At 40.3% G+C, this 65,115-nt stretch overlaps 3 protein-coding genes across 4 annotated transcripts; 2 read left to right on the forward strand and 1 right to left on the reverse strand.

The window, feature by feature from the left end:
* The first annotated feature begins 3,672 nt into the window (after positions 1–3,672).
* Positions 3,673–46,462, forward strand: LOC105388846 (spectrin beta chain). 2 transcript variants are annotated; one of them, XM_048627455.1, is made up of 41 exons: positions 3,673–3,806; positions 7,415–7,589; positions 10,417–10,568; positions 11,010–11,183; positions 11,542–11,830; positions 12,943–13,114; positions 13,633–13,761; positions 14,860–15,072; positions 15,718–15,915; positions 18,640–18,769; positions 19,206–19,355; positions 19,714–19,853; positions 20,265–20,389; positions 20,788–20,918; positions 21,727–21,872; positions 22,423–22,546; positions 23,026–23,276; positions 23,714–23,873; positions 24,295–24,433; positions 24,801–24,982; positions 26,152–26,266; positions 26,827–26,951; positions 27,309–27,499; positions 27,830–28,727; positions 29,092–29,356; positions 29,750–29,880; positions 30,403–30,533; positions 31,257–31,461; positions 31,789–31,983; positions 32,786–32,965; positions 33,302–33,546; positions 34,003–34,226; positions 34,914–35,110; positions 35,670–35,814; positions 37,149–37,211; positions 40,782–40,844; positions 41,453–41,593; positions 42,499–42,592; positions 42,968–43,147; positions 43,689–43,912; positions 44,866–46,462. In XM_048627455.1, the coding sequence occupies exons 1-40, from the start codon at positions 3,804–3,806 to the stop codon at positions 43,894–43,896; spliced, it is 7,179 nt and encodes a 2,392-aa protein (XP_048483412.1). In that variant the 5' UTR covers positions 3,673–3,803; the 3' UTR covers positions 43,897–43,912; positions 44,866–46,462. The 2 variants fall into 2 exon arrangements, with proteins under 2 accessions (XP_048483412.1, XP_048483411.1); XM_048627454.1 differs by lacking the exons at positions 3,673–3,806; positions 7,415–7,589; positions 10,417–10,568; ... (3 more) ...; positions 13,633–13,761; positions 14,860–15,072 and adding exons at positions 15,199–15,333; positions 32,055–32,159 and having other exon boundaries at positions 31,789–31,878.
* Positions 46,463–48,225: 1,763 nt separating this feature from the next.
* Positions 48,226–52,377, forward strand: LOC105394937 (brachyurin-like). Its single transcript, XM_048627538.1, has 7 exons — positions 48,226–48,401; positions 48,944–49,075; positions 50,003–50,156; positions 50,661–50,759; positions 51,319–51,461; positions 51,799–51,855; positions 52,205–52,377. The coding sequence occupies exons 1-7, from the start codon at positions 48,261–48,263 to the stop codon at positions 52,322–52,324; spliced, it is 846 nt and encodes a 281-aa protein (XP_048483495.1). The 5' UTR covers positions 48,226–48,260; the 3' UTR covers positions 52,325–52,377.
* Positions 52,204–55,439, reverse strand: LOC105388850 (collagenase). Its single transcript, XM_038113857.2, has 5 exons — positions 55,202–55,439; positions 54,299–54,575; positions 54,125–54,223; positions 53,654–53,868; positions 52,204–52,933 (listed from the first exon to the last, which is right to left on the reverse strand). Exons 1-5 carry the CDS (start codon positions 55,403–55,405, stop codon positions 52,826–52,828), a joined length of 903 nt encoding a protein of 300 aa, XP_037969785.2. The 5' UTR covers positions 55,406–55,439; the 3' UTR covers positions 52,204–52,825.
* Positions 55,440–65,115: the final 9,676 nt, after the last annotated feature.

The following is a 65,115-nucleotide window of genomic DNA, read 5'->3' on the forward strand; positions in this document are numbered from 1 at the left end:
TGATAAACTAATGACAAATAATTTAATTACTCTAATCAGCACACCTACAACTGCGTGAGATGTGATTTGAACGTTAGGTATTGTTATGTGATCAACAGCTTGAAAAATATAACGGTCTCATTACGGAGATTTATTACTTTCTCACAGATAGATGTGACACAATACATATATAATTACTGTGAAAATAACAAAACACATAGATGTGACACAATACATATATAAATACTGTGAAAATAATATCACTTGATAATGAATTTGAATGCATAGCATATTCTATGAGATATACCTTTTCGAAATACATTCACTCCCCTAGTGCGCCCCGCGCACGGAAAACCTCATTAAAACTTAGATCCTTCAGAGATTTGAAGCCTAGCCTAGCTTTTAGTATTGAGTGCTGCTCTTTTATGGTTGGATACTTTTGGAGTTCCATAATACGGTTAAAGTAGAAGTTCGTCCAGTTAGATTTTAGTTACACGGAGTCAGATTCCATATTCACATGCCCTAAATTGTATTTTTCAAATTATTTTCCACCTCATTTCGTTCCATGTAAAACTTCCACAATTTGATCTAACGAGTCCCTGTAATCCTACATCTCCCTAGTGAAGTATGACGTATGACATACTCCGCTGACATTATTAGCCAGCATCCCATTGAGAGGGGACCTTCAACCAGCTCCATTATGTCGGAAGGTCACAATCGGAATACACTGATTACTTTATGTATGCTCGTGTCGTGACGTCACCAGCCTCTGGCTTAATGGTTGCTAAAAACTGAGTAATCAGGGTATGGATGGTGGGCTGTCTCGGTGAAGAGCACAAATGGCTGGTTAAAGATTAAACCTGTTTCTTGGGAAACCTGCTGAGTGTAAAAAAGTTAGTCTTAAATGGCGAGTTAGAGTTTTTATCATACCACTTCTTGCATTTATTATTCAAGCTAACTTGGTTGTGTTGAAAGCCGATTAGATCATGTTGACTTTCAATAAGCTTTATGCCTTATATGGGTAAATTAAGTATTACTCGATTATAGATTAACATTGCGAATACTAGTACACATAGAGAAGTGGTTATTTTGATGTATCTATATAAATATGGTTGTGCAATGCCCTATTTTCGTAACACAGCATCATAATTAGTGGTGGTTGCTGCTAATTGGAAATGGAAATGCTGAAAAAGGGATGGCAGAGGTAGCTGACTGGCTAAATAGCAACTTATTAACCCTAAATGTTGGTAAAACAAAATTTCTTGGTTTTCACATCACAAAAAAAACAGAACCAACACAAGACCATCTAACCATACATACCTGTGGCAAATACGCTAATCCCCCCAACATCAACCCGGATGCCTGTGATTGTACGTCCATCGAACGCACAGACAAAATAAAATATCTTGGAGTGATGTTGGACCACAAATTGTCTTGGAAACCCCATATTGAGGTACTCTCAAAAAGGGTGCGTAGACTGATGTATACCTTTAGGTGTCTTCGGAAGGTTGCCACACGAGACTTACTAAAATCAATATACCTTGCCCTATGTCAGTCAGTTGTGTCTTATTGCATAATAGCATGGGGCGGGGCCCCAAAAACCACCCTTATATCACTAGAAAGAGCACAAAGAGCTGTAATCAAAGTGATGTATTGCAAAAGATTCCGTTTTCCAACAACACAACTCTATGAAGAGACGAAACTTTTAACAGTAAGGCAACAATTTCTCAAATCACTTATATTATACTTTCATCGGAAATCTCTTCAAACTATTTACTCTAAAGAAAATGCAAGATTGAAAAAGTGGCTAACGCCTAAAACAAATACAGAATTTTACAAGCGTTTCTACAACTTTCTGGCTCCTTTTGTCCTTACTAAAGTGGAGCAATCTCATTGCATATTTAAAAAAAACCGGCCAAGTGCGAGTCGGGCTCGCGCACAAAGGGTTCCGTAGCAGCAAATATAATATTACAGTTAAATCAACCTATCTCAAAAACTATAAGAGATACTTTGATCAAACCAAAAATCGTTAATTAGCATGCATCACCTCTATTTTTTTTAGAATTTTATACCCCGTAGTTATAAAAATAGAGGGGGGGGGACATACTTTTTACGACTTTGAGAGCTGATATCTCAAAAACCGTTCACTTTAAGAAAAATGTTTTTTAGAAAACTTTATATCATTTTAAAAGACCTTTCCATTGATACCCCACACGGGTATGTACATCGAAAAAAAAAATTTCATCCCTCAGTTACATGTATGGGGGGCCCCACCCCCAATTCTTTTTTTTACTATTTAGTGTCATATTTTTGTAGCGGTTCATACAACACATATTCCCATCAAATTTCATCACTGTAGTACTTATAGTTTCCGAGTAAATCGGCTGTGACAGACGGACAGACGGACAGACGGACAGACGGACAGACGGACATGACGAAACTATAAGGGTTCCGTTTTTGCCATTTTGGCTACGGAACCCTAAAAAACACGCTTTGTGTGTAAAAAAATTATTAACTCCTGGTTACTCACACTTAATTACGACGACACTGAAAAAGTCATTAAAGTAAATAAATAAATAATTTGCTGTTTTCAACAATATGTAAGTATATAATATGCCCACTTAGTGATACCTTAACTATGGTCCCTCGATCCCAAGACTTAGTCGCAGGGCTAAGTGGGCTCTAATGTGAAAACACACACAATCACACACACACACACACAATCACACACACACACACAATCACACACACACACACACAATCACACACACACACACAATCACACACACACACACACACAATCACACACACACACACACATACACACACACACACAAACATACACACACCTGACACACATACACACAGCTCACACACAACACTCACTATCATATATGATTTGGTTTTTATTTTTTAACTTTTTATATTCTACTTTCATAAAATGTACCTACAAAGTTAAATGTTCAATAACTGTTTTTTTTTTTTTAAATTTATTAATTAAGTATGTACCTACCAGATGTAATCTCATCAGATCTAAAGTATATCCCTAATTAGCAAGTAAGCATCTAACTTTTGTAATTTATATATGCTTCTAATAGGCACTTAAATTAGATAAATAATCAACGACGGGTCCTGGTCCTCATAGCACAGGGAATCCTAGTTTGAGGACCAAGGTTTCAACAATTTGTATGTGTCTTTGTTGGTTTTCAAATAAACGAATTTTTATTTATTATTTATTTAATTCTTACCGAGGACATTTAGCAGACACATAAAGCAATTACTACCGCTCTGCTCTAATTATCCAGGTTAGATAAGAATTTGGATCATCGTGATACTGGACAGAACTTCGAAACGGCACGGAAGAGAATGTTACAGATTACAAACATAAAATAGTGAGTGGATTGAAAAGGTATTGGAGAGAGCTAGTAAACGGAGACTAGTTGTTGATGAAAATAGAATTCTTCTGCATTATCAAAGTGTATTGAATTTTCTATCCTTAGTTCTTGTATTGCTCGTATTCGTATATTAAGTATTAAATAAATAAATAAATAAATAAATATTCCTATATGTATGTTTAAAGTTTTTCAATATATTCCCCCTGCATTAGTGATATCACAGTTAAAGAAACCAGCAAGGTGCGGTCATATAGACTCTCGAGATAGTAAGTGTATTGAAGAAGTGTAATTATCTAATCTTATCACCGGCATGACGTATTGTAGAATAACACAAATTACTTCACTTGCCGATTGCAGTGTTCTTTAAAACTTTGTTTATTTTATTTAGTGGTACATTTATAAATTGTTGGATTGCGACTTTGGGTACGAATGGTACGATATATTTCTTGCTTTTTAAGATCAAATGGGCTATAACACAATTTAGTGGTTTTTTATCAAGTTCGAAGCTTTTACGGGACCCAACGCGGGGTAAAAAAAACGGGTTCCCCTCATTTCGCCTAATCTTTATTGCACAAAACTCGTTTCGCATAACTCGTAAGGTCTAAACTTTTTTGGTCGAATCATCACTTTGCAAAATCTTAAGTGGCAGAAGACTCGTTATGTCTAAAACTCTTTTGGCACAATCTTGAAACACATAAGTCTCGTTTGCTCAAATTGTTCCTATAGGTAGGTATAATCTTGTATCTCCTAATATTATCTTAATAAATCATATATTAAGTATGTTGTAAATATACAAATTGTGGTATTTTTCTCCTACATCCCGAAAATCACGATATTGTATTATCAAAATATCGAAAGTTAATGACCATTATAATTATTACAAACACCATTAAACCCCATGTGATCGAAACCTAAAGATAGGTGCGACGACGAGCAAAGCGAGGAGGAGCATGTTAGGTGCACATTTTCGTCAAAAGCAAAGCGGAGCGCGCGGAGCGGAGCGTTTCCTACATACAAGGAAACAATACAAGGCACCAGTTGCGCTAAGTCGCCCCATCCAAGTTAAAACCCGAATATTATTACTTTATATAAGGTATGTCATAGCATTATTAGACTATTCAAGATTTGGCCATACCATTATTAGGCTTAACAATATTATGCGAAATAACTTTTTACTAAACGAGATTTATGCCATACGATTTTCGGCGAAAGGAGACTTTGACCAAACGTTACTATGCAATACGAGATTAGGCAAATAAATCTTATGCCAAAAAAGGTAGAACCAAAAAAAACCCATGCTCACCCAATTACATATTAGTTAACAAATATTTGTAAGGTATCGTGGGAAAAGGAGCCTTTGAATCTTTCTTCAAAGTTGTTTTAGATGACGACCGAATGGCGAAATGGTTAGTGACCCTGACTACTGAGCCGATGGTCCCGGGTTCGATTCCCGGCTGGGGCAGATATTTGTTTAAACACAGATATTTGTTCTCGGGTCTTGGATGTGCCCGTAAAATGGCAATAGGCCCGCCCCCTATTACATTGGGACTAACATAACACTCTGGCGAAAAGTGGGTGCAGCAATGCACCTCTGCCTACCCCGCAAGGGAGTACATTAGTACAAGGCGTGAGTGCGTGTTTTTTTTTTTTTTTTTTGTTTTAGATGAATAATTGGCGCATGCTGAGATTCAACACTTGACCTAACTTTTCTGCCCCTCCTCCATTGTATCGTGCCCTTCGCAACCAGAAGGAGCACATTCTTTACATTGTATTGCTTTTAATGAAGTTCGCATTCTTGAGATTTCTTACTCCATAAATTCAACAGTAATTTTACTAAAATACATATATTTAGATGACGTGTTAGTTGGAAGTTTAATAAGGTAGGACTTAGGACTGAGATAAAATTATTTTATTCGACAACAATTTTTGAAATTGTAGTTAAAAATAAACAACCATGACTAGCTGTTATTCCATGTATTGTATTCGTAGGTACCTACTCGTGAATCATTATGCCGTTTCAATGCTAAACTACAAGTGGAAATATGTAGGCAATATTCAAGTGCAAGGCACAAGGTCGTATCCGACGGCAACAGAACGGTTGTTTGCACGAAAACTTATTGGAAATATGTCGGTATGAGCAAAATCTCATAGCTCATAACCAGTCTATAGCCTGTGACTGTTTGGAAAAAAGCAATGTAATAGGGGTGTTTGCCTCGAGCAATATATCGTTGTTAAACCAAATACTTACGACTTAAGACCTTTTCGTGTTTACCAATGTCCCTATTTTACCGTTTTTGACTATGTGAACTTAAAAAAATACGGAGATTCGGGTCGCTGTTACCCTAACCACTACTCTTTCTAGTTGCCTTAAACGTGCTACTCTCTGGAACTTCGCATTTCCTCAAGCAAGAGGAGTCCCCCAATTCCTTATATCATGATTACACCTATCGGATGGAACAGCGAGACGATATCCTCGGCCGATCCTCACTCGACCAATGCACTGTGTCGCCACTCTACTCGGGAGATGTAACTAGGGTATTAGGAATTGTAGGATTCCTCTTGCTTTACGAAACGCGAAATCGAGAGCTGGGGTAAGTAATACGAGGTATAAAAACGAATGGTATAACATTCACAAGGTATACGCCCATATGATATAAATTTATTAAGTATAACGATCACTGTGCATAACAAACGAAAGGCATAATTACTAAATACATAATTTCGTTAAGAATAACGTTCAAAAAGTATAATTTCAATTGATATAACGATTAAAATGCATAACGTTTATAACATATATTCTACAACGGATATAATTATCATAATGTATAATGCACAAAAAGTATAAAAGATTGTCGTATCGTATTTTCATTATTATTGACGTTATGTGTGGGGAACGCTCCGCTCCGCTTCGCTGCGCTCCGCTTTAGTTTCGCCGAACATGTGCACCTAACACGCTCCTCCTCGCTTTGCTCGTCGTCGCACCTATCTTTAGGTTTTGGTACTAGGGGTTTTGACATTATTATTATTATTGGCGCTATGTGGGGAGACGCTCCGCTCCGCTTCGCTGCGCTCCGCTTTGGTTTCGACGAACATGTGCACCTAACACGCTCCTCCTCGCTTTGCTCGTCGTCGCACCTATCTTTAGGTTTTGGTACTAGGGGTTTTGACATTATTATTATTATTGGCGCTATGTGGGGAGACGCTCCGCTCCGCTTCGCTGCGCTCCGCTTTGGTTTCGACGAACATGTGCACCTAACACGCTCCTCCTCGCTTTGCTCGTCGTCGCACCTATCTTTAGGTTTTGGTACTAGGGGTTTTGACATTATTATTATTATTGGCGCTATGTGGGGAGACGCTCCGCTCCGCTTCGCTGCGCTCCGCGTTGGTTTCGACGAACATGTGCACCTAACACGCTCCTCCTCGCTTTGCTCGTCGTCGCACCTATCTTTAGGTTTTGGTACTAGGGGTTTTGACATTATTATTATTGGCGCTGTGTGGGGAGACGCTCCGCTCCGCTTCGCTGCGCTCCGCTTTGGTTTCGACGAACATGTGCACCTAACACGCTCCTCCTCGCTTTGCTCGTCGTCGCACCTATCTTTAGGTTTTGGTGCTAGGGGGTTTGACGGTTAAACACAGATTATAAACTTTATACTTTATGATAGTATATATTTTAATCGATATACGTAATGTATGTTATACGAATTGATATTAGTCCTCGTAAGTATTATATATTTTGATTTTATATAAAATGTACGTTATACCAATTGAATCTTATACCTTATGAAAATATAGATTTTGTTGTTATACGTAACGTTCATTATATGTTGTGAACGTTATTAATGTGAAATTATACATTTCGTTTTTATACGTCGCAATACGCACCCCGAGAGCTGTCATGGCCATTGGTACGTTTAATAATACTTATACTTTCTGATAATACTTATACTTTCTGATAATACTTATACTTTCTGATAATACTTATACACATATACTTGTATAGATATGTCATGTTTAACCACCCCCTTTCCCTTCCTCCTCAGATCGTTGAGCGTGGAGCGTCAGCTCACCGGCTGGTCGCGATGACGACCGACATCTCCGTGTCCCGCTGGGACCCGTCCATCGGCCATGGCCAGGAGATCATCGACGACTTCGAGTACGACGGCGGCAACTCCTCGTCCCGCTTGTTCGAGAGGTCCAGGATCAAGGCGCTTGCTGGTATGAACAGTTTCTGTACTAACCTTCTTCCACAGCTGCTGCATGTAGTATAGGCCTCTCTTAATGCTTATATACTGTGTCTTCGCCGTAGGTACTTCACCCAAGCACTATCGGCTACCAGCTAAAGGACATAATTATAGATATAAGTAGATTAATTGCCAATAGGGCACTAGCAAAAGCTATTGCTGGTATATTATGCTGTACCGTGTTCATTTGTTCATCCGACCTCAATGGTTCTACCTTTTTTGGCATAAGATTTTTTTGCCTAATCTCGTATTGCATAGTAACGTTTGGTCAAAGTCTCGTTACGCCGAAAATCGTATGGCATAAATCTCGTTTAGTAAAAAGTTATTTCGCATAACATTGTTTAGCCTAATAATGGTATGGCCAAATCTTGAATAGCCTAATAATGCTATGGTATAGGTTTATACAAAGTAATAATATTCGTTTGGCTTTAACTTTGACGGAGCGTCTCCCTACATAGCGCAAACTGGTGCCTTGTATTGTTTCCGCTGTTTGGAAAACGCTCCGCTCCGCTTCGCTGCGCTCCGCTTTGGTTTTGATGAACATGTGCACCTAACACGCTCCTCCTCGCTTTGCTCGTCGTCGCACCTATTTTTAGTTTTCGATCTCATGGGGTTTGTAATAATTATATTGGCCGTTAACTTTCGATTTTTTTGATCATACAATATCGTGATTTTCGGGATGTAGGAGAAAAATACCACAATTTGTACATTTACTACATACTTAATTTATTATTTATTAAGATAACATTAGGAGAAACAAGATTATACATAGGTATAGACGAACATAAATTTGAGCAAACGAAACTTAGGTGTTTAAAGATTGTGCCTAAAGAGTTTTAGACGAAACGAGCCTTATGCCACATAAGTCTTGGCAAAGTGATGGTTCGGCCAAAAAAGTTTAGACCATACGAGTTGTGCGAAATGAGTTTTGGTCAATAAAGATTATGCCAGATGAGCGGAACCCGACCTCAATATATAGTGCAAATGCAAAATATCATAGTGGAAAAACACCCTCTATTGGCTTAGTTGCGAACTTTTTAATGGCAATAGCGCCATCTGTTATCCAGTAGTGATGTTTGACCGGTAAAGTTATTGATAAATAAACGAGATAATAATGGTTAGAACTAAAAGTACATCATGATTTATAATAATATTAGGTATTCTTATCTCTAATTTGCCATAGCTGTACGATATGTTTAATTAAATGGATAGAAATAGGTCTCCTAAGTATAGTTTAATCATTATCTATGTAAATATGTATGCTGTAATAGAATGTGAACATTACACTATGATAAAGTAAGGCCTTGACATTGACACACATTACATGATGCGTTACTTTTTAAGTTCACACTATAGAGTTTGTAATAAAGTGAGCTTATCATTTGTGTACATTAGTACTTCCAGTTTCCTGTATAATCCCTGCTAAATAAACCCAAATTGCCAACATTTGGTTCAGGAAAAATATTACATGGAATAATTATGGTTAAAAATACCCAAAATACATATCAAGTTCTTAATATTGATTCACTTATCATGCTTTGATCCAAACTTTATCTCGTTATCACGCCCAAGCTAAAATCAAGTATACGTTATCTCACTCAACTCCTCACTACGGTTTCGACATGTTCTTGAACAACATCGATCTTTTCGCCTCAAATCTAGAGTTACGTATCCACCAGAGTTTCCTAAGTCCGAAACGGTTGAAGACATCTGGAGCGCCAGTATCGAATATCCTCATAGCGAGTTGTGTGTCAATTTTTGTCGCTCTGATTCTTCCCTGTTGGGCGTTAGTCGGGGCCCGGTCGCTGGCGGCATGACTTCGACGGAGTGCTATGAGCTGATCAGACAGGGGGTGGACATCGAGGTGCCAGGGTTGGAGATTTACTATGACAAAGTTGTGCGCGAGCTCAGAGGTGCGTTTGTGGATGTGAAGTGGTTTCGGTGGTCGTTGTGTGTTGTTGTACCTAGTGTGAAAGGTGCAGGTTTGTGAGTGTTGTTGTACAGTGAGTGGAAAGAATTCTGATGGACCAAAAAATATATTCCCAAATATTTTTTATGAGGGTTTGTGTAAAAGTTAATACAATTAAGATCTCATTGCGAAGAGCATACAAAGTTCTGTAACCAAATATTTTAATCATTGGATGATCAATAAAAATCCTTTGCGCAAACCCTTCTCCTTAACCGCCAAGCAACACCTAACTTTCCGGTCCACAGGACAACACAACCTTACACCAGGACTCACATTACTTATATCGATTACTGAACCCTACACCAGTCTCGGGGATTGTCGCCCATGGCTCCTCCGCCGGCGCACGGGCCGCGGGGGCTCCCGACTCTGCATGTGACAGTGCACGTCACGCCGCCCCTCTGGTCGCCGGGGCGCGGCCGCCCCCACTGGCGGTTATTGTGTTAACACTCAATTGTTACTGCTTACCATCACGTCACCATCATGCCCGTCTATTATGTACATTTCTTTGATAAAGAAGGTCAGGCGTTAGGTGGTTAACTTGGTTTTGTGCCAGCCAGTGGAGATGGCAGAGTTTATTTGTTCTTGGAGCCGATATGGCACTGTAAAGTTATACCGATAGACATAAGAACCTAGTGATCTCTAGCTGAAAGGTTCACACCATCTGCCAATTCAACCAACAACAGACGTGGATCACATCACATGCCATCAAAAGTCAGCCAATAAACTACCTTGTAGTTTGGCGGTGTTTAGTGTTAAATCAAATTGTATATATTATTTAAAAAAAAAACATCGCCCCAAAAGCTTCCCATCTGACTCTCTAATCTCATTCCAGACGAGCGTGAGAGCGTGCAGAAGAAGACGTTCCAGAAATGGGTGAACTCCCACTTGGTCCGCGTCGGGTGCCGCATCGGGGACCTCTACGTGGACATGCGCGACGGGAAGAACCTGCTGAAGCTGCTGGAGGTGCTGTCTGGGGAGAGGCTGGTGAGTGCTGGCTAGAAAGTGACCGTAATTTTTGGAGGATTGCGGTTTGGTCTTAGAAATGCTAGCTGGGTGATGTAAATAGACGTAGGTCTATGGTGACGACTTGTGTAATCATACCAAACTGTTGTAGTTCTTTTAATGGTCTTGTACATATATTGCCGGAAATTTAGTAAATAAATATAATTTATATCATTCTCAAATCACCTAGGTACTTATTATCGCGGAAATAATAGTCGAAGCCTCGATCCCATTTTCTATGGTAGCTAATGATAGAAGCAAGAAGCCTCTATGCGGTGGCGATTGAAAGTGTTGTGGTCCTGATTTCCAATATCTGTTCACCCTGACACAATCACATCTTGCGGCATATCATGATATCACCCTTTCCGGTCTCCATACAACTTCTCCTTAGACTACCTCCCGCTAACACTCTTCTTCTTCCAGCCCCGCCCAACCAAGGGCAAGATGCGGATCCACTGCCTCGAGAACGTGGACAAGGCTCTCCAGTTCTTGCGAGAGCAGCGAGTGCACCTGGAGAACATGGGCTCGCACGACATCGTGGACGGCAACCCAAGGCTCAACCTGGGGCTCATCTGGACCATCATCCTGCGGTTCCAGGTCAGTATTGGATGAATAGTAATGGTATTGGAGAATTGTAGAGCTCGGGTGATCCAAGGTTGCGTTCGTGGTCATCTGAGCAGGAAGGCAATATTGAACCACTGCTGCTTAACAGTTTTTCAATACCAGAAGAATATACAATTCAATACCACCAAAAATTTGAGTTACACAATGATTTCATGTTGGTAAATAATATTCGATTTATAGAGGTTCTGTTATATAATTAATTACCTAATTATAAGGGTAATTCCTTGCAACCTCTACTCTACCCCATGAAAGTTCATTCTTTTTGTTAAAAATATGCACTACGTTCTGAAAAACAAATAATCTTTTAATAAATTCACCCACCCCATTCCAGATCCAAGACATTACCATCGAAGAGACAGATAACAAGGAGACTAAATCCGCCAAGGACGCCTTACTATTATGGTGTCAAATGAAGACGGCCGGCTATAACAACGTGAATGTACGCAACTTCACAACATCCTGGCGCGACGGGTTGGCGTTCAACGCCATCATACACAAGCACAGACCAGACCTGGTGCAGTTTGAGAAGCTGCATAGGAGCAACCCGATACACAACTTGAATAATGCCTTCAATGTTGCTGAGGACAAGCTGGGGCTTACTAAGCTGCTGGATGCTGAAGGTAAGGAGTTATTTTAGGATATAATGAGAAGTAGGTTATGATTATCACCAATACATAAGGCATAGACCTACAAGACAAGGACTAGCAGGGTAAAGTAGCTAAATATAGGTATCCCAAAGCGTTTTTCAAAGTTTATTTATATAATGATTAGTACTTAATTTACCTATTCAACACTATGTGATATTAGAAATCATTATAATCATTTAGAATTCTGTCACTGCAGGACAATAGGCTGGCCTTGGCCAAAGTCCTCGAAATCTTAACACTATTATTTATTATCATGTAACATAATATACATTACCGCCAAAGAAGAGAATTACAAGAACAGATAATCCACAATGCTAATTTCTTGTTGTTAAAGTGTTGGACTATGAAATGTAGGTATTAATGATTCAAACAATGACACGGCTGTCGAACACAAATAGATATTACGTTACGCGCTACGCCATGAATCATCAACACCATTATGATCTTGTGTTGATGCAAGTAGCATCAGTTGATAAGTCGAAAATATACATGTGAAATCAGATGAGATTAATTCGAATGCGCTTGATATTAAACCTGCATTTAAATTACTAATTCTTGACTACTGTAGTAGGAACTAGTTTCTCGTACACAAAATTACAATGATATAATGAAAACTATTTAAAAATACTAGAACTATTTTGATAGCTGTAGTAGAACTACTTCAAACTATAAAAATACCAAAGTTTTGCCCAACACATTTCAAGTGGCTAACGAATGTCTGTTGCTTATCCATGGTATTCATTTCATAACTGAAACTACATCAGGTTGAACGGACTCGTAATTTAATTTATTATACGTTTTTTGTGCATTTATTGATCTATTTCTTTTTTATTTATCGTAAAATTTATACATACCCGTTCATATTTCTTCACATTTATATACGTCTATATAGCAACGCCCTTATGCCTATTTTCCACAAAATACTTATGAACTCAAGTTCCTGTTTAATGGCTCGACTCAACGCGCTTTACCAAAAACATTACAGAACATCTCGACAACCCTATAGTCAACTAAATTCATAACCCAAAATCAAACCCTTCTCCTACAAAATCCCTAAACTAAACCATTTCCACGTCCAATTCCAGACATCGCAGTGGACCACCCCGACGAGAAGTCCATCATCACGTACGTGGTGACGTACTACCACTACTTCAGCAAGATGAAGCAGGAGACGGTGCAGGGCAAGCGCATCGGCAAGGTGGTCGGCATCGCCATGGAGGACGAGCGCATGCAGCGCCAGTACGAGACGCTCACCAGGTGAGGAGTGCCTCTTACCGGGAGACGGGTTACATGCATCGTAAACATCATCGTAAAAAACATGTGCTTGTAAAACTCGAACAAATAGCTTGCGCATATTATTCGCGCGTGTAACCCGCATCTTTACTTGCTCCAACGAGGGTAGGGAAAAAGGCTAAGATAGGAGATTCATCATAGGAAATAGTACCACATGTAATTTCAGGGGGGGGGGGGATTTTCGGTCACTCGACATATCTCGAAAATTCAATGAAATTTTGTATGTAGCCCTCGAGATATGTCGAGTGTTGAGATGATGTGGAAGAAGCGAAAATCTCGGGCCATAGTCCATATCTCCATTAGAATTATTACAACTACTACTATCTGTTTTCAGCATCGTCTTCAAAGTTTTCATCATGCCAAATATCTTTTGGTGCCGTCCAGTCATTTTGACTGAACACATAACAGCCACATCACCGAAGTATTCAGATCATATATTTTTATTGGTATTTACATTAACCACCCCTTCTCTTCTCCCGCAGTGACCTGCTGCAATGGATCGAGCAGACGATCGAGGCGCTCGGCGACCGCACGTTCGCGAACTCGCTGGAGGGAGTTCGCCAGCAGTTACTGCAGTTCGCCAACTACAGGACCGTCGAGAAGCCGCCCAAGTTAGTATTACATATGTATAAACATCGAGGTTAAAAATACAGATAAAAAATAGAAGAAAAAAATACTCTTTATTGCTCATAGATAATAGGTTATGAAACGAAAAGAAAAATAAAGTAGATTATGGAACGTAATCATATAGTGAAGACTAATCTCTCAAGCGTAATACGAACTTAGGAGGGAATGCTGATATCAAAAAGGGTTGTGAACTCGTGGGGACCAACTATAAATATTTAGATAGACACACAATAGTACACTCGACTGTGGCGCGACCATCCATGTCAAAAATGGTGACCCTGACTGGATGGAGTCCATCTGTAGCAGCATTTCAAATATAATTTTCAATAATTATCAATCAAAGCACAATAGTAAAATGGTAGAAAATGCTTTTAGCATTAAGTCCACCTTTTGTACACTTATATTTCATATTTGTGCAATAAAGTATCAAATAAATAAATAAATAATAGTGACGAGAGCTTTTAACAACGATACATAAAGCATGTCACATAAGTAAAATGTGTCTCGCGCACGGTCGAGGCGCTCGGCGACCGCACGTTCGCGAACTCGCTGGAGGGAGTTCGCCAGCAGTTACTGCAGTTCGCCAACTACAGGACCGTCGAGAAGCCGCCCAAGTTAGTATTACATACCTAAATTGGACAAAAAGACGAGAAAATAGGTGAAAAATCAAGAAAATAGGTATAAGAAAACGGTAAGAAATCGAGGTAATAAGTAAAAAAATCAAGAAAATAGGTTATGAAACAAAATCAAGCACTGAAACTTGTCCTTTCAAGCATAATGCTACTATAGGATTACCTACTTGACCTGAGCTTACGATATCTGTGTAACTAGGTACATAACAGACTATTCATGTTAAAAATGGTGACCCCGACTTGATGGGGTCCGGCTGATGTGGCCTCGTTCGAAGATGTAACCGGTCTTTTAGACCGGTTACTTTAGCAGCATTAAAAAATTACTGTTCAATCATCATCAGCCAAAGCACAACCGCAGTTAATGACAACCTTTCAACAACGATTCAATTAGTTAATTTCACAGAAACTTCAAAGCCCTTTCACTTACCAAAAATTTCACCTCCCCCACAGATTCGTCGAAAAGGGCAACCTCGAGGTGCTCCTCTTCACTCTCCAGTCCCGCATGCGAGCGGCCAACCAGAAGCCGTACACGCCTCGAGAAGGCCGTATGATCCACGACATCAACCGCGCCTGGGAACGCCTGGAGAAGGCCGAACATGAGAGGGAACTGGCGTTGAGAGATGAGCTGATTAGGCAGGAGAAACTGGAGCAGCTGGCTGCTAGGTGAGTGGATAATGAGTGATTAGAGGCGAGATGAAGGAATAGGTAAAGTTAAACTGGAGCAGTAGGTAGATGAGTTGGTAAATGTATAACTTGGATGGAGAAGAATAGGTAAAGTTAAACTGGAAGGTGGAAGAACGAATAGGTAATGATCCACGACATCAACCGCGCCTGGGAACGCCTGGAGAAGGCTGAACACGAGAGGGAACTGGCGTTGAGGGACGAGCTGATCCGGCAGGAGAAGCTGGAGCAGTTGGCTGCTAGGTGAGTTGGTTCATGAGTCACTTGGAGGGAGAAGAATAGGTAGAGATGTCACGGGTGCAGAGTTTGTTTAAGGGTGTACAGTCAGCTGCATAAGTAGCTATACACTTTTGTATCTTGTCAATGTAACAAACCGCCTATACATTCATTGAAACATTTCTAGATAATTATAGCTATTGATAGCCTATCAACGACTAGGCTTTGGCCCCAGTGTAAAATAATTAGGCAGGTAGCTACTTACTGCTCCGGTTTACGTATATAATTTTCATTTCATGAACCCATAAAACTCTTGCACTGTTAACTAAGGGAATGATTCAAAATACTGAAGACTCAATGTAAACAACGCTAAGCATTCCAAAATAATCCAACCGCAATTTCCCCCCACAGATTCAACCGCAAAGCCCAGATGCGTGAAACCTGGCTATCGGAGAACCAACGTCTGGTCTCCCAAGACAACTTCGGGTTCGACCTGGCGGCCGTGGAGGCGGCGGCCAAGAAGCACGAGGCCATCGAGACCGACATCTTCGCTTATGAGGAGAGAGTGCAGGCGGTGGTCGCTGTGTGCTCGGAGCTTAATACTGAGAGGTAAGAAAGAAATAAGTTATTTGTGGAAGTAAAATAAACATACCATCATCATGATCAGCCCGTAATGGACCACTGCTGGATATAGGCTCATTGAACCACCGCTGCACCTTGCGTAGAGGCAGTGCGTGCCTTGGTATGCGTCGGTTGCGCGTGTTTTTTAACCGACTTCAAAAAAAGGAGGAGGTTCTCAATTCGTCGGGATTAGGGTTTCTGATTTCTCGACCTGTTTTCGTTCTCGAGCTTCGAGAATTCTCGAGCCCGAATTCTCGAGACTTCTCGAGTCTCGAGCCTTTCTAAGAAAACCTTTAGAAAAAAGCCTTAATTTAAAAAAAAAACCAATCTCCTTTTTTTACTTTGTCAACTTAATCACAAAGAAAATACTTTACTAATACTCGTAATTAGCTGTCTAGCTAGCTACTAATTACTAGTACAGGGTGGGCCAAAAGTAATCACCCTATTGGATGTTGCTATCATTTGTGCAAATGGCCGCCAATTTCAAATCAGTTTTGATATTGGTGGACTAGACAAATGCAGAATACAAGTTCAGAAGCCGTGAAGTGATATACTCCCCAAGAACGCAGAATAATTGTATTTATTAAGTTTTCGTTCGCCTTTTTTTCGTTTTATCTGTCATTTTTCCCTGCAATATCGCTCGATTTAACCGTTTCAGACAGTTTTTGTGCGGTTTTTTGCAGTCCTCTGTTTATGCGAATAAGCCAGTGTCTCTGCAAGCCCTTAAGGACAACATTCGACACGAGTGCGAGAATCTCTCACCCGAAGTTTTCGCTGAGGTGATCAGAAATGCCATAAAACGAGCCCGTATGGCAATCAATTGTGACGGCGCCCATTTGGCCAATATCAACTTCTCGACTTTACCAATAAAATTGTAAAGGTTCAAATAAACATAATCAAAAAACAGAATCGAAGTTTTTCATTTAGAAAAAAAAAAAACCGGCCAAGTGCGAGTCGGGCTCGCGCACAAAGGGTTCCGTAGCAGCAATTAAATCAACCTATCTCAAAAACTATAAGAGATACTTTGATCAAACCAAAAATCGTTGAAAGAGTTAATTAGCATTAGGGTTTCTGCTCGAGAATTCTCGAGCTCGAGAAGATTCGAGATTCTGATAAAAATTAAGTATTTTCGATTCGTTTTTTTCTGCGCAGCTATACAACACACACGTATACCATGCGCGTGTACCTATTATTATGATTTATTATGTTTCATCTCCATTTAAGCTAGTGCTGTACTGATAATACCAATGAATGATTAAAAGATAACGTAGTAATAGTTACGTACTGTTTCTTAGTTCAGGTGGACCAAAAGAAGTCATGCGATGTTGTTTGGCTCTCATTTTTTTCTAAATGAAAAACTTCGTTTCTGTTTTTTGATTATGTTTATTTGAACCTTTATGATTTTATTGGTAAAGTCGAGAAGATGATATCGGCCAAATAGGCGCCGTCACAATTGATTGCCATACGGGCTCGTTTTATGGCATTTCTCATCACTTCAGCGAAAACTTCGGGCCAGAGATTCTCGCACTCGTGTCGAATGTTGTCCTTAAGGGCTTCCAGAGTCACGAGCTTATTCACATAAACACGGGACTTCAAAAAATCCCAGAAAAACTGTCTGAAACGGTTTAATCGGGCGATATTGCAGGGAAAAATTACAGATAAAAAAGAAAACGAAAAAAAGGCGACCCGAAAACTGAATAAACACAATTATTCCGCGTTCTTGGGGAGTATATATCACTCCACGGCTTCTGAACTTGTATTCTGCATTTGCACCATTTGCACCAGTATCAAAACTGATTTTAAATTGGCGGCCATCTGCACAAATGAGAGCAACTTCCAATAGGGTGATTACTTTTGGCCCACCTTGTACTAGTAATATGTAGCTAGGCAGCTAATTATGAGTATTATTAGAGTATTTTCTTTGTGATTAAGTTGACAAAGTAAAAAGGAGATTTTGTGTTTTTTTAATTTAAATTTAGGCTTTTTCTAAAGGTCTTCTTAGAAAGGCTCGAGACTCGAGAAGACTCGAGAATTTGGGCTCGAGAATTCTCGAAGCTCGAGAATGAAAACAGTTCGAGAAATCAGAAACCCTAATTAGCATGCATCACCTCAATTTTTTTTAGAATTTTATACCCCGTAGTTATAAAAATAGAGGGGGGGGGGGACATACTTTTTACGACTTTGAGAGCTGATATCTCAAAAACCGTTCACTTTAAGAAAAATATTTTTTAAAAAACTTTATATCATTTTAAAAGACCTTTCCATTGATACCCCACACGGGTATGTACATCGAAAAAAAAAATTTCAATAATTATCAGTACAGCACTAGCTTAAATGGAGATGAAACATAATAAATCATAATACACACACATGGTATGCGTTTGTGTTGTTAAGCGGCGCAGGAAAATTCGAATTGAATATTCTTAATTTTTATCTCAAGGCTCGAGAAATTCTCGAGTCTTCAGATTTTTTTCTCGTCTCGAACCAAGCCGAATTTCTCGAATCTTCTCGAGCTCGAGAATTCTCGAGCAGAAACCCTAGTCGGGATCTTTTAATAAAGCTAATTGTAGCTGAGCATACAGATGCCGTTCTGTCCGTACCTAACCCGCTCTTTTGATAGTGCACCTTTATACATTATCAAAAGAGCAGATTAGGCAAATATGTTTACCTAATAATGTTAATTATTTTTCTAACCATTCCCTCCCTTTACAGATACCACGACATCGAGCGCGTGTCCGCCCGCCGCGACAACGTGCTCCGCCTGTGGGCGTACCTGCTGGAGCTGCTGCGAGCCAGGCGCGCGCGCCTCGAGCTGTCGCTGCAGCTGCAGCAGAACTTCCAGGTCTGTCGAGAGACCGCCGCCCGGTCCCCCTCTCTCCACAGACACCACGACATGTCGCGACAACTTGCTCCGCCTGTGGGATGATGATGATGATGGGGGATATGAGGGTTCATCGTCGTTGTTGTGTGATGCGTTCAGTCTAGCAGCGTTATCATAGCCGGTTCGGTTTAACCAAACTGGTTATCATTATATCATCAGATAAATCATCGACCATTGCTGGATATATGTATTCAACTCTCTCTACGAACTTCCTTAAACCACTATTGGCTACTTGTCTAACATCGTCGGTTCAGTGGCTTTATAACTGATAAAAAAACTTATGTCATTTGACCTTATTTTGGATGACCATTTTATACGCCCACTAAAACCCTCCAAACACATCACACTATCCCTATGTCACCGCCCAAAATTCTAACCCCAAATTCCCCCCCAACAGGAGATGCTATACATCCTGGACTCGATGGAAGAGATCAAGATGCGTCTGCTCACAGACGACTACGGGAAACATCTGATGGGAGTCGAGGACCTGCTCCAGAAACACGCGTTGGTTGAGGCCGATATCAATGTGCTCGGGGAACGGGTTAAGGTAAATATTTGAAGGGATTTAGCAAATTACAGGTTGTTGCTAAAAGTGTATACTAAGCCGAAACCAGCATGTGCAGCATGTTATATCTAAGCCCGAACACCGTGTATAATTCTAAACACAACCGCCAGTTTCCTCTTTCACGGAAAAGCCTCTTTAGTACTCTATACTGATCAATTATTATGAAAAATGCATGTAGTAAGCAGATACCCAAGATTACACATAAGCCACTTTTCATCCCGGAATCCCTACACGAAACTCACGACCAGCTAGTATTTAATATTCCAATTTAACTTTTTGCCATACAATTTATCATCACCATTTATTGGGCGACGTCTAACCCAACCTCCCCCGCACACAGGTGGTAGTCGGCCAATCGCAGCGCTTCCTCGAGGCCGAGGAACTAGGCTACCGGCCGTGCGACCCCGCCATCACCGTGGAACGCATCCAGCAGCTGGAGAACGCCTACGCACAGCTCGTGCACCTGGCCGTGGAGCGCAGGTACCTACGTCATACTCACTGTGGAGCGCAGGTACCTACGTCATACTCACTTACAGAGGAGCGAGGCTACCGGCCGTGCCCTAAGTGAAATGTGTCGTTATAAATTAGGAGCGATTACAAAGGGCAAGGCTACGCGCAGCGACGTTGGAAACGCAGTAAATGCAACATAAGCGCTGTGTTACTTGAAGTAACTTACTTGGTAACCTTCCCCACCTAGTCTCACCGCCTCTTGTGCCTTTCGTGCGCAAAAAGTAGTACCTCATCCACACTTTCAATAGGTTAACCCTCTGCTGTGCGTTCACAAACGAAATCCAACTTTACAAACACTATTACATCCTGGTAACACAAATCAACTGTTACCAAACTAAACCTTTTAATCCTACATGACTAACGTCCACATTCTGCCAACAGGAAGCGTCTCGAAGACAGCCGCAAGCTGTGGCAGTTCTACTGGGACATGGCCGACGAGGAGAACTGGATCAAGGAGAAGGAGCAGATCGTGTCTGTGGACGATATCGGACATGATCTTACTACCGGTATGTGTGGTGATATTGTTGTTAGGTTCATTATGGTCGTGCTATTGATATGAATCTATTACTTTATCTTGTCATCGATTTGTCATTAAAGTTTTAGAATAAAGTTAATGTAATTAAATTGCCCAGCAGTGGGAAAACACATAGACTAATTTAAAAAAAATAAAAAAAAAATTGGTTGGAACGCCTTATTTTGAAGAAACTTCTTTAAATATTTTTTTTGACTCCTAAACCTGTGTAAATAAAGTAGCGATGTGCAAATGGCTGACTCATATCATTTCGCTCTAACCATAGCTTGTCACTACTTATGTATGGTATGCCATTTTCATATTGTCCGCACTGTATAGCAATCCATGGTCTGTTAGAATCTTCATCATTACAATACAAATCGTTTTTTACAGTGTACCTGCTGATATCCAAGCACAAGGCTCTAGAAGCGGATGCACAAGCTCACGAGCCCCAGCTGATGGGAGTGGCGGCCGTGGGCGACGAGCTCGTGTCTCAGGGACACTTCGGAGCCGACAGGATACAGGTATTGTGGACTTTATTACTTGCGGGTTAAGGAAAGTTAAAAAAGTGTAGAAATTAAAAAGAGGTGGTGATGAGACCGATCCCTGTGGAACGCCTGTACTGGAGGTGTCTGGTGATTCAACTATTGATGCTTTTGTTTTAGGCTACGCATTTTAGGTTTTTGCCAGCAATGGTGATCAGGTGAATGAGAAGAATAGTTGTTTTAAGTACCTAACAAGTGAGAATATCGCGATTAATTCTCATATTATCAATTTTAGAGTATACCGGCCTACTGCATAGTAATGCTACTGGGTATTGTGAGTAACTATATCTGCACGGTTTCAATACCCAATACTGTAAGGCAGCCATTTCTGTTCTGCCCACTCCTGATCCCACATTTGACATTACTATACCGTTTGAATCCTATCTAATTAAAGCGTTTGATTGACCCTTCCTTTAATAATGTAAATAAAATATGAAGTATAAAATGATGGTGATAATAATTATGTAAATAAATTTTAATTCTCCGACATAAACTTTAAAAACAATTTGCTAATGCCGGGTACAGACCGCGCCAGCGAACAAACGGCAATCTTCGAAAACATCAAAAATTCAACGAACAATTAAAGACTATTGGCGCTCCTCAAACCGTCCCAAAAAAAACACATTCCTTAGGGTTCGTTGGCGCGCTGTGTATTTATTATTGAACAGCACATATACGTTTTTTTGGTTTTAAGTACACCCATTAAACCCTTATTACCCAACTTGGCGTAACCTACCATTTATTCTACTTCTACTATAGTGCTTAATATTATTTCTCCCGTACCCAGGACCGCCTCCGCGACATCCTGTCCCAGTGGAACCACCTTCTAGACCTGGTGTCTCTGCGCAAGAACCGGCTGGACGCGGCCGTGCGCTACCACCAGCTGTTCGCCGACGCCGACGACGTTGACCAGTGGATGTTGGACACTCTGAGGTGAGGCACTGACGACTGTGTGACACCCTGTATCAATGGAACCAGCTCCTGGACCTGGTGTCTCTTACGACGTGGACCAGTGGATGTTGGACACTCTGAGGTGAGGCACTGACGACTGTGTGACACCCTGTATCAATGGAACCAGCTCCTGGACCTGGTGTCTCTGCGCAAGAACCGGCTGCACCGTCTATAGCGCATGCTGAGATGGTTTTGACGCACAGGACCGCAAAACCTTTTATGTAATTCTTTGTTCTGTATTGTTATTTCTTGTATTTGTTGTTGTTTGCAGTGTATAAAATATTTTTTTCTCTATCTTTATTTTCAGCAAAAATGCATGTATGTTAGAAAGACAGTTTTATTCATAGCAAGAATTGCTCGGCTGATTCATGAGGTTTATTAGGTCTCATTTAGGTTACAACTATCATTCAATAAAGACCTAAATTTTGCATGTACTTATCAACACGAGTTTGTTTGTTAGTCAGGTAAATCAATGTGTATCACGACAGTAACCAAATAATATCCTAACTAACAAAACTCCTAAACCCCGCAGACTGGTATCCTCGGAAGACACCGGCGTGGACGAGTCGCAGGTGCAGAGCCTGCTCAAGAAGCACAAGGACGTCACCGACGAGCTCAAGAACTACGCCAACATCATACAGCAGCTGAAGCAGCAGGTCAGTTGATTGAGTAGATTTATTATAGTAATGCAGTTATTTTTATAGTGATAAAAAGACCGTCCATTTGAATGGAAAGGGACACTCTTGATTTAATAAATCGTATGGCAATTACTGATTTATAGTTATGACGAAATAAATGTTTCATCTGTTATTATTATTATTATACCTATAGTACAGGTTTTACTTGATGTAATTAATTTATTAATGGCGGTAACAGGCGACTAACTAAACCTTTATCCAACAATTTCCGCACATGTTCTATCATCTAATAAGATCACATTTTATGCTATCAAGATCATGAACCAATGATCGTCCTTTGCTTCACAAACGCCTTTACGATGGAGTGCCACAACACTGTCCTCGACCTCCCAAGACTCTCTATTTCCCATTATCTAACAAACAAACCTCTTGTTACAACGATATCCTCGACCTTCCAATACTCAAACATCCACATCTAACCAACCTCTCCCCAACAGGCCTCCGAACTCAGCCCAGAAGACGCATCCAGCACAGAAGTCCTGGAACGTTTAGCCGCCATCGACGCCCGCCACGGCGAACTCACAGAACTGGCTCGTCTGCGCAAACAACGCCTGTTGGACGCTCTCTCACTGTTCAAGTTACTGGGAGAGGCTGATGCTGCTGAGCAGTGGATGGCTGAGAAGAACCGCATGTTGGATACCATGGTGCCGCCGAAGGATATCGATGATGTGGAGATTATGAAGCACCGGTGCGTATTGTAGTGTTAAGTGAAGATTAGGAGGCTGCATGGAGTAGCGGGTTCGATCTCCTGCCGAGATAGATGTTTTTGTTCGCGGATCTTCGGTGTACAATGTTTGTTTTGTGAGATCCTTCCAACCGGCCTGCCATGCGTGGAGATTAAAGCAATAACCCTCCAGCCTTTGAGGAGGTCCCATTAGCTACATATTTGCGCATATATTATAGTTACTTTACTAAACTAATACTAACTTTCTAAATATATAATATAGCAGTATAGCTGAGAGAAACAAAGACATAAAACTACTCAAATCCAAATTTTTCTCAAGTTCTCGTTTGTTTAGTTAGCTCTCTCGGTAGTTCTTAACAATGCAGAATCCATATTTATTGTACCCTTATAAGCGCTATTTTCTCTCCTCCTCAATCTAACCTGTGCACCCCTACCACCAGCTACGACGGCTTCGACGCGGAGATGAACGCGAACGCGGGCCGAGTGGCCGTCGTGAACCAGCTGGCGAGACAACTGCTGCACGTGGAACACCCGCAGACCGCGCAGATACAGGCGCGCCAGCACCGGCTCAACCAGGCGTGGGCCGAGCTGCGGGAGAAGGTAAATAGGACAGATTACGATAGCTATTTCAAAAGATGCATAGCTCTTGGTAACTGTTATAACTGAGGTGATGAGAGAAACAACCGATAACGTTTAGCTCGTGCATTCGACTGAGGTTCCGCCGCCAGAGGGACGCAGCCGCTCTGTCTTACTTCTCACACTACCTACTTATAGATACAACAGTAACTCTTGTTGAAGTCAGCCATGGAACAAACAATCCCTCATTTAAATAGGTCCATCAGTTTTGGAGTAAGTGCCGGTCTTTTCGCCATAAATATAATACCCTGTAATCTATGTATCGACATTTAGTTTTCTTAAAATTTGTAGATTTGCATGTTTCTTATAGCTGGGAATCCCTACATAAATCTCTCCATAATTATCTTGAACCTATGACCGCAATCTAACAACCATTTCCCACCAGGCTGAAGCCAAGAAGGACGAGCTCAAGTCCGCCCAAGGAGTGCAGACATTCCACATCGAGTGTCGTGAGACAGTTTCCTGGATTGAAGACAAGAAGAGGATCCTGCAGCAGACCGACAACCTGGAGATGGACCTTAATGGTAAGCATATATACTATTTATAGACCGATTTAGATGAACCTACAGGTTTAACTGTAAGGATAAACCTTTATATCATTCCTTTTCCTAAGGTTGTACTTGTACAAGACAACCTCTTAGCAGGGAGTGATTCTGAAGGGTTAAACTGGAATTTAAATTCACATTGCATAAAAAATTCACTCAGCTACATTGCTCATTGTCCCGCCAATAGAACGATACGTCACTTAATCGCGGGACAATCGATTGTCGATGAACCGTTCAGAATCTGACAATTTAGTATCTGAGATAAAACAACAGACTTTAGTACCTTTTTAGAATCATAACTTATGCTTATGTACCGAAAAAACTTACTCTATCTTTAATCGCCCAGGTGTAATGACGCTCCAACGCCGCCTGTCCGGCATGGAGCGCGACCTGGCCGCCATCCAGGCGCGCATCTCTTCGCTGGAGGCGGAGGCGGCGGCCATCGAGCAGGAGCGGCCCGAGGAGGCGGCCGTGCTGCGCGAGCGCGTGCAGCAGATCACCGCCGTCTGGCACCAGCTCACACTCATGGTGAGTGAAGTAGACTGTAGTGTTAGTAGTGTGGGAGAGCGCTATGTTGTGTTGCCGTACAGAGTTTAAATTTAGAACTGGCACCAGCTTACAATCATGGTAAGGTGAATGTTGATAGGTCCGGAAGAGTAGCAAGGTTGCTGGAAGAGGAAAACGTTCATTTTTATAATTTTTGCCAACATAGGTTTGCAGAATAGGGTTAGTTTTTATTGTTTGGTCTGGTTTTCTCTTGCTGTGCCGGACGATATTTTGCGGTTAAAATATTAACTGCCAGTGTCTATAACTCTATCTATCTATAACTGGTAGTTACTTTCGTACGATTTTGACAGATGGTTACTTTTGATTATGTCAAAATTGTATGAAAGTAACTACCTGTTATGGATAGATAGAGATATAGAAACTGGCAGTAAATATAGAAATAGATAGTTAAAAGTTAGATTGTGTCCACTTTCATTACTTTGCTCTAGTGTGTGTTAAGTATTCAATTTAAAAACTAACAAACAGTGAGAAATGAAAACGTTTAACTGAAACAAGCATTCTACCTCGCATATGATCAGGATACAATGCAAATGCCCTCACGCAATAGTTGGCGATGATGAAATCACAAGTGTTTCACGCCACTGACTCCGAGAAATCATGTTGATGACTATATTCATTCAGTTTGTGTTTTAATTGCTAGCCACTGTTGGTTTTTAGACATCGTATATTGACAATTGTAAATAAACATGTTACAGTCAGTGAAAAAGCTCTTGAAGATCATAAAAGTATGTTTATTATTTTTCATAGTTTAGCTCTCTAGATTTAACGTTGAATACACAAATTTAACATGAATGAATAGGTTGTTCCCTATAACTTAATCTATTCAGTTATTCGGACATGAATATCTCCCATGCGTTATACAATACACCTCTTTCCTAGCTACCTACAGATTTTTCGTTAGTCAGACAAATTACTTTTAGTGATAGTTTTTGTACCTTAATTAAGTTACAACTTGTTTATTTTATGAAGTGTTCTTTTTATACGAGTAGTACAAATAAAGTGCATTCTATCTGTTCTATCTACTTTTATCTGACCATGAGAAAACAGCCCCAAGTCTATATTTTCATTCTGTATACCATGCTACGCTATATCTCTATGTGTCTAAACCCCCCTCTCTCTCCCCCCTACAGCTGAAGGAGCGTGACTCCAAACTAGAAGAGGCGGGTGACCTGCACCGCTTCCTGCGCGCCGTCGACCACTTCCAGGCGTGGCTCACCAAGACACAGACCGATGTGGCTTCCGAAGGTAATACAATATTTATATGATTGAAAGGAATAAAACATTTGACACAAGTCGTTGTAAAATGACGAAATTCTTGACAAAAGTCAATAAAAAAACTCGGAATCCGGAAAGGAAAAGGGATTTGCTATTGACATTATTGAAAGAAAGAAAACATTTCACACAAGCTATTGTAAAATGCAGAAATTCTTGACGAAAGTCAATAAAAATACTGATAATTTGGAAAGGAAAAGGGATTTGCTAGTTAAATACTAGCTGTTGTCCGCAGGCTTCGCTTTGCCATGGGATTTCCGCGATAAAAAGTAGACTATGTGTTAATCCAGACTATTTGCTTTCTGCATTTTCATGTAAATCTGTTGAGTACTTCAGCCTTCCTCTCCTAGCCACCACCGTCTACCTCTCTTAAGGTCGGCGTCCCTCGCTATGATTGCCTATTCTTGTGTCCATCCTATTCTTGTGAAAACTAATTTACCCCACCAGTCATCGCTTACCTTACCTTATTCTAACACTTTGTACATGAATCCCACATAAATACCCTTACTCTAACACCCTATACAACCCCACAGACACTCCCTCGAGCCTGGCGGACGCGGAGAAGCTGCTCTCCCAGCACCAGACCATCAAGGAGGAGCTGGACAACTACAAGGACGAGTACGCCAAAATGATGGAGTACGGGGAGAAGATTACTGCCGTGAGTTTATGCTTTTATTTTGTATCGTGTCCGGTGTGCCTAAAATCATAAAATTAAATAATATGGTATTACACAGCAAACGACAATACACCTTTTGGGTATTATAGTGCGTTAGCAATACGCCTTTAATAAAAAACCGCAAACGCCGTATATTAGACGACGACACTTTATGATACGTCTTTGCTACATGTGACTACTAGCGGAAGTACATAGTAGTTTTCTCTGAATGCATATTTTATAAAAAAAAACCTCTAACTTGCATGCGAAGCGTAGAGATTATGGCAATAAACCCTCCAGTGAGATGACAACGTGTCCCATAACCCATTACCACTCGTCTAACCTCAACTTCTTTTCCAGGAGCCATCCACCCAAGACGACCCTCAATACATGTTCCTGCGCGAGCGTCTCAAGGCTCTGCGCGAGGGCTGGGCCGAGCTGCAGCAGATGTGGGAGAACCGGCAGCAGCTGCTGACGCAGAGCCTCGAGCTGCAGCTGCTGCAGCGCGACGCGCGCCAGGCCGAGGTGCTGCTGGCGCAGCAGGAGCACAGGTACTGGTGTGGGGACAGATGTCAGGAGGGGACAGATGTGGGGAGGGGACGGATGTGGCTTCATACGGGGACAGATGTGGCAAGGGGACAGATGTGGCTTCATACGGGGACAGAATGTGAGAGAATACAGGGACAGATGTGGCTTCATACGGGGACAGATGTGGTCCCACATGGGGACAGATGAGGCGCAACTCGCAACACGGGGATAGATGTGGCATAGGAATTATTATTATTGTGAAAGGCTCGGTCTTTCAGAAGAAATAGCATGAAACTCTACTGTCAATAGATCAAAACCTGGAACCTAAATTAATCTTATTTTTCCCTCCTTAGGCTGGCCAAATCCGAAGCTCCGATCAACTTGGAGCAAGCCGAGAACCAGATCAAAGAACACGAGGCGTTCCTCACGACCATGGAGGCCAACGACGACAAGATCAACTCAGTCGTGCAGTTCGCATCCCGCCTCGTCGAAGAACACCACTTCGACTCCGACAAGATACAACGCAAGGCCGAGAGCATCGAACAGCGCAGACACGCCAACCGCGAAAGGGCCCTACAACAGATGGAGAAACTGCAAGACCAATTGCAGTTGCATCAGTTCTTGCAAGACTGCGATGAGCTGGGAGAATGGGTTCAGGAGAAGAAGGTTACTGCTGAAGATGATACCTACAGGTCGGCAAAGACGATCCACTCTAAGTGGACACGTCATCAAGCGTTTGAAGCAGAAATCGCAGCGAACAAAGAACGCCTGTTCGCCGTCCAGAACGCCGCTCAAGACCTGATGAAGCAGAAACCGGAGTTCGCCGAAGTCATTTCACCCAAAATGTCCGAACTGCAAGACCAGTTCGAGAATCTGCAGACCACAACCAAAGACAAGGGTGAGCGTCTGTTTGACGCTAACCGCGAAGTGTTGTTGCACCAGACGGTGGATGACATCGACTCATGGATGAACGAACTCGAGAAGCAGATCGAAAACACAGACACCGGCACTGACCTCGCCTCTGTCAACATCCTGATGCAAAAACAACAGATGATCGAAACCCAGATGGCAGTGAAAGCCCGTCAAGTGACAGAACTGGAGACCCAAGCGGAATACCTCCAGAAGACTGTTCCGGACAAGATGGAAGAGATCAAAGAGAAGAAGAAGGCTGTGGAGCAGAGGTTCGAGCAGCTGAAGGCGCCGTTGTTGGACCGGCAGATGCACCTGTCCAAGAAGAAGGAGGCATTCCAGGTGCGTACCTTTATTTGTCGATGATCTATAAATGTGTACCTTTATTTCTTGCAGATTGATAAATAGGGGTATTTATATTACGTTTCGCTCTAAATTACTGAATGGACATCTATTAGAATGCAGTTTTTTAGTACACATGTCTTGATATTTCGCCGTCCGATCGCACTATAATTTATTAATGTAATAATGTCTCGTTTGTCCCTATTATTAGGGGTTGTTTATGTGTCTTTTAACACCTTTGTAGCATCATTATATCAATCATGAGGCAGTCATCCAAATTAACCGTTAATGTACAAATTGAACATTGATATATAAACAATAATTTTATCCAATTTCATTATTCAAAACTCCACTTCCTCCTCAGTTCCGTCGCGACGTAGAAGACGAGCAACTCTGGATCCACGAGAAAATGCCAGTCGCCAACAGCGCAGACTTTGGCAACACTCTGTTCAACGTGCAAATGCTTCAGAAGAAGAACGAGACGCTCAAGACAGAGACGGACAACCACGAGCCGCGAATCCTGACGGTTATTGCCAACGGGCAGAAGCTGATAGATGAGGGACATGCGGCCACGCCTGAGTTCAAGAAGCTTATTGATGATTTGACCGCCAGTTGGCAGGAACTTAAAGGTTAGTCATTAAAGAGATGGCGTTTTACGCTCAATTTCAACGTAATCCATCCACTCGACTGAAAGATATTGTTATTTTAGCTACTAATCAAGCTAATTGTACGCGTTCTTACGTAACGTAACGAAACGTTGCTTTTTGCAAGCACATTAGCGTTGCTTAGAGAAATCATCATGCTCGTCAATAACATTTTTACCCATCAACCATAACGGCGCGGCACCGCAAACATTACACGCCTGGTAATTTTGACAGTGGTGATTTTGAAAAATCATAATGCGAGTTATTGCATTTCATTGTGGTGCTCACAAAAGGACCGTATGCTTCCGCACTAATCAAATTAATTAATTTATGTTTAAATCCATTAAACCCTTTCTAAACACCCCCGTCCACCTACAGATGCCATCGAGAAGCGCAAGACGAACTTAGCCCAATGGGAGCAAGCCCAGCAGTACTTGTTCGACGCCAACGAGGCCGAGGCGTGGATGTCAGAGCAGGAGCTGTACATGATGGTTGAGGAGAGAGGGAAGGTGAGGGTTACTGATTAATGTTATTACTTATAGTCTAAAGTCAAAGTCTGTAAAGTCATCTAAGTTTTAAAGTTTAAATCTTTAAAGTCTATCAAAGATAAAGCTTTTATTCATCATATAAATACAAAAAAATCTGATGAACTTCGTTTTTCATAAACTACCTACCTACTCTCCGAAAAAGGGTCTTTGTTTGTTTCTTATTGTTATTGTTATACATATTGTGTACAGTCTAAAATTGAGACGGTGGCCTAGAACATTCGTATCTCAAGTGTTTTAGTAGAAGATAAATTGACAACAATAAAATTCTCCCAAAAATTACAAGATTACCCAGGCGGAAAGGGAAATTGCCCAAATATCGAGCCTACATCACCTACATGTCACCAATATTTTTCACATTCTATGTTAGATTCTGCGAACTCATTTCAATTGACACTAATTCATACCTGTATATTTCTTCGTTCGAAGTTGTCGATAGGCCTCAATACTCCTTCCATTAACCATATTTACATCAAATCCCCCCAGGACGAGATCTCTGCGCAGAACCTGATGAAGAAGCACGAGATCCTGGAGCAGGGCGTGGAGGACTACGCGCACACCATCCGCGCGCTCGGCGACACGGTCCGCCACCTGACTGCCGGCAACCATCCGCTGAGGTCAGTGTTTAGTGAACACGGCGACACGGTCCGCCAGCTGACTGCCGGCAACCATCCGCTGAGGTTAGTGCTGGGTGATTGCAGTCATCGATGCACGGGTCTGTTGTCTACGTAGATGAAGGACACTATATCGCGATTCGACTTTAGTCGGGCGCTGCGATTGCATTAAATGTGTTTATCGACGTCGATAACAGACAAGACACTGGTTAATTAGTTGATCATATTATGGTATGTATTACGGTCCGCCACCTCACTGCCAGCAACCATCTGCTGAGGTGAGTGCTTCTTTGAAGATTTTGGTTAAAGAATAGCTGATCATAGTACACTCGCAATAATAAAAAGTTCCAGTGAGAAAAGTACCAAATTACTGCTAAACGGAAAAGACTAGTGGCACCGTCTGCAATAATGTAGTACATTTAACAGCGCATCAGAATATTACCAACACAAAACGAAAATATTGTCCGCCATTTGAGCGCCGGCAACCATTCGCTGAGGTGAGTGTTTCAAACTTTCGGTATTATACAGCGTGTTTCAAAAAGGGTAGTATATACCGTTTTTCAACACCCTGTATACTTCGGTATACAATTTTGAGTCTTTTTCATTTTAAACACTCTCTGCTCTGTCTTTCAAGGCTTATGTCGATATTGATCAATGCATCATTATTTTTACTTTAAATCCCTCTTGAACATTTGATAATTTCTAATCATCCTTTTCTCTCCACAGCGAACAAATCTCCGTGAAGCAATCGCAAGTGGACAAACTCTACGCCGGCCTCAAGGACTTGGCGGGCGAGCGTCGCGCCAAGCTAGACGAGGCTCTACGCCTGTTCCAGCTGTCCAGAGAGGTCGACGACCTGGAGCAGTGGATCACGGAGCGCGAGCTGGTGGCCTCGAGCCACGAGCTGGGGCAGGACTACGACCATGTCACTGTGAGTCGCGTGTAGCTTGTTGACGTTCTCATTGTCGGAATCTGTTCCAGCGAGAGGTATAGGGTAGCTGTTGAACCCGTAATTTGTAAAAGCAGATTTTATTACTCCGTTTTATGTCTTTATATCACCGTGAGTTTTGCAATGCTCCAATGCTAGAAAAATGCCCTTTGTAAATTTTTATCTCTGTACATGTACCTACTGTATAATTTATCATTGCCAAAAATTACTCCTAAATATACTGAAACTGCAAAAATAGCCCCTTTATTTCCCAACAACCACCTCCAAACACACACAAACCCAATACTAACCCCCAAATTTCTCCCACAGCTCCTCTGGGAACGCTTCAAGGAGTTCGCTCGCGAGACTCAAGCCGTGGGTTCAGAACGAGTGGCCACCGCCGAGCGCATAGCAGACCAGATGATCGCCATGGGACACTCGGACAATGCCACCATCGCCCAGTGGAAGGAAGGGCTTAAAGAGACCTGGCAGGATCTGCTGGAGCTCATCGAAACTAGGACTCAGGTAACTAAATACTATAACTTATGGTGTGAAAAGAGCACCTTTTTTTAGCCATCCGTTTTTAATAAGACCAGATGATAGCCATGGGACACTCGGATAATGCTACTATAGCGCAGTGGAAGGAAGGGCTTAAGGAGACCTGGCAGGATCTGCTGGAGCTCATTGAAACTAGGACTCAGGTACGATAACTTACGGTATGAAAAGAGCACCTTTTTTAGCCATCCGTGGCGTTTTTAGTAAGACCAGATGATAGCCATGGGGCACTCAGACAATGCTACTATAGCGCAGTGGAAGGAAGGGCTTAAAGAGACCTGGCAAGATCTGCTGGAGCTCATTGAAACTAGGACCCAGGTATGTTGAAATGATTACGATTACTTACGGTATGAAAAGAGCACCTTTTTTGCCATCCGTGGCTTTTAAATGAGACCAGATGATAGCCTTGGGCCACTCGGACAATGCCACCATCGCCCAGTAGAAGGAAGGGCTTAGGGAGACCTGGCAGGATCTGCTAGAGCTGATTGAGACCAGGACCCAGGTAACTAAATACTGTGACTTATGGTGTGAAAAGAGCACCTTTTTTGCCATCTGTGGCGTTTTTATTGAGTTTGCAGTAACTGTAAAGAAACTGCTATCCGTGTTTGACGACTATTAAACGGGTTTTTATAAAATAGAACAGAATAGTAGCGAATTCAATATTTTTTACGAGTGTAAGGTCCAGTTTGAGCTGGCTTACTACCACTTTGCCGGTGTACTGTGCAATAAAACAATTTACAATTGTATTTTAACCCTCTATTCTCTCTTACAGATGCTAGCAGCCTCCCGTGAGCTCCACAAATACTTCCACGACTGCAAGGACGCCTTACAACGAGTGAACGAGAAGGCACGAGGCGTCAGCGAGGAGTTGGGAAGAGACGCACTGAGTGTCGGCGCTCTGCAGAGGAAACATACCACCTTCATGCAGGACCTGACTACTCTGCAGCTGCAGGTTAGATTTTGAACCTGGTTAAAGAGTTAATATACACAGTTATGTGTAAGGGTAAAAAAGGGACAATTAAGAACAGCTAAATTAAAAGTTTTGAAGATTGTTTGATTCTATTCGCCGATATAAATAAGCTTCTATGCAATCCCCTTTAATTGACTCTACTGGTCCATTATAGGGGATTGATTCTTAGCAATTTATGTATAAATCGTACGGAATCCTGCTCAAAAATAATATACATGGTTTCCACAATGTAACTACCGAAAATCTAAATCTCATCACCAATCAATCCTATCAACCCCCCCACACACACACACTAAACAAAACCCTTCACCCCACCAGGTGGAAGCCATAACATCCGAGTGCGACCGCCTCGGCGCCTCCTACGCCGGCGACAAAGCCGCCGAGATCTCCCGCCGCTGCGGCGAAGTACGACAGGCGTGGGACGCCCTGCAAACCGCCTGCTCCGCTCGCAAGGCCAAGTTGGAGGACGCCGATGACTTGTACAAGTTCCTGAACAAAGTCCGCACGCTGACGATTTGGATGGACGATGTTGTGAGGCAGATGAATACTAATGAGAAGCCGAGGTTTGTTGTGTTTTTGTGGTTTATTTATTTGTTAGATAGGTACTTGAAACAGTGCAGTAAATAGGGCAGTTGTATCTGTGAGTTTTAAGCTTTTTAAGTTTTATTTTTTAATATAAAAGCTGTTGTCCATTTGCAATCCGTTGTTTTACAAACCGTTTACTGGTCCACACATAAAAATATACATATATTTTTTTTCAGGAGGAAATTTAGGTGGTACTTGAAGATCTAGTAAGAGTTTTAGTCGCGCAAACTCGTGTCGTACTGCAGCTCGTATAATCACTCATATAGGTTCCACTTCTTTGACAGTGGAAACTCCCTCTAGCCTTTTGGATTACTTACACTTATTGTACTTATTGTACACTTATTGTAATGTTTAATGTTACACTTATTGTAACATTAAACATTTATACACTTTAAAAACTACATATTTCTAACCACACACCCTCCATCCAACAGAGACGTGAGCGGCGTGGAGCTGCTAATGAACAACCACCAGTCCCTAAAAGCCGAGATCGACACCCGCGAAGACAACTTCTCATCCTGCATCAACCTGGGCAAAGAACTGTTGTCTCGTCAACACTACGCCTCGGCGGATATCAAGGAGAAGCTTGTGGCGTTGACTAACAACAGGAATGCTTTACTGCGCCGTTGGGAGGAGAGATGGGAGAATCTGCAGCTTAGTGAGTACCTATAAATATAGTAGAATTTAGTAGACAGACAGAGTCAACTTCTGTGTAAAAACGAAATCCCAAAAAAAACCTTTTTTTGGCTCTGTCAAAGCTAAAAAAGTCATCACTATCGATACACAATGGCAGTTGGCCGGAGCCGATTGTATGTTAAATTAAGCGATGTCTATGGTCTGTGAGAGGACAACTTCTCATCCTGCATCAACCTGGGGAAAGAACTCTTGTCCCGTCAACACTACGCCTCGGCGGATATCAAGGAGAAGCTTGTGGCCTTGACTAATAACAGGAATGCACTGCTGCGCCGCTGGGAAGAGAGATGGGAGAATCTGCAGCTTAGTAAGTATTTAGTACTAATAATAGTTAAAATTCTAGCTTCTAGGTCTATCTACAAATGGGGTTCGAAAGTACGTCCGAGAAAATACAATACAGTTGTGCTCTACAAACGACCATCCGATCTCAAACTAGGCAGAGCATATAGCTATCATTTTATATCTACGCCAGTAAATACATGTATATACATACAATAGCATGAAGCTAGGCAAACACCTGAAAATAGATTAGTCTGCCATGCTTTATTTTTGTAATAATGTGTTCATACATGGTAGTTTGCCCTGCTGTGGAACACAATAGATTACCAAAAACAAATGAAATATCATTCTAATCCACCCTTTCCCTCCACAGTCCTGGAAGTCTACCAGTTCGCGCGCGACGCGGCCGTGGCCGAGGCGTGGCTGATCGCCCAACAGCCGTACCTCAAGTCGCAGGAGCTGGGCCACACCATCGACGAGGTGGAGAGCCTCATCAAGAAGCACGAGGCGTTCGAGAAGAGCGCCGCGGCGCAGGAGGACCGGTTCAGCGCGCTCACCCGCCTCACCACTGTGAGTTGCTACTAGATTTGGGAGGGTTAGGGACCTGAGCCTGAGGCCAATAAGAAGTGGAATTTTTCAAAACTGCGCGACGCTATTGGTGCGAGCTAAATCGCTCGGCCGCCATTGGGCTCTTGCATCAAATATGTCCTCGGAATCCTCATTTATAAATAAAACTTGTGCAGTTGCCGTTTTGGTAAAATTACGGTGTCTACTAGTGTGCCAGTCTAGTTTTTGGCTTCTCGACCAGCTGTTGTTTTTATCGTTATCATCGGATGTAGGTCTCTGAAGCCTTTGACTATTTTCAGCGAACGTACCTATTTAAAAATTGCCTGGAAGAAATCGCTTTAAGCGATAAGGCCGCCATTTGTACATAATGTGTTAGATTAAGTTTTTTGAAAATTTTGTCCATGTTTTTGTGTACAAATAAAGAATATTTATTCTATTCTATTCTAAAAAGAAAATTGGGAAATATAAATAAATATTCTTCTTCTAACAATCTATTCCCAAAAATACCTTATTTATTATGGTCTTCAAAAACCCATCTCAACCCACCCACCTCCCATTCCAGTTCGAAGTGAAAGAGATGAAGCGCCGCCAGGAGCTAGCAGAAGCCGCCGAACGAGAGAAGCGCGAGCGAGAGGCGGCTGAGGCGGCGGCGGCGGCGGCTCAAGACGCCGTGGACCGAGCCGCCTCGCCTGAACAGCAGCCGCAGGGTACGTTGAGGGTTGGGGGGTACGGGTGACTGTTGAGATTGAGAGAGAGAGAGAGATATCTACATGATCCGGGTAGATAAGCCGGGAAGATAGCCTTAGGCTCTTGACACAAAACCAGTGTTCAAGACCCACAGTTGGCTACCAGCTAGGGCTGTTTTTAACAGCATGCCGATTTCATCACGCACACTGGATTTACCGCGTCTCGCGTATATATTCCACGTGTGACAATGAAAACTTGTATGAACGCGTGCGCGGCAATCCCGCGTGCGTGATCAAATCCGCATGCTGATCAAAACGGCCTGAGCTGGTATATAGTTGACTTGACCCTTAGTTAGGACTCATATGGGGTCTTGAAGCCTGAATATGTGTCAAGTTAAGCTGGTTCCAGGTTTATCTGCCCAGGTTATAGATGTGGGTGGTGTGCGAGGGAAATAAAAGCTAATAGAGGTGTTAGGAGGTTTATTCTTTGGCCTCTGCTATTGGTGGATATTTTTCTCGCTAGCATAGCCTACGTTTATTCAAAGATGGCAGTTTTGATATTCTGGATTTTATTTTGATTGTGTTTGCCGAAACGACAATAACAAAAACTGGTCTAATGAACATCAGAAGTGCCATTAATCAAAATTCAATTTATAAATTGATAAATTATAATAATTTGATCTACAAATTTAAATATCCCAAAAACAGTTCAGTATCAAAAACACAGAGTATGAAGATATTTCCAAATTAACCACATTCGTTCCACAGATTGCATTGTAAGCACGCATGAGTAATGTCTTCTAGCACTCGGATAAAGATAATTTTCCATACAAAAAGTAATAAATTACCACTAACTTTCACCTGAAAGGGTGTCAGCCATGCTTGCATACTGCAATAACACGAATACTATAGCAATTATTATCTATTCATGGTTTAGGATTATATGGCGAGGGATTTCCTACTTTATAACTGTGAGGTTACGGCACGTTTTGCACTGCGACAAAGCCTCCAAGGCTAAAGCATATGCAACGCAGCTTTACGTGTATTTGTTACATTATACCATACCCCTTGTTATTGTTATTACTTACTACGTCGGCCAATGACTATACTAGCCAAACGTTTAATCGCTTAAAATATATTTATCTCATTGAATCATTATCATTAGTATCTATTTTCACTTTAGCAAAATCTGAGAATAGTTCCCATCAAACTATAATTCACTCGAACTAACCTCAAAACCCAAAAGCTCGAACGTCATTGGCCGACGCACGTAACGCCCCATTCCGTACCGACCAATAAGACTTGAGGGGCGTGGTTAACTTACGATCGTGTTGTCCACACATGCACCCTTGTAGTGGTCAGGAGAAGCTCCACCAAAGCGCCGGAGAAGGCGCAAGAGCGACCGCACTCGCAGCCAGGTAACTGTGCGCTTACTGTACCCTGTGTGTGTGTACACTCGGCTCCAATATACCACGTGCTTGCGTGCTACTTAGTTATTTGACGGTATTTACACTGGCAATAGAAATTGAAGAAGCTACTTGTGTAAGGGTGCAAACAGATAAAGAACAGAGAGCAGATGATCAATCAGTTTTATGTTTCCTCTATTTGCATATCATTGCCGTTCAGGGGGCAAAGAGTTTTCAAAGTGGACCAGAAAAGATTAGCCTATTTCTATCTTATTCTTTCAATCTTAATCTTAAAATCTGTGGTCCTGTTAGTTAAAATACAGGAATTTTAAAAGGTCCAGGGTTGATAAGTACGTGGTAATTGGAGTTGATTGCACTTGCCTATGTAGGGGGTAACTAGATTTGGTTGTCAACGAAAAAAACTTACAGAGTGTGTGTACCCATATAGAACTCACGCCTATAACCATAGACTTAGTATATACTAGCGTATAGACGAACAAAGCGAGCGAGGGAGAAGAAAATCCCTTACGGAAATTTGGCAAGATAGAAAAGGATAGCGAGTCCAATGAAACTGTGACTGGTTTTGAATGACAGAGCGTCACAATTCAGCACGCGGAAAATCAACACCTTAGTATTTTGGATTTTTTGTGTACATCGTGGTTTATTTTCAGTAAATCTAATTGTATTCAACAATGGTAACATCTTCTGCGAGTGATTGTGGCGTTTATCATAGAAATAATCCTGAAAATTGCACATTTCACAGGTAAATACCAAAATCGTCATCACTGCTATGACGCGTATATTTTTGGTTAAAACTTGTCTTTTATCCTGTATTAAATATAAAATAATGCCAATGCTGTTGTTTACTTTCATATTTTGTGTATGTGGAAGTCCATTTGTTAATAATTTACAAGATTTTAGTGGATATATTTTTCATCAATTTATTTTACATGTACGCTAGGGATTGACTCAAATTAATCGATATCATTATCGATATTTTATCTTGAATGTTAGCTATAAAAATAAGTCAGGGCAAGGCACATCTTTTAACAAATACATAAACTAATTATTTTCTATAATTTGTCCAACAGATTCCCTCTATAGATATTATAATAAGCCGAAAGTGGTTGAAATAAGTTGGACGCGTTGGTTAGAATCCAAAGAAGAACTCTACCATTTGCAGCAATTCGACTTAAGAATGAATGTAAACTTCATAATTTAGGAAACGAAACTGTAATAAACCAGTTAAATAAATAAATATGTGGGAACATCTCAGACACGGCCATCCGAGGCAGAGCCTGTAATTATGGGTCAGACAGCTGATATATCTAAGATTGTTCTGTTTAAAAGTCAATAAAATAAGGAGCGATGAAAAAAGTGTTTTTATTTTTATTTATGCATTTTTTTACACTATGTCAAAATTATAATCTGGACAACAACAGTCTATGGAACAACTCTCCAAGGGTCGAACATCGAACTTCAATAACTTATCGATGGTCCTCCAAAGTAAAGAAAGGTACATCACTAGCTAATGCACACACTGAAAAACCAAAATTGGTCACGTTTTATCGAGCTGTCAGTTCGTCTATACGCTAGTATATACTAACCCCCTTATTCATAGAAAAGTTACAATACGTTTTAACTAATAAACTGTTTTGTCCCTCTCTGTCAAGAAACAAATTGTTCTTTGTCGGAGAGGGACAAAACAATTTATTAGTTAAAACGTATTGTAACTTCTCTATGAATAAGGGGGTAAGTCTATGCCTATAACCCATTATTGGACATGCAGATGTTTAATTATGCACTGTATTTAAATACTCGACACATCTTATAAAATACACTAATAAGTGTAAACTATCCCAAAATCGTTGACAAATATACAAATCTACACAGTGTGAATAACCCGACAGGTTGTAGAAGGCACTTGCATAGCCGTATCATAGTTTATATGCCGTCTTCGTTATTTAGTTGGGTTATATAGCAAAACGTACTAGAGCTGTAGAATTGTGTAGATAATTCGGCTATTGTTATGCACCTATTTTCGTTATTTATAAAGCAGTTTTATATGTAGTTGGGGTCGGTTTCTGTTATACATTAAGCACAGTATTACTTTTCTTTAGCACACTTTACAATCGGTGCTGGTTTTAAACATTAGATTAGTATCTCTTCATTCAATCTTGCTCTATATTTATTTTATTATGTCACATCATCAGCTACTTACTTCAAATTTTCACTACAGCTCATTATTCATCATCATATTCTTTACTAAATTTAAGTTGTTATAGCAAAATTCTCATATTGTTTGTAGCTTCTTTCAAAAATACTGGAAAAATATATAGAACTATAATTATATTTCTCCCGTATTTCTTCGTTAGAACATTTTATGTGTAAGTCACAAAGCTAATATAGGTGATGGTTTGATACTTATCATTATCATTTTCATTTCAATCTTCTATTTCACAGTCTTTTAAATTTAAATTAAGGATGTGGGTTTCAATTAAATATCATTCCATGTGGTGGATGTACATTATGAAATCATAACACAGTACTTATGTACTTTAGGCACCATCTGATATCTTTAAGTTTTCTATATTAATAAAATTGGAACTGCGTTCGTACCATGGAGAAATAAATTAAATAAGATTGTCGCTTTTTTAAAACGAATTAAATAAACATCCTCGGTTTAAATTGAAGATTAAAAAATCTTGAGTTTCAAAATTAATATTTACGTTTCAAGCTAAGCTTGTATTATCTTCGCAGTGTACAAATTAACATAATCTGTCTGTAGCAACTTCCTATCAAATTACGCTCTATTGTAAGAAGTATATAGTCTGTATTTGCTTGTGTGTGCTCTTCGTCTGTATTTCTACTCTCAAGCCGAACCTGTCAAGGTAGGTATGAAGTTATATCGCTTATGTCTATTGCTTTATCTATATTTATGCATGGCCTTAATTTGCTATATGTTTTTCTTTAAACCTTTTTTTAATTGTTTTTATTCCATTGATATAATTGTGCTTACACATTTTAACCCAAATCATTATAAATACTCGTATGATATCTACCTACTAATAATATGTTTACATTAAAACTAAAATCCTATGATATTTTATTATAGTAGAATTCGTACACAAACCACTTTGCTGTGAAACCTATAGCATGATGTTACTATACAGGGTGCAATTTTATCAGTGATGGATAGAGCCAATATCAAAGATGTCGATTTCAGTATTTTGGGCAAATTTGACTAGGTACATCTTTTCTATCACTAATTGAATAACATTCTGTATATTCAGAAGAATGTGGCATGATATTTTATTGATTTGATTTTTTTATTAGACTTGTGTAATCCGTCGTGAATGTTGGTAATTGTTTTGGAATAAAATATTGCATTGTTGATGATGACTAACATAAATTTATCTATGAAATTCTGTAAGATTCGTCTGAGCGCAGAGAATCTGATATCCTCAAAACACACCTAATAAGACATCGCAAAGTAATTCCAATAAAGTTTCCAACATGTGCACGTAACTAAAAGCACTTAGTCCTTATAAACATGTAGTTAAGCACGTAGTTTGCATGCAGAGCTCGCTGCGGTGGCGCCCTCTACGTCAAAGCAGACACCGGCCAAGCCCGCACGCCTCTCTAGTAAGTAGATTAGACACACTAATACATAACAGGTAATACTTAATGGCTTCTACACCGTTTTCTATGTCCAATCTGTAGTTTGCCGCAGTTGACTTGCATTTTTGTAGTGTAATTTATTATCTATTGCTGATAGTATTGTTGCAAAAACAAATTAATGAAGTTACACCTGGTTACACTGATAGAATGATTGTATCGATCGATGGCTAGATTAGTTTGCTATTGTTGGGCTTTGTTACTGATTGTTTCGTAGCGTAACCGTATTTTGAGTGATACATTATGCCGATTGGATGTAGAATATGGACGCTAGTTTTTTGTGGAGATACAGTTGTATTAAGAATGGAACAAAAATTCATTCCTACTACAACTTTAACCTTCCACGGGTAAAACTGTCGAATAACTTTAACTTAATTGTCTGTAGTAAATGCCTAGTAGAATAGACATGTAGCCTGCAACCTGTCCTCTGTTTGCATGTGACCTAACGTCTGTGTTTTTGTGTTCCAACACCACCTTTTACCAACGGCATGGTTTTACGCTTATGTTGCCGCCGCCATTTTGTTTTTTTGTGTTGCTTTGATTATTATTTTGTTTCTCGTCCCGCGTTACCTTAGCTGGTCCAAGCACGAGTATATCGAGCCCGCCCAGCACGGGTAAGATCAAGTCCCGGTCTCGAAGCAAGTCGCCGTTCAGAAGCTTCAGATGGAAGACCGCCAAGAAGCTCATCGCCGGATCGCATCACAGTGATGACGAAGGTATGGCTAGGACGGGAGGTTGACCGCAATGGGGTAGGGGTAAAAAAGTTATTAGGTATTAATTGGTTAGAAGGTTTAATTTTAGATGAGTTAAGACTGACTGTGATGTCCTGTAGAGGAAAATCGGGCGCATAATTTAAATTTTTGTACTCAAAAGAGTGGAAAGAAGGTTGTGGTTTAGGATATACAATTTTTTCCCACCTATCTAGTAGAAATCTCATACCATAATAGGTAATACTGGTAATAACTACAGATAATTTTTAACAACAAAATTTATACAGTATACCTTCAGATAATTTTAACTTTACCCTAAAAATGTTGAAATAGAAAGAAATTAAAAAAATCGTCCATTGCTGTCGACCAACCTACTTATTGCTTTGTTTGTGCAAATGTGTTAGCGCATGGTTTTTGATTTTAAACAATAAAATAAAATATATGTTCGTGTATGTGGCTTTTATTCCTACAAGACTGGCGAGTATAAAGCCATGCTCTTCAAATACAACTTTAATTAGGTACAATAGATATGATCTTTCCTATTTATCAGACAGATTATGATTATTTAAAAATAAGTACATAATAGGAGAAAAGGTTATTTATTAAGTTGATAAAATTGATAAGATAACGTATCAAACCGATTGCTTTCATTAATTTGTCTTTTTATACTTTTGTGCCGTAAAATGAATGTAAACAATGCACTAAAATAGATTTTAATCCTGGAAAAATATAATAGATATCATAAATTTCACGCTAATCTCAATCATTTATCGGCATTTAAAAAAATCTTAATTCATGTTACATAATAAGTATACACACAGTTTTTTTACAAAGTTAGATATATTTTTTGTTCTTACTAGTAGTGTTCCACCAACACTGCAACGGATACTAACCTTTATGTCTATGTATAGAAGGTGCAAGTCCGGGTGGCGAAGACGAGGGCGTAGAAGGCACTTTGGTCCGCAAACACGAATGGGAGTCCGCCGCTAAGAGAGCTTCCAACAGGTTTGTTATGTTATGTAATAGATAAATAATCTGAATTTGAAATTATATTATTAATCTACGTTACCATGGAACATATTATATACCTACTATAGAGAAACAAACTACCTGGAGACCATAATTTGTAAAATACATATTTCGAGCGTAAACTAACAAAAAATGTTTTTGTAATTGAGGTTGAGCATATTTACTCAGAAATTTATTGGTAGGGAAGCAGAAAAGTCACTACATCGGGCTGCATTGAAAATATATACGATCAACATTAGCGCTGCGCCTTGGCACGCTGCGCTCTAGCCTGTCATATTGTACTTGATGTGTTAATTTGCACTGCATTATAATTCCAATTGACACACTAAAGTGCAACCTTTTTTACCTTAGATCCTGGGACAAAGTGTACGTGGTAGCCAAAGGCGGGCGCATGTCGTTCTACAAGGACCAGAAGGCGTACTCGGCCAGCCCCGAGCAGTGCTGGCGCGCGGAGGCGCCGCTCGACCTCACCGGGGCTGCCGTCGAGGTCGCCGCCAACTACACCAAGAAGAGGCACGTCTTCAGACTCAGGTATGGTACCGTTCACTACACTTTACCGATTATCTTGTGATTTTATGACGTAAATACGATGATCGTCTGTTAATTCGGTAAGGGGGTGAATCTTAAATAGTTGAATCCCAAAAAAATGGGTATCACCGTTTTTGTATCTTTTAACATACTTATCGTAAGCATCTAAATTTCAATTATACCACGGGACAGCTGAGATTCCAAAGAACAGATTTAAATAAGTGATGATGATGATGATTGATCCGACCGATTTCGGCCATGGCGACCACTTCGACCCCTAGTTCTGTACGGGTACGAGTCCATTGTACGGAAGCGGTCAAATGCGCAGCATATATTAAGGTGCGCAAACATTCGCGCAAATGGAACTGGAACTGGAAGTGAAGTCGAATTTTCTAAATCCTTAAAGCCGGGGCGATGGGAGGCCATATAAACCATCCATGCATTTCCTAAAACCTAGAGAGCCCAGCGAAGCGAGGCAATACAATCTAGTCCGGCATTTTTTATCTAAACTTCTATATATTTATCTCTCCCCCCTATTCCACAGACTGGCGTCAGGCGCGGAGTTCCTCCTGCAGGCGCACGACGAGGCGGAGATGTCGTGGTGGCTGGAGGGGCTGCGCGCGCGCACGGCGGCGCCCGCGTCGCGCTCGCACACGCTGCCGGCGCCCGCCAAGGACGAGCCCAAGCGCCGCTCCTTCTTCACACTCAAGAAGAAGTCAGTGCAACTGGTTACATTCGCATTAGCGCCGTAGCAACGCATGTGGCTCGGTATTTGTTGATGATTTCTCATTTTGGGTGCAAGGGTTTTCTTTGTGGGTTGTGAAGTTGGTAGAATGGGTGTAGTTATTTTATATATTATATTAGGTGTATTAACTGTATAAACGCATTCGGGGATAAGCAAAGGACGAGCGAAAGGCCCCTTCTTCACACTCAAGAAGAAGTCAGTGCAACTGGTGGCTCGGTATTTGTTGATGATTTCTCATTTTGGTCAAAGGGTTTTTGTTTGTGTTTTGGGTGTTGAAGTTGGTAGAATGGGTGTAGTGATGGTTAATTACATTCGGATTAGTTGATGAAATTTCATTTCGATGCACGGATTTTTTGTTTTTGCGTATTTTGGTAGGTGGATTTTGATTCGTTTTGTGTATGAAGTAGATATGCGCGCAAAACATAATATGATTAGCAACTACTAAATATATACTAGTTCTATCTCAATGTAAGCAGATGATTGCATTGATAAATTTAAATATATCCTGCTAACGTGCGATAAGATACGATTGGGGACTGGGGGTTTCCGCAAATATAGGTACAGCATGATTAGACAATTCTAGACCGGCTAATCGAATACTGCTTTTGAGGTTACATGTTTGTAATTTAGTGTACCATAGCTTTATTTCTTAACATCATGTCTAAGTTTTGTGCCGTAATAGATGCTGCTGCTTTTAATTTACTTTGCTTGTGCCTTTTTTGTTTTTTTGTAACATTGAATTTTTTACTGCATGTTATAATTAATGTAGGATAAACATTGTGAAATTAATCGATCTTATAATTTCTTATATGCATATTAGAACCATTCTTAAATTCATTGTGAGACCAACTTCCTTATACAGAAAAATCTGTTTATCTATGGTCATCTGTCCCAATATTTCTCACAATTTATTTTCTGTAAAAATAATATGTAACTATTATGATCAATAACTAATAAGTTTTTCTCTATCCAACAGCTAAATCCACCGGCGGAGCGACGTCCGAGCCCATCGATGACACCGACTGTTGTATTCTGATATTTCCTCATTACGCACGTTGCAACCCGTACTCGGCCGCGTACAATATCGTACTACACGGTACCACAATGTACCACCCGGTACCACAATGTACCACGTAGTACAGAGTACGCGCACTGATGTACGATACGTTTCTCACTGCGCTTGCTGCGTGTAAGCTTGGCTAATGACGAAATGGTCTCATACGACAGAACGTCGATTGAAAACGATAATTTATTACAAAAATCCAATACATAATTATAGTAATGTTATTATTTTGTTGCGTACAAACGTTATTTAAGACTGTTCGGTAAATGAGTGTTTGGTTTGCCTTCGCGTATCTATCTGTGTATGTCTATGGCCCGTTTGTAGGTATCCGTACTAAATGCTAAATAACGGTGTGTTTAAGTAATTCCCAAATGTGTATGATCCCCCATCCCGTAATCATGTAATACTTGTTGTAACTTGAAAACATTTATAAATTTATGAAATTACTTAGTAAAAAATTCTAATTCGACGAGCTATAAGTGAGTAAAATGATTTAGCGTTTAATCCAGAATGAGAAGTATATATATTTTAATGATATATATGAAAAGTGATAGTGTAATATACATTCGTTTGAATATAAAAAAAAATACTAGAGATGAATGTCATTTAAATCTTACTACTTCATACGTAGAAATTTTATTAGACTCCTTTAATTATGAAAAGACCAATAATTACCTACCACTTGACGGAATATGAGTATCACATTTGATATTAAATTTCAACTTATTTATAGTGTAAGCCTCTGAGTATGATAATCGCATTTACAATAGAGCCCAGGGGGGTCACTCTATATGACGAAAAATGAAGTTTTTGAGCGCTCACAACTCTATCTCGTTGTATTAAACGTGCCGATTGCACGACAGATCTCGTTAGTTCGTATTTCGTCAGTGTAGAGTAACCCTCCAGATTCGGCTTCTCTACAGCTTGGCTATTCGTCATTGACATTGTTCTTAGAGTAAGAGAACGTAATTTACATAGATTTAATATTTGATTTATATATAAAAAGTGTCTTCTTCGATCCCGCAGCGTTGTCGCTTGATCGTATTTCTTAAATTATTCATTAAAACGGAATATTTGTATGGTAATGCGAGTGTGTGACTCGGTCAAGCGTCAACGCTACGGGAGCTTTAGTATTGGACGTGTAAGTACGCTTGACGCCTCGTAAGTGCTTCTAAAATGTGACGTAATACGTGTCTTGAAACCGTTTATGAACGTACGTATTTAATTTTAAATTATTTTTACTGCCAACCGTTCACAAAGTGTTAATTTTGTAAGCGACTTTTATTCTTATGTCCACCCTACTTAGATGTTATCTTACACACTTTTTTATTTCCTTTTTCATGGTTAATATATTATTATATTATACATACTATGTAAGTAGTGTGGTAGCGGGTCTCATGGCCCACTGCCACATGATTTCACACTATTGCATGAGTACCTATGTTTAAAATATTTTATTTTAAAATTTTACTTTTTTGAGGAAAATATAATAAATGATGTTTTCAAATAATGCTGCGTTTTCTTAGTAAGTAATCCTTAGCTTAATTTAACCCTGTTTACATGATGATCGTCAAGTGCCAAGTAAAAGTAGGAAACGAAATTAGATACGCTAGTGTCAGAATATGTCCATTATCTACTGGCCAGTTATTATGGCTCTATTGTTTATGTAGGTGAAATTTTATCAGTGGACATCTTTAACGACGTACGTATATTGTCCCTAACTACATTACTTACATACGGAGCAAATTTAAATTTCATAACAGAATTCCTTGCAAAAATTAAATCTGTCTAAATTAATTCAATCAGTCAATCGGTATTATTTAGTTATTTAAGTTTCCACTGATTAAATTCTACCGTGTATAATAGATGGTGACTAAACAGTATAGGACATCACCTAATCACTAGATACAATTAGCTAGTTAAGGGTCAGCGCACACCAAGAGCAGAGCAGAGCATATTGTGAAATCATTGAAAAATTAATCTTATGATATTTCCATACATTTCAAAATTGAATACACGTCCCAACTTGATGCTCGACCATGCTCGAGCTTTCTAGTAAATGTTCGAGTATGCGTTCTACATGCGCTAAAAGTTTGCTCGACCATGCGCGAGCATTTTGCAGTTCGGTGTGCGCTGCGCCTAACTAGTACACTAAACACATACGAGGGCGGGTCAATAAGTCCGTGACTTTTTGGATAATTTTATTATTTATTATTCAACGTAGTCTCCTTTGAGCTCTATACACTTTGTCCAAAGTTTCAGCAATTTTTTTATCCCTTCCAAAAAATAAGATTTCTCGAGGTCATCAAAATACCCACCTTGGCCTTCTTTGGCGCCGATTCAACCCGAGAAACCCACTGTTTAGACTGCTGTTTGGTCTCTGGTGTGTTGTGGTGGATCCACGTTTCGTCCACGGTTACAAAACGGCGCAAAAACTCGTCCGAATTTCGCTTGAACAACGCCAAACACTCCTGCGAAGTTTTGTCATTCGATTGCGTTTGTGAGCAAACGCGGCACCCATCTTGCGGAAAGCTTTTTCATACCCAAGTGATCATTCAAAATTGAAACCACTAAGCCACGTGATATCCCTGTGGCTTCCATTATCCCTCTCACTTTCAATCTCCGATCGGCCAACACCATGTCGTGAATTTTTTCAATCATTTCAGGTGTAGAGACCTCAACTCGGTGCCATGAACGTCCGGCATCTTCCGTACTTGTACGGCAACAACGGAATTCAGTAAACCACTTTTTACCATAGATATTGATGGTGCAGAGTCCCCATAATCTTTATCAAGCTTAGCCTTGGTTTCAGTGATGGTTTTTTTCCGCAAAAAATCATGCTTAGTGAGCACACGAAATTCAGATTTTTCCATTATGTTTTTAAATCACGCGGTAGTTGCTAAGAACCGGTGTAAAACACAAACCAAGTGACGTAACTTGTCCAAATTTTGACAGATGTCCACTGACAGTTGCCTGTTGACAGGAACAATGTTGTTCTTTCAGTTAAGTGGCGGGAAATTATAAAAGTCACGGACTTATTGACCCGCCCTCGTATGTCCAGCAGTGGATGATTGTTGGCTGATGATGATGACACTAGACACTGGTGGGCTGTCTTTATTGAATCATCCAAGTTACCAATCAACAGGAATCCACGGTGACGGTATGTTCTCAATACCCTTATCTCGCATTTCACAGATATTTGATAATCCCGTCAATCATGAGACGTAGAATCGTAGATAAACCGGAAAGCCGCTCCCAGTTCCTTCTAAACTCTTAGTTTAGTAAAAGTGCAGAATAATACAAGTAAAATGCTGAAAGTATTGTTTTTCGTGCTTTTGCCTGTTGTGCTAAGTGCGAGTGACTGTGACGGTCCTGAGTGCGAGATTCGATCGAAACTACACAGATTGTCTTCAGGGGAAGCTGCTGAAGCACATGCTAGACCTTTTCAGGTAAGTGCTCATTATGGGTACCTATATGTAAATAAATAGATGTAGGTGGTTATATCTAATGGTGGATAAAATACCCGTCACCTGTTTCTACTTAACTATAAACTTTACTATAAACATGTAGCAATGCACTTGTGATAAGGTTATACTTAGTGATAGGTACCGAAGATATTTTACTAAAATCACTATGATTGAACAAACGCTCGTGGCAAACCTTAGAAGTCTGATCAAAGTTTTTTCATGGATGAAGGGAGGAAGAATGTGACATAAAATTATAGGTACAAGTTACACTGACTCACACCTATATAGCCGACTCCAAAAAATCCGTCATCACATCAGACCGTTAGGGTAGACAAGATCTTGCTTGAGTGGAGACCACGAATTGGCAAACGCAGCGTGGGACGCCCTCCTGCCCGCTGGACCGACGACCTTAGGCCGGTAGTGGCTGGATGAGGACGGCCGAGTATTCTGGCGCTCCATGGGAAGGGCCGTTTATCCAGCAGTGGATGCATCAGACAGTAATAACTCAACTGTTCCCACCCCAGGTGGCTCTATACCTGCGAGTGGGCGCCTCGGGGCCGCTGGGCTTCTGCGGGGGCGCCCTAGTGAGCCCCCAGTGGGTGCTGACCGCGGCTCACTGCTGCTTCCACCAGGGGACGCAAGTGGACCATGTGCAGGTGAGATATATGGGGTGTTCGGTAGGTAAGGTATTTGTGAGTAATTAGATCCAGGTGCGCATGATTTATCAATATCTGTTTCGTTGAGGCGATATCTCATACCTATTATATTAACTAAACAATAAGCACAATCACTGTTTATTTATCTAAATAACTAACCTAACTGGTAATGTAAATTTACAATAGCTACTTATATAAGTACTTGATGAAGATAAATAAGTACTTACTTACCTAATAACAAAACGCAAATAAGTTGGTAGGTAAGGACTTAGGATTCCATTTTCATATTATTATTTTTTTATGTAGCCTGGTTAGTGTCCCACTGCAGGGCAAAGGCCTCCTTATAAATTGACCACCGGTCCCGATCCTATACATTTTCATATACATTTGGAATAAAACAATAGGCGGCCTGGAATCCTAGAAACCTTTGGGTAAGTGCGTCACAGTTATTGGTTAGTATAGTTATACGACAGACACTGAGTTGCAGAAAGGATCTTTAAGTTAATGTCGGCATTAAATGTATTGTTGCCTCGCTTTGACAGTATACGGACAGAAAGAGACAAACATAGATTTAATGTCGACATTAGCGTAAAGTCCCTTTCTGCAACTCGGCAAGAGAAGGATGGAAGCGCCTGGTGTCAGCCCCAGACTCCTCGGAGGAGTAGCGGGATTGAAGAAGAAGAAGATAGTTATATGTCTGCATTACATGTTTTATTATTGTATAAAAAGAGTTTCATCTGTTTAAAGTAGTTCTCCACCCAACCAAGGGTTGGCTGGTAGAAATTGCTTTTTGGCAATAAGTCCGCCTTTGTGTACCAAATTTTCTTAATTCTTTGTAATTTTTTTTATATTTTTGCTGTGTATGTTTTTTGTATGCAATAAAGTGTCTATAAATAAATAAAAAAGATGATAATGAATATTCCGCAGGCAGTACTAGGCGCGCACTCGCTCTACTCCCGGTTCGAGAACGGGCGGCGCGTGGTGGCCGTGGACGCCGTGGTCGCGCATCCGGAGTGGGATGCCCCCGGCTTCCACCACGACATCGCGCTGTTGCGACTGGCCAACACCGTGCAGCTTACTGGTAATGTGAATATGAGAGAGCGCTAGAGCATTTTCCCGGTTAATGTTTTTGGCAACTCCCTCTATGAGCACTTTCGTAGACCTAATTGAGGTTTAGATACCGGGAATCATCCTGTTTCTGTCTTTACCCTAAGTCTGATTTACAAGGCTTATGCCGAGTTGCAGAAAGGGATTTTACGCTAATGTCGACATTAAATCTATGTTTGTCTCTTTCGGCCATACTAGCCGTGCTGTCCGTATACCTATACCTACTGTCAAAGCAAGGCAACAATACATAATGCCGACATTAACTTAAAGATCCTTTCTGCAACTCAGTGTTAATCACTTGCGGCTAGATGCTATTTGTGTAAACACAACCTGACAAGGATTAAAGGTAGATAATCAGCAAGATATCCTATCTGATTAAATATCTATCTTTGCTGCCGCATGTGCCTTCCTTTTTTGTATGAAAAATACTTATTCTAGGTATAAGATATATGCTACTCATCATACTCATCTCTTGCAGACACAATAGACGTGGTGCGGCTGCCGTACCTCAGCATCTCATCGTTCAACTTCGCTGGACTGCCGGCCCTGGCGTCCGGGTGGGGCATTCCGGCTGAAGGTAACTAAAATACCTACCTAGGTCTAGTAGTTAAATAATAGGTGCTTGATCGTATTTATTTTACCACAATCGGCCACCAGTCTGTGAGGCGCATCCACGAGTGAAAATCACTGTAACTACTATCAATGAATCGTAAACGGAAACTACCCGCCATCTGCAACATTAAAGTTCAGAAATAATTACCAACTATTTTGTAAGTGGAACTTTTTCATTGATCGTAAAGTGTATCTACCTATGTATCTGGCCGACTCTGGGCAGTCAGCGACTCTCGTAATAATCTACTTAGGGCTGATTTTTCAATGGTCAGATAAATGCTATCTGAAGAATAAAATTGTTGCTGTCACTGTCTAATAGAAACATTAATATGCGGCAGCATCCGAATTATTCCTCAGATAACTCTTATCTGACCATTAAAAAATCAGCCCTTAATTGGATTTAACCTTTGACAAACCCTAGATTATCTCTAGGTACTGTTGAGAAGAAAAAATGTAGATATCTGAGACCACCCCCTCGCAAAACCCCCATCTACTTTCCAAATCACATTTCTTACTATCTCCAGGTGTAAATTTCCTCTCGCCGACTCTCCGACAGAAGCGTTTATCAGTGATCACGGACAGTCTCTGCAACAGCGTCTACTCTCAGCAACTGCCGGACAACATCATCTGTGGCCTGGACATCCGGGATGGAGCCGGCACTTGCAAGGTCAGGGCACAGCTGAGATACCTTCTCCATCTCGTCATTATCATCATCATCATTATCATCATCAACCATCACGAAATGGGCCTCCGGGAGGGTGGCACATGTTTTAATTATGTACGCTCAAAACATCCACAAATTAAATGTTAACACAGTAAGGTGGGTTGTTATAATAATAATAGTTATCAAATTAATATTCTACTGTATTCTAACCTATTGTTATTATTAGTAAATCAAGTAAGTACTTATTATTATTTTGTGGCGCTCCTTGGGAGAGATCTATTGTCCTGATGCTATGGGCTGATGATAATGATATCTTTACCTACATTTATCTCTGTTTCAGGGGGACAATGGTGGTCCATTAACAATCTTCTACAATCAGACTGAGGAACATATTTTGGTAAGAGGTTTTATTAAGTAATTGTATACTTAATTTGATGCACAAATACGATACGAACTTATTTCCAAAGTACTTTATGTTAGCTGACCTTTGCATTTAATTGTTTGGGGAAAGATAACATATGAAATGAACACCTTTTATTTAATCGTGCTGTAATCAATGATTACATCCTACAATAATATCTAATCTTTTATGCAAAGTCTGATCAGATAATTATCATAGTCTCCATTTTTGAACTATACTTACAGATTTCTTCGGGGTGGTGCCTAGCTATCGACATAAAATATGAATGAGCCCTATTATTATAGGTACGTAGTACAGATAAATCATAATGTTGACGTTATCACAGGTTGGGGTGGCGTCGTTTGTGGGCGTCGACGGCTGCACCATCGACCGACCCTCGGTCTTCACCCGCGTGCAGAGATACCTGCAGTGGATCTCCGACACCGCCGGGATTCCACTCCAGTGACACCATAATAATACGGATAAAATATTGATTAGAATAATATATTATTTATCATACGTAAAAAGTTATTATTTATCAAATTCATACGTAAGTACTGCAGCAATCAGTGAGTGATCCCCGAAAAATCCGATAGTAATTGGATACATTTCCTTAAGCGACTAACTGAAAACACATAAAATCTCTCGGTTTTATAGCACTAGGTACTTACCTACTTAAATAGTATGCATTAGGTGTTCATTCATACATACTTACATCCAAGGAACAGAAGTACCTACTTCTCTAACGGAGAACCTTACATACATCTCACTACCATAGATGTCAATAAAAGGAAAAAAAATAATAATTTGAAGTCATGGTATTATTATTTAGAATAAATATCTAGATAACATGAATACAAAGTATTATTATAGTCTTTCGTAGGTATTTATAGAACCTGTGCCGCACAGAAATACAGAAACGACAAAAACTCAAAATTCGTAGTTAGTATGTTTTATTTAGATGTATTTAGAGAATCATCTGTTGGGTGATGAAGTCGAGGAAGCTGGTGACCCTGGTGTACCCTGACGAGTGTCCTTGTTCACATTGCGGAGCGGAAAACGAGATTATACCAATCTGAAAATACAATGCCATTGTAAAATATGCTTATATTGTTGTATTTCATTGCACGTGTATATTGTGATGGTAGAAATCGTGAGGAAATTCCCCCCAACCCGCAGTGAAGTGAACCAGCATGGTGGGAAGGTATATTTAAATAGGACTTTACGAATGGGCTATTTAAGTCCTATATCGGTTTTTGGCGGCATCGGAAAATTAAGCAAATTACTAGGTAAATTAGTGTAAAGTTAAAAGTTCAATTCGTAAACAAAAGTTCAAGCGGATCAATCAAATTATTAAATAAAAACACAAAACGCACGTAAACAATATAACCTATTCTATTCTCTGTGGGGGTGTAAGTACTTGCACCTGGCTCTCTCGAATGGAACCTTTGTGCCTAACCCCAAGGTCTAAACTGCCTTCCTAAGCTTGGACCATTTTCCCACCACGCTGGTCAGTGGACCGCAGTGGCGGGTTGGTGGGTTCACATATCTATATAGATGTGCTAAATCATATCTTCAATTTAATTGTATGCAAGAACTTGCACTGTCTAAATGGCGCCTAAGGTTTGACGCCGTGACGAAGGGATAAGCCAATCAGATTTGGGTCAGTGGTTGACTGCCCAATGGCTGGATGAATTTATGGAACAGTTTTTACCAACGGCAATCTTCAGACTCAATTCCCTTCATTCAATTGAACATCAAATAAGTAGGTATGTATGAGTATGTTTGTACTTACGAGGATTTGCCTTCCGTTCTTGAAAGTGGTGAGAGGTCCACCGGAGTCTCCTCCGCAGACGCCGACATTGTTGACGTTGTTGTTGCTCTTGTTGCCCTCAGTGCAGAGGTGGTATGGCTCGATGGTGCCAGCTTGCCAGCTGCGCAGGCAGTCCATCTGGTTCATCACTTGAGCATTCACCTCACGACGGTACGTTTCCAGAGTCCACGACGCGGCTGCGGAAAACATAACATATAAATGATGTGAGTAAACAGTTGTAAATACTTCACGTCGGCAGTCTGAGTTCTACAAGCGATGGTGCTCCCCACATCGTGCCTGAACATAGGAGGTGGTCGTGACCGCTAGCGACTTGCAGCATTTTGGAAAGGAACTATTCTACCTCACTACTTTATTATCAAGTTATAAGGTCATATCAAACAGAGATTATAATAAGTACATACGAGACACTCTCAAGATTACAAAAGCTCTTACTATCGCTGGTTCTGCCGTATCCGATTGCGGTAGCCATGGCTCTGGCAAATTGATCATTAGCCTCAGCAGCTGAAGGTAGTGCAACAGGGGCGATGAGGCCTGAAAAAAATACAATCATCCAATAAATAATGATGAACAACAGATAAAAACCCAAAATAATCAAAATCCTCTTACCATTAAAAGCGACGCGGGACGGAAGGTAGACCATAGCGACATCGTATTTGATGGCGCTGATCCTGGGGTTGTAGGACGGGTGCGTGTAGACCTGGGTGGTGACAATCCTGGTGCCTCCGCTGAAGAGGTACTGGGAGCCGAGGACCACCTCGAACTGCGCGGCCTGGTTCACGGAGTCTGCCCAGCAGTGCGCGGCCGTCACCACGCGGCTGGACGACAGGAGCGTGGCGCCGCAACCCGATTGAGCCCTATTAACCATCGTGATCACCAGACCAGCCTGTCACAAGCAAATGGTATTAGATGTTGCTGTTGGATAGTTTAGTAACTTTTCAGTATAGTTTCGGGTGACAACGGTGGTGCCTCAAATAGCTGATTTAGTAGCTACGCTACGTGGTCTAATAAAACTATACTTAGAGGATCAGATGAATTTAGAAAGGTACGAAACAGTTAGTACCTACATATACCTAAGTTTTTGTCGCAACTTGCAGGTGGGAAAAGATTATCAGCAACAGTGATAATGACAACCGATAAGATCGAGGCAGTTAGACCGGATATGATTTACTTTTGGGGTAGTCCAGATAGAGAAATAATAAGCAGGGATTTCTCTTCAATATCTCGTGTTTTTCGTCAACTCATGACGAAAGAGGAATATGAGGATGCCTCGATGCGATGAGTGCTAACTGCTGCTGCAACGATAGTAAATATACACTCGTTATGCTAAGCGAATTTGTTATGAATTTTAGGAGTTTCAATATTTTTTCCGATTTTGGATGTACGTAAGTACGTTAGTTCTATTCTAGATTAGGTACACGGTAAGCAAATTATTCCCAGCATCCTATTTAAGTATTTTAATTTGGACAGTGCAAAATCTAAATCATGCATCTTCAGAATGCAACAACTTACCATGTAAGGATGGTTGATGTTGGCGGACGCGGCACCCCCGATGATCCTGTTGAGCGGGTTCCTCAGCCACTGGTCTTCCATCGCCTTGACCCTCGTGGCCATAGGAATGCCCACGAGCTCGTGGTAGTTCTTGATGTAATCCGCATCACTGGGAACACCCGCCGTCGCCGCGGCGACAAACAAGAGCAGAACCAAACAACGCATTTTGGGGAAAAAATTAAGACTATTAATCAATAGGAAATGGATTTCATTTATAGTGTATACTTACCGGCTTATCGCATTGATTTTTTATTTAATCAACATGATTAGTTTGTTTCAATTTAGATAGGCGAGGTTTCTTGGAATTGGATGTAGGTACGGACGAGGGTGACACTGAAAGATTTTAGAACTGGTAACTAAAGCCGGATCTCCACCGACCAAACGGATGCGCAGGTATCAGTACCGAAGCTGTCTTCGCGGGTACAAATAGTCTGAGCACCGAATCGTTTTCCGAATTAATAAGTACACTTCTCCGATAGCACGGTTCGTCGAAATCACTGTTCGTCGACGGTTTGTTCATCGAAAAAATCCTTCTCCGATAGCACGGTTGGTCGAAAGCACTGTTCGACGATGGTTGCTTTGCCGAAGAAATCATTCGCCGATAGAAAGATTCGTCGAAAGCTCTGTTCGAGGATGGTTGCTTTGACGAAGAAATCATTCGCCGATAGAAAGCAGAAGCACTGTTCGACGATGGTTGCTTTAACGAAGAAATCTTTCACCCATAGAAAGGTTAGCCGAAAGCACTATAAACCGATGGTTCGTTCAACGAAAAGCATTGTTCGCGATTTCACTACCGACTAGCCCTCTCGGCATCAGACTGATACGGATGCGTCGGTATCCGTAGGGTTGCCATTTTCATGAGTTATATATAGCCTATCTCCACCAACTAGCCGTCTCGGAAACGAATGAGGTTCTAAGCTTTTACGAATCTGCTGATAGATTATTATTTAATGGTCAGTAGCTACTCATACCGTAGAGTGCTACAACTTTGCGTTTTTTGCACACATTGCCATTTTTTTTTACTATGATAACGTCTAATTTTATTCATTTTTATTGCAAAAGTTACGGGTTTTGCAGGGACTTGTCCGGGGCCTGCTCCTATGATTAATTTTAAAATTATTAGACATAGCAGTCAATAAAATAGGCAACGTTATGCATTGACCATGTAATTACGGTAAAAAACTAAATAGTAGGTACCTAGGTAATGCAATATTTTTTTTATATTACTTATGCTTTGTTTTTATATTACTTATTTGTATGAAATACAAGTAGCAGCTAAAGTACTTACCTATGGATTTGATAAAAAATATGCTTATATTTTTCTGATTCTTCCCTCCATCTAATATTAATTTTACAGTAACTAAGTAACTATAGGCGCTTACCAATTTTCATGTCTCTGCGTATTCCAATTTCCATAATAACAAGACAAGTTTTTTAACTGTATATTTTTTTAGAGGGTTGGCTTTTTCAATGTCTCAAGGGACCGTTAATTTAAATATAGACTAGATAGAATATTATTTAATTGTATACACACATGATCATAACTTAAATACCCTATGTACAAAATTGGCGGTCTTATCACTGAAAGCGATTTTTTGAAGACAACCTTACGGTGGAAGTATTTTTATGATTAAAGAGGGGCCAAGTGTACTACAGAATTCAAAAATATCATTATTTTAATTTAATATAATCAAACGTTATTTTATTTTTAAAATGGTAAATCGTGGTATAACTAAGGTGACCATACGTCCCGCTTTCGGCGGGACAGTCCCGCTTTCAAGCTGTCCGTCCCGCTGTCCCCCGCGAAGGCAAAAATGTCCCGCTTTCATAAACAGGCCAAACGATAATTTAAATTACATACATTTTGCATTAATCACTTGAGACAGCTATATATATCTTCTTACCTCTCACATAGACTTAGGGAATGAAATCTCGTCCCGCCGAGATCCAATAACTCGCGAGATCCCGGCCAAATTTAACGAGATTGAAACTCGTCAAATTTCGTACGAGTTCTCGCGAGATAACGAGATCGACAAATGCAGCGTGACGACGTGTATTTCATGCAAAATCAGAAGTCGTCTATCAGATGATTCTCTCGACATGATGAGTTTTTTGAGAAGCCAATGATGTCGATTCGAAAGGCAGAAGCAAATTTTAACGCTGTCTAACTATAAATTTTGCTAAAAAGCAGAAAGAAATGACGATTACGGAAACACACATTAAAGTCGAATTTTAAACAAGTACAATAAGGTTTTGACAGCTCTAAAATTAAAATTTAGTTATGTCTTCAGAATCGAAATAATTTTCACAAAAATTAAGTTGCCTTTCCGTACCTTGATAACTTGATCTGACTTCTCTTTTGAACTTTTTTAATTTGATTAATACGATCTCACTACATTTCTTTAAGAACTTGTGAATTAAGTTTTTATTTTATTTACAACTAGCTGTTCCCGCGCGCTTCGCTTCGCCTTAAAAAGATTTCCCGTGGGAATTCCGGGATAGTAGTAAAAGTAGCCTATGTTCTTTCAAATTTCATTCAAATCCACACCACAATTATTATTGTGATTCTTCATATCACTGTTCCTATTGATGTTGTTTTTGTATTTGTGATGTGTATTTTTTTAGTAAATTAATTGATGTGTCTATGTCTATGTCTACTTCTAATTGTTGAAAGTAAAGTAATAAATTTACAAAATACTAAATATAGATTAATTTTTTTTACAAATATTGCATAAATTTGAATTGATTAGCCATAATAGGTGTATTAATTATAGACATAAACATATATTAGAGACAAAATAATATTTTCATATTTTTTTTAATAAAACTCTTTTTTTTTAATTACTAAGCAACATTATGTCAGTTACCTAGTACTTACTAAAAATAAGCATTTGCATTTATGTTTTAATAGCGATTCTTCCAATCTCGCGAGATCCCGTAATTTGCCAGGTCTCGGGAGATCTCTCTAGGTGGAAATCTCGTACGAGATCTCATTCCCTACATAGACTACATAAAAATTGTAATGAATAGGTACGCCCTCATTTAATTTCAGGACTTTATAGTTCAGCTGTACGTAAGTTTTTTTTGCAACATAAATCCGCAGGTGTCCCGCTCTGACAAAAAAAATAAATGGTCACGTTAGGTATAACTGGCATGTGTCAGTAACTGGCACTTTGACTATAAAACTAAATATATTAAGCTTTTGGATATAGTAAGACCATCTTTGATGTGTTTACAGCAATCTCCAATTATTCATTGATATTATAGTTTAATTTTACGCCGCTAGGTGGGTATTTTCCGGCGCTGGAAATTATTTCAGTCAAAGCGGGAAAGATCGCCAAAAAAATGCACGTGCGTTAAATTTTTCTTAAGGAGACACCAAAATTTGTATGGCCTGTTTTAGCGAAAATAAATAAGTTTTTGATAGTGTGACAATAACAAGGAAGTAGGGGAAGGTCTAAACAATATCATAATGGCCCGATTCACTGTGATTTTAATTGCTTTTGAGTTATATTTCAGGGTGCTAGTTACTGAAATGTAATTTATATCTTCACTTAGTAACTGCCCCCCCCCTGCCAGTTACTAATATTTTGGGTTTTGTGATTTTAAGCTATTTTATACCTTCTATCGGCAGAAAATACGATTTAAAGTGCACTGTAAAAACCCCCAGTATGGGACTATGGTCAACGAATACTACTGCACAGGGACACAGTCGCATACTTGACATTGCCAAGTTGTCGGCTCCCGGGTCCACTGAATGCAGCGACACTACTATAAAGACGTTTATCTTCAACAGAAGCTACACTATCCAGCGAGATCAGTGTGGCACATCACAGGCGCGGATCCAGCCATATGGGCAAGATGGGCATGCCCATCACCTAAATGACTTGCCATATCACACCACGGGATTTCAATATAATGATTTGTCACTTTCGTAAGGCTGTTTTTACCATTATGTTGTTGATGATGATTTCGGATTATGCTAAATACTTTTTTCCACCTCAAAAGCCCTCCGGATAGTTGTTAAAGAATGGGTACTAAAACCATAAATTTTAAAATTTTCGGCTCACAGCAAAGAGTCTGAAATTCGGCTCACAGGAAATGTGACTATTAACGTAAACAACGAGATTAGGTTAATACAAATACTTTTTATGGTACCTACAGTTATTATAAAAACGTGATGATCAATCTATATTATATTATTATCAAATGTTTTTAAAATCTGTTTCTAAAATGTTCTTAAATGGGTAATTCGGTGTCGATGTTTTGTAAGTGTAACTTTTTCATTGCTCGTGATAGTGAATATCTAATGAAATGACACGAGTTATGTGTATTAATACTCTTGATAGTGTTCTTGAGATTCAGCTGTTTAAAGTTGTATGGTAATTAACTATTTATAATTAAGGTATAGGATCCTTTACATATTAGAATTTCAATTATTCAATTTTAAATGACCGCGCGTTGAGTTATGGTTGAGGCAAAATTTGAATTAAGTATACCTACTACTATGAGAAGGATCCCAAACAACATAGGTACCTAATTATCAAAAATGCAGCGATAAGTACCGCAATTATTGCCATTTAGATATTCTTACTTACTGCACTTGTCTTAAGTTAGTTACTAACTATTCCCACTTGCTACGCTTTGCCTTAAAAAATATTCCCTTGGGAATTCTCTAATAAAAAGTAACCTGTATTTAAGTTCAGGGTGTCATTTATCTACATTGATCCAGAGGGCTTTTGAGGAGGAAAAAATTAATTTAGCATTACATAATAATACATATAAATGATCACACCTAGGGAATGCAATCTCGATTCCGCGAGATCTCGAATAATTTTCTGAGATTCAACCTCAAAGGCCATCAATCTCGAATTTTGACATCTCGTCGAGAACGCGACAAAATGAACCGAGATTTCGAGATCTCGAGATTTTCAGACTGGGTGTGTGGGCGCGTGAAGGGCATACAAAACATGTTATGTGCCACTGAAGTCTGGATTACATATTTTTTGCCTATTTTCCCAAAATTGTTGATTAATAAAAAACATATATTTTTTAATAATATAAAAGAAGAAACTGACTGATTGGGCATCAACGCACAGCCCAAACGGCTCAAGCTACAATCATGAAACTTGGCACGTAGGTTCCTTAGATATTGTAGGTGAGCACTAACAAAGTATTTTCAGAAACTCCACCCTGAAGGAGAAAAATATGGGATGAAAGTTTGCATGAAAGACCTTCAGTTTCAAAGTAGGATCTTCAAATTTTGGATTTAGGCTGAAGATTGAAAAATAATGTACACGTGTCTCGGCAATTCTGATGATTCCACTCCCATAAGGGTAAAAAATAGTAGAAATGGAGATGAGTTGTGGGAAAAAAACTGACTGGGTGGACAGCTAAACCTAGAGACTTGAAATTTACCCCAAATTTCATCGCGAGCAAAGCTAGTTTTTAATAATTCCCGAATCACACCTATTTTAGCGAAATTAAATACTGGCTATTACAATATCAGAAATGAGGTTATCCGTCAGAGGACTAAGGTTACCGACATAGTTGTAAAAATATGCAAGCTGAAGTGGCTGTGGGATGGTCATATCTGCCGAAGAACCGATAACCGTTGGGGTAGACGAGTTATCGGGTGGAGACCACGAACAGGCAAACGCAGCGTGGGACGCCCTCCTGCCCGCTGGACTGACGACCTTATAGGCGGGTAGCCGGTAGTGGTTGGCCTATGTCCAGCAGTGGATGATTATTGGCTGATAATGATGATGATGATTACAATTTACAGATTTTTTTTGACAAAGATAGCAACTTTAGTATAAGTATCTGTTAAATCTTGAATAATCTCGATTTCGGCATCAAGATCTCAACCCGGATCTCGACGAGATCTCAAACTGGCCAATCTTGATTCAGAAAAAAGACTTGAGGTCTGAAATGGTTAATATCGGTCGGAGAATGCATTTCCTAATCAAAACCAACATACAAAAAGATCTGCTATTAGTACCTATATACCTCAAGGCGAGGCAAAACCAGCTTTTTTTACTTGCCCATCACCTATTTTGAGGTCTGGATCCGCGTCTGGCACATCAGACGAAAACAATTACGACATCAATATCTACATTGACGGAGCCAAGAACAAGAAGGGCAGCGGTGGAGGTGTCTTCTGCCCGGAACTTAATTTACAATACTCTGTCAGCTTCGGGAACAAAGCTACTGTTTTTCAGGCAGAAGCTGCCAGCCTACTTGACGGAGCTACACAAATAAAAGACACAAAAATAGCAATATCTGCTTCTACACAGACAGTATGGCTATTTTAGGTGCCTTAGGCAGAACTGTAACAAAATCTAAATTAATTTTAGAATGTCACAGAACACTGGAAAACCTAAGCATTTCAAATAATGTAACAGTACAGTGGATTAAAAGTCATAACGACAACATAGGAAATTGCGAGGCTGACCGACTAGCAAGAATGGGATCAAATACCCTACCAATAGGGCCAGAACCATTTATTAGTCTGTCATCAAAGGCAATAAGGCAATGTCTCACCGATAAAACACTATCTGAACACAATCAGGAGTGGAAAAATCGTGTAGATTGCAGACAAACTAAAGCGTTTATTGTATCACACAACCACAAACTTACACGCTACTTACTCAACCTGTCCCGTAGTAATATATCATTAATGGTAGGACTAATAACAGGACATTGTTGCGTGAATAAACACTTATATACCATAGGTAACTCAACTAGTCCCTTATGTAGGACATGTAAGGAAGTAGATGAGACGGTTGAACATATTCTGTTAGCTTGTCCACCTACTACAGAAACAAGATTATCTATTCTTGGACCAACAGAGCGCCTACCTCAGCTATTACAACACCCAGGCCTGCTACTCCAGTTTACCCGGGAGCTAGGCTGGCTGAGCTGAAACCAAGGGGATATGTACAAAGGTTCCACTCGAGAGAGCCACGTACAGGAACTTCACCCCCTATGAGAATAGAATAGAACCCCCAGTGTCTAGGCAGCTTTGTTTCAATAACTGGCACGGGGCTGCCAGTTACTAATCTGCATATATTTTTTTAACGCACCAATAACTGGCACTTACTGGTGCGGTGAACATTTCTTTCATGTTTCTTTTCAGAAAAATTACTAAAATCAAGACAATTTACAGTAATTGGCCACTGCTGGACCTCTCACCAGCAGTGACACTGCACTCTGATCTCGACCTTCCTCATCCAGCCACTACCGTCAGCTTTATAAGGTCGTTGGTCCAGCTGGCCCGAAGGTATCCGCCGCTACCCTTGCATGTTCGTGGTCTCCACTCTAGAGCGCGTTTGCCCCACTGGTCATCGGTTCTTCGGCAGCTATGGCCGGCCTAATGCCACTTGAGCATACAGAATTTAAGAGCTATATCGGTTACTCAAGTTCTCTTATCTATTACCTTATTTCTGATATGGTCCTTCAAAGAACCACCAATCTTTCCAATGCCCGCTGATCGATTTTGAATCGGTGGACCAGTCAAACCGTCAGTGTCCACGTCTATGATCCATACGTCATCACCAGTAAGACGCACATTGACTGAAGACCTTTGCCTTCAGGCATTTATGTGAAAATTTTACAAATCCTTCCCCTGTGCAGTCCAATCCAGTAATATTTTGTTTTCTGCACTTTACAGCTTCGTTTTCGAAGTTCCTTCTGCCTAGTCGAATAGACTGTCCAAGGTAGACATAATATACTGTTGCTGCATTAAGTCCGCTATGCATGTTACAACGAGGGAATTCCAGAACTGCCGAGGTCTAAATAGAATCAAAGGCTTTCTTATAGTCCTTGAAGAACTTGATAGAAACACGGTTCGTGATGACCTTATAAAACAGCTTATGAAAACATGACTTATAAACAAAATTGGTTAAAGAGCTTCTGAAGCTGTTCGAGGATAGTAATAGCTTTCAGAAGAGCTGTACTAATTCTGTCTTTACCCAGAGCATGTGAAGCTGAAAGCCGTAGAAACCTTCAATTTCCGCGAGAAATTTCTCACTGCAACTATACTACCGTCAGCAGTCTTCAACTTAGCCAGGTCACTTCTCTCAAGCTGCTGAATGAATACATCAAGGTCCACAAGCAATTGCTTTCTCCATTTCCGTTTCCAAATCCAAGGGTTTCTCGATTTGTTGCATTCATATGGACCCACGATTCGTCGCATACTTGTATTGTCATTTTGTCGTAGAAATCGACCATTACAACGGTGATTTTGAGTCTTACCGGTACAGAACCTAGACAGGTACTTGTACATTACCTAATATCAAATATATTATTGATTTTAGAGTACTTATTGACCTAATTGCATGATTTTTTAAAAGGTGCCAGTTACTGAAACATCATGTGACAGTTACTAATTTTTACTGCCAGTTATGAAAATGAATGAAATGAAAAATGAAAAATTTCTTTATTATACAATTGTTACAAATTTTATGATGCACTGCTTCTACATTAGGTTGCCCTGTGTCGTAGAAGACAGGCTCCTCATTAATGTGACAACTATTAAGTATAACAAAGAGAAGAAAAAAAAACTTAATATGAACTTAAGTTAGTTTACAACTATTCATGCATGTGTAGTGAGTAGTGAGTGAGAAGTGTGTATGTGTGTGTTTGTGTGTATGTTTGTGTGTGTGTGTGTGAGAGAGAATGTATGTGTGTGTGTGTGTGTGTATATGGGCGAAGGTTGAATGTGGCGTCTATAAATAGGAAAAATTCAAAAAAAATAATAAATGAAATACTTAGTATACAATATGTAACTTAAACTTGGATATAAAATAAGTCCTCAGTTGATTCGTAATCAAATTGTCTCAGCCAGTTTACAATGAACTTTTTGAAATTGAAGTTCTTGAAATTGACAAGTTGATTGTCCTCAAGCAAGACCATGTTATATAGTTTAGGGGCAATGTAATTAAAATGTCGTTGGCCTATGGCTGATTTTACAGAAGGAATATAAAATCTAGGCACTCTTCTAAGCATAAGTGGTTCGCTAGGGACAACTTTGGAGTGGAATCTTCGCAGAACCTGATAAATAAACAATTTACGTATAGGAAGGACATTCGCGTCTTTGTACAAACAGTCTGTAGAGTATCGGTAAGGTAGACCAAGAGCAACTTTAAGAATAGCTCTTTGAGCTCTTTCGACTTCCAACAAATAAGTTTTAGCTGCACAGCCCCAAGTACAAATACAGTATGTTAGAATACTTTGGCATAGCGCTTTGTAGGTTGAGATTAACAGCTTTTGGTCAGCAGCTAGCCTTAGATTTCTAAAAACATGTATGAGCTTCCGAGCCCTGCCTGATAGGCTTGATATATGCGATGACCAGTTCAGCTTGTCACCTAAAATTACACCTAGATATTTTACGGTGGGAACTCGCGCAAGAACGGTACAGCTACAGTCCCTGACACAGTTCCTGTTGCACGGAAATGTATGAATTTTGATTTCGAAAGATATATCAGGTTCGTTAGCTTTAGTTTTGCTGAAACAAAGATATTTAGTTTTGAGTGCATTAATAGTAAGAAGATTATCCTCCAGCCATGTCGTTACCCTACACAAGCCCTTCTCTGTTAGAACACGTACCTCTGGCCAAGTTTTACCATGAAACAGTACGACTGTATCATCAGCAAACATGACCAGGTCTGCACCAGGTATGGAGAGATTGCATAGACTGTTAATATACAGAAGGAATAAGGATGGACCAAGTGTGCTGCCTTGTGGGACACCATAAGTGCATTTGGCACTTTCGCTAAGATAAGAACCAAGTCGCACACACTGTTGTCGGTTAGTTAAATAGTCTTCAAACCAGGAAAGTACCGTACCTCTGATGCCTAGATTTTCGAGACGTC

The sequence above is a fragment of the Plutella xylostella genome, chromosome 18 (genome assembly GCF_932276165.1).
Source record: "Plutella xylostella chromosome 18, ilPluXylo3.1, whole genome shotgun sequence".
Taxonomy (NCBI): domain Eukaryota; kingdom Metazoa; phylum Arthropoda; class Insecta; order Lepidoptera; family Plutellidae; genus Plutella; species Plutella xylostella.

Excerpts from the sequence above, each read along its gene's own strand:
- LOC105388846 (XM_048627455.1), top strand. Across the intron at positions 20,390-20,787 it reads CGGACATGATCTTACTACCG|TGTACCTGCTGATATCCAAG; the intron begins GTATGTGTGGTG and ends CGTTTTTTACAG. Across the intron at positions 29,881-30,402 it reads TGGTTGAGGAGAGAGGGAAG|GACGAGATCTCTGCGCAGAA; the intron begins GTGAGGGTTACT and ends AAATCCCCCCAG.
- LOC105394937 (XM_048627538.1), top strand. The coding sequence starts at position 48,261 with ATGCTGAAAGTATTGTTTTTCGTGCTTTTGCCTGTTGTGCTAAGTGCG. Across the intron at positions 49,076-50,002 it reads CGCAAGTGGACCATGTGCAG|GCAGTACTAGGCGCGCACTC; the intron begins GTGAGATATATG and ends AATATTCCGCAG. Across the intron at positions 50,760-51,318 it reads GTGGGGCATTCCGGCTGAAG|GTGTAAATTTCCTCTCGCCG; the intron begins GTAACTAAAATA and ends TACTATCTCCAG.
- LOC105388850 (XM_038113857.2), bottom strand. The coding sequence starts at position 55,405 with ATGCGTTGTTTGGTTCTGCTCTTGTTTGTCGCCGCGGCGACGGCGGGT. Across the intron at positions 54,224-54,298 it reads GTCCCGCGTCGCTTTTAATG|GCCTCATCGCCCCTGTTGCA; the intron begins GTAAGAGGATTT and ends TATTTTTTTCAG. Across the intron at positions 52,934-53,653 it reads AGAACGGAAGGCAAATCCTC|ATTGGTATAATCTCGTTTTC; the intron begins GTAAGTACAAAC and ends TTGTATTTTCAG.